Here is a 61,533-nt window from a genome sequence, read left to right on the forward strand (position 1 = left end):
TTTCATGGAACTAGATATCAATCAATATTTTATCGGCCTAACTCACGGGCTAATATATGTATACACACATGTATCAAAAACAGTGCAAACGGTTTTCTCAAAAATAGAAATAAAAATAAAACAAGTGACATATTATTAGTTATAGTGTTATTTTTCATGCGTGAAAAACACGATATCTCTACACACATGCAAAAAAATACATCGAAAGTACATAAACTCATCTTGCCAAAAACTCTTAACAATTGGACAAACTCTTAACAATTGGACAAACTCATCTTGCCAAATAGACCCACAAGATCCTCGGACATTCTTCCGCCTCATGTCCGACCTTCACTCATTGAAGCTTGAAGGTCCCTCGCTCGTCGAGCGTTGCTTTTGGTCCTTTCCCAAACAGAGTCCTTCTCGACACTCACAAAGTCAATGGCGAAGACCCAGTCTCACCTCGATGCTCGTATCCTCATCTTTGTTAAGATAGTCGCTCGAAAATACAACCCCTTGCTCTTTCAAATTGACCAAGACGACCAGTCGCCGTTCTTTCGCTCGATCGATTCGCCAACTTGCTTTTTTGTCGTTTGATAACTCACTCGCTCGTCGCTCGCAATCCTCGACACTCGTCTTCGCCGATCATAGGCGAAACCCTCTTGCTAAGTCTCTTTGGTTGCCTCCCAAAGACATATCTTCATCTCCCAAAGCCACTCGGGGCCCTCAAGAAGTCCCTTGCGGGTCCTCATATCCTTGTCCAAAGAAGGGTTCTCACTTAAAAAATGCACTCACCTGAAGGCAGGCGAGAAGTAGAGACACTCGTATGAAGAAGGATATCCTCGTTTGAGCCAACCTCCTGGCCTAGCAATCTCTATATATTCACCCGAGAATGGACCCTCTCCATCTCGCAATATGGGTCTTCGCGCCCTCGCCCTTTGAACCCTTGTGGAATGGCCCTTCGTCAAGGCTTTGTCCTCCTCGGGTCACCTGGCTCCCTCGGTCTCATTGGCCTCTATACCTCACTCTCATCACAAATCAAGGGTAATCATATTTAGTACTCAAACTATCTCTCTCTCTCTCTCTCTCTCTCTCTATATATATATATATATATATATATCTAATTCGAGAGATGAGATAAGATCTCCCGGCTCAAATTTTCACTCAGACTAATGTTAAGCATCGAATGGCGCGTTGGAGAAACTCATGCGCCCCAATAGCTCAATTCTAGGTCTTATTCAAGAGAGAGAGAAATTGGAAAACTACTTATCGACGAAAAAGAACAAGAAGCCGATATAACCCTTTTGTTATCGTTGACTTTTCCAAAAAGACTCTTTATTTATTGTGGTATACCGGGTTCTCACTTTCATAATCATGATCATCTCAAGTGTACATGCATCTTGTGTGTGCCCCTTTATCACTACGTTATGTGTCTGTCGCTCTCGAGTGTTTGATCTAAACATGGCATTAACATTATTATATGCTAAAACAAAGCTGTTATTTCATAAAATAAATAAATAAACACAAATGAAACATGAAGGTCACCGAAGAAAGTTAGAACCCGATTTTATTTATTTATTTATTTTTAATCTTCTGCTAAAGACCTAAGAATCGTTGTTAATAATGCGGTGAGTAATTTTCATTTATTTGCGTGTTGTTACTATTATATGGAAACTTTCTGAAATCAGTGTAGTTAGTAATATAAGCAAAGGACATGTATGTATAATGCACACATATATTCTAGTCAATTTTGACGTGGTTTAAAATTAATTAATCTTTTTTCTACAAACTTTCATTTGTTACGGTAGATTTCATGTATAATTTATGATTGTATTCTTTCTTCTCCAAGATTTTTTAGTTTTTTTTTATTATAAGTAATTATCTAAAGGGTATAAGCATCTTTAATATGCTGAATAACTTATTAATGTTAATTTCGGTCGTGACTGTTTTATTTCAGTGCTCAAAACTAATATAAAATACATTAATGATACTGCCGCAGCTTCGTCGTTCATTAGCATGTCATACTCACGTCGATTTTTTCCTTCTTCTTTCGTATCTGTTTCATTATTATAAAAATGCAATACGTCAAACTTGGGATATCTATTATATCATATATCATTCATGTTGTGTGTCCTTGTCATTTGATTATTATGGTACAAGGTATAGTTCTCACAAAGTCGTTATAGTAAGTGGCGTAATATAAAATTATACATCCAATGCTTCTAATAATCTGGTTGCGTTGTTTCTACATAACATAATCTTGAGTTATTAGACTAAGAAACCCCAACAAACCTCTTTCGATTTTATATTTAATTCCTTGTATTCCAAGCTAAAACATGGTATACATTTTATTATTATAAAATGCCTAATGATTTTGTGACATACAAATTTTCTATATACGTTGATTCCTTTTCATGTTTCGCCTTTTATATTTTTCTGAGATTCCAATCTCTCTAGAGTAGACATGCAAATCGAGCGATTATTAATATTAAATTTATTTATCATATATTCAACGACATGCGTGTTTTTGTGGTTTTCTAATCAGCTTGATGGAGTTGGTAATGTTTGTTTAGTCGCTAACACATGGAATAGAACCTCACTAGAATAATATTAGTCAAATTTCTTATTATTTGGTTTTAGATAAGAATAAATAAAGAGAAAATGCCGGTAAAAATACCTATTGTTTTCGAGTACATCCATTTTGCTACCTAAACTTTTTTTTCCGCGGAAAAACTACCTAATGTCTTGTTTTTGTGTTGCCGTTACTACAAGCACCGTTTTTATGGTCAAAAGTTAACGAAAATCCACGTGTATTTTGTAATTATTTATTTGTAGTTGTTCGTAGCTCTCGCACCAGACGTCGTCGAGGACGATCGGGAACTTTTTTCCCTCTCATCGCCGATTTCAGATCGGTCTGAAGCTTGGTCGGATCCTCGCCGCCGTGGCGGCTCGGCGAGTTCGCGGCGGCGATGGAGTCGAGGATCGCCCTTGCGATCCTCGCGACGTCGAAGCTCTCCATTTCCGACACGACGACCCACGCGAACGCCGTGAAGTGCTCTCTGACCACGGTATCATCGTAGATGAGCCTCGCTAAAGTCGTTTTTCCGATCCCGCCCATTCCGACGATCGGTAGCACCGCGATCTTGCTTCCTTTGTCGGAGAGAAGCAGAGGACTCGCCGGAATCCTCCATCTTCCGGCGGAGAGCTTCCGTGTTGATCTTGTCGAGCAAGTGATCGGCATCGTAGACGACTTCTCGGAGTTCATTGAGCCACTTTCTGACCTCTGCGACGCTGATCTGCTTTGCCTCCGCGTCGGACAAGAGCTTGTTGGCGGAGCCGAGGCGAGCTTTGAGCTGGAACAAAAGCTCGGCGACTATCTTCTTCCCGCCGAAAAACTCGGAGACCTCTTTCGAGGCGATTCGGTCGAAGACGACGTTGAAGAGACCGGAGAGAAGAGCTCCTCTGACTACTTCCACCATTTTTGGACAAAGCTCTGAACTGTTGTAAAAATCCTTTTATAATATTATATTATGAAATAAATAATTACAAAATACACGTGGATTTCCGTTAACTTTTGACCATAAAAACGGTGCTTGTAGTAACGGCAACACAAAAACAAGACATTAGGTAGTTTTTCCGCGGAAAAAAAAGGTTTAGGTAACAAAATGGATGTACTCGAAAACAATAGGTATTTTTACCGGCATTTCCTCATAAATAAATAAAGTAACTAATAGTAACGAATGATCTGGGAAGGCAAGGCACGAGAGGCTATTCATTGTTCAACTAAAAGTTTGGGGTTCCTCGGTAATAATATCAATAAACAACACTCATATAAATTTATCTACGGATGTATTTTTCGAGCGAAAAAAAAACCGGATGTATTTTCATCAAAAATATTTTTTCTCGTAGCTTTTATCATTATCTATGTTATATATAGTCAATATTATATAATCAATATAAATGAAATAATTCTTAAATATTTGTCTTATCGCGTCACATGAGTTTCTATTAAATTATTAAACATTAATTATTGGCATTGTAATTATTTTTTTTGTTGATTTAGTAAGTTGAACATTATTAATTATAAACTTTTATGTTAATGATTTACATTTATTTCTTTATGAATACCCGTTGATTTAGTTGTGTGATAAGTAATTGGAGCCAAAAGGAATGAACACAAGTTTTCTTCTCATATGGTAGAGAATTTCTCTTCCCTTATATTAGGGAATTCTCTACTAAAAGGGAAGAGAAATTCTCTTTCCTTAAAAGAGAATTCTTTTCTCCTAAAATATATTTTTTATTTAAATTTAATGGTATTTTATTTGTAATGTTCTTAATTAAAGGGACTAAAATGCAAAGACATTTTTATGAGTGTGTAATTATTTCATGACTAAGTGTGTTGTTTTATTTAATTGTATGTAAATATTTTTTTAAGGGAAATGTGGTGTTTTTATTAATAACTCTCGCTTATGGCGGAGGAATACCGTGGTTACACAAGATATTACAAAGCAAAAAAAAAAAAAATAGAAAGCAAAATTAAAAGGAAATTACCAATAAAATACTAAGGGTTGATAAGGTTTATGTTTGATAATCGATTACTATATGATAAAATTTATAACTATGGGAAATGAATTTTGAGAGAGATGTAGAAGAATGAGAGAATTTGAGAGTGTTTTGTGAAAAAAGATTGGAGATATATGAGTGTATTTATAGAGAAAAAATGAAGGGGGTTAAAAATGATTTTTTTAAAAAAAAATTTAAGGTTCCAACGGATATAAAACGGTAATATTTGGGCTGTAACGGTCAAAAAATCTGAGCCATTGGATCTCCAACGGTCAACAATCCAATGGCTCAGATTAAAAAAAAAAAGCATCCTACGGTTTACTAAAGAGAAGAGAGAGAAAAAAAATATTTTTTGGGGTTCTCTTCTCTTCGCTTTAATGCAAAGAGAAGGGAATTCTCTTTCCTCATTTAAAGAGAAGGGAAATTTCTATTCCCTAAAAGGAAAGAGAAGAGAAGGAAATTCTCTTATATTTCTCTTTTCCATGTCCACGTTTAGTGATAAGCGAACAACAGTCCTTTTACTATTTATTTATATGTTCATCCGCGAATCGAGAGATACTATTGGCGACAGCAATTCGAAATTTGATTTAAATAAATGATAAATTAATATTGGATATTACTTTTACGAAATAAATAAGAATAAAAAATAGCTATTTGTAAATCATTAGCCTCTTATATCATCTTTCCAAATTACTCTTTCTATCATCAAAGAATATAAATCGTAGACAATCATAATCCAGTTCGAAATCATCACGTTTCTCCATAACTTTGAAAGAGGATTCGAATTCCAACACCTTTAGTGGCTAAAATCTGTTATATTATTAACCATCGTATGCCTATGCTAGTTATACTATTGACTGTCAGTTTCATGTTTACTTTTAATTTTGCAATGATGAATATTATGAATCAGTAAATATTATTAACCAAAACTATGTTAGTGACAAGTCGCCTATGTTTTGGTCTATGTTAAATAATTGTTTTAGTTAATTTAATTTATTTCAGTTTGGTGACTATTTTCTTAATCAAATGAAATTTTGGCTAGCATTTTAAAATAAGTTAGGGGATTGGTTAGTTGCAACAAATTCTTCTTGTTTTATTGGTGAAATTATGATTTTCTTAGTGTTTGCCCACTAATGATACAAACACAAATTAGACAGTCATATCATATATAGGTTTTTAAAGTCTGAGAACTAGTGAATTCAACAGAACCTACTTTCATGCTTGCATAGACCTTTGCAAGCGAAATGAAAATACATTGTGTGTATGCACATGCCCGTGTGTTAGACTCTTAAAAATACATATATGTTCCTTTTCAAACGAGTTGATCGATGAGATTTCTTTTTAAAATGCAAATTTTTCAAAATATATAAAAATAAAAATATTCCCGCCATAAGGCGGGACATTCTCGCGCTAAATAGTAAGTGCAATTGTTGCAGCAACTAGTTGTGGGTATTATTGATAGGTGCGTTAATCACGCGTAAAACTCATATTTCCCGAACCAAAAACCGACGAGTTCTCAAGTATTTTAATGGTTTTTAGTAGGTTTTTGAGTAGTTTCAGGTTCAGAGGAGCAATAGAGCATCTACAGTCAATTTTGTGGAAAGATAACGGGATTCAGACACAAAACGGTCGAAATAGAGTAAAAAAGAGATGAGCAAGAAAATTGACGACTATGCGCGCCGCGCACATTCCCTCGCGTGCCGTGCAAAGACAGACTTCGAGACCGCGCGCCGCGTGCCTCTAGTTGCGCGCCGCGCATACGGGGGCACAAACCGTGAAAATGCACAGAGTCTTATGCGCAGAGCGCACGTAACCTGGAGTTTGGTCCGCGCGCCTCCGGATTGCTGGAATATGAAATTAACGTTTTCTGAAGATTTGTGACCATTGGATTGAATTGGAAGGCTCAGATAACTCCGAAAAACACACATTCAGGGCTAAAAACACCTCTTGTAACCTAATTAACTCATTCTAGTTTTGGGAGTTGTTTTTTCTACTTTTTTGTGCACTTTTTCTTTGAGAGCTTTTGCTTGGGAGCGAAGTTGAGTCGAAGATCAGACGAACAAGCAACCGTGAACTCCCGTTTTTAATAGTTTTTCCTTCTTTCCCTTATTCTCTATTACTCTAATTTTCGTTAATTGATAGTTTCATTCTTCCCGTCATGAATCTCATAGTGTTTCTCTTATTTATGGTTATGTTGATTCTTATCTTGATCATTATGTTGTTGAATATGGATTCCGTTAGAGGCTAGATTTTTAGCGGGGTTACGATGTAGCCGGATTGAATTGGGTTAGGGTGTTTCGTTAGGGTGAAATTATGCTTTGATTTACTTAATTATTCATGCTTGTGTGGATGTGTTCTTAATGCGGTCTTTAGATTGGCCATCTCTAGGATTGTTTTTAGGAGTTTTCTGTCACTCGAGAGAGGGCGAAAACTCACGCTCATAATTCATGCTTCGTTTTGTTCTTAGGTTGCTAGATGGCTTAAGCTTAATGTAATCGTTTGAATTCTCGTGTTTATTGCTCGTGATTGTTTTAATAGGATTAGAGGCCGAGAAGATATATAATCCGTCAATTACGTAGGTTGCTAGATCACTCGAGAGAGGCTAGTAATATCATAGGGAGAATGAGATTAGCGTGAGTAGAGTAGGTCAAGTTGTTTGAACCTGAAATCCCCGAGTCTTAATTTTCCGGTGAAGTCGTAACCCCCATTTTCTCTTCTTCAAAGTTTCGTGTTACATTTCCGTTGCTGTTTTTGTTAGTTTAATTGTAGTCAATTTCTGCACCACCCACTTTAATACCGTGAAATCAATTCGCTTTAGGTTGTTTAACGTCGCTATAGTAACTAGTCTCTGTGGGATCGATATCTGTTACTTACGTAACACTATTACTTGTTCGATACGTTCGCTTGCGTACCAGTTATAAAAATATCGCTACAATTATCGCGACTGTTTCTAAACAGCGACGAAGCACATAATATCGTGGCTGTTTCCGTAATAGCCACGATATTCATAGAAAGTTGTCACGGGTGTTTCCCACTTTTGTTGTAGTGATATATAATGCTTAATAAATTAAAATTTAATAAAACTTTGAGATGAAACTCATACAATATTTTGCAGAATATATCATAACGTGCTTAATAAAATGGTTAAAAATGGAATTTAATACCATTGAATGGCTCAATGTCAAATATGAATTAAACAGCCTCTAAGTAATTTTAATGTGTTTTCGCCCTATTGATATATCTTCTATTTTCCTTCACGAAGGAAAATTTAATAATAATAATAATAATAATAATAATAATAATAATAATAATAATAATAATAATAATAAAGAAGTCAATTTGGTTAGAGATTTTTGCTATTAGAGATGAATTTTATTTGCTGATTATTCCTTCATAATCATTTGTGTTTTTAATGCGTCGTAGAACTCCCGATCATGTTTGATTTTGGTATCTTGAACCCCCAATTTTTGTTCTTCAAATCTTCCTTTTATTTTGAACATGTCTTTTTTTTTAAAAAAATGATTAATAGAAAGAAAGGGGACATAAACAACAGCTGGCGGTATAACAACAAACCATAGACATAACAACATTATAACTCAGTACCTACGCTTAAGACACTTAATTTCGTTTAAATTATGTAGTCCCTTCTATTATGATTTCCTATGTGCTTGGGTTTTCGCAACAATGTTCACATGTTCTTCATGTAAATATTTATACTTAGTTGAAATATAAATAACAATATATTTAGTTGTCGTTTAGGGTTTTTTTTTTTCTCTCATCGATACGTACGTTCTCGTTTTATGGTTTGTTTTTTTCTTGAGCTTTTCTCATTGCCGTTCATCAAAAACTCTCCTTGGGCTTTTGGGTGGCGGACAAGGATGTTCACTTTGTCGACTTGTCACGAGTCTTAGAGAGAAGGACATAAGCAGAGTTAGCTCTTTGTAGGGTAGTCGGGTGTGAAGTGGAAGAGAATGACGACATATGTGGGCAACAAAAATAGTGGTCGAAGGGACTTGTTAGTTGGAGATGCGGTGCGACGAGTGTAGAAGGCAGCGCGACGACCAACGTTGGGGTGAGTAACCCATTTTTGTGACAGAGAAACGACGTTATTTGGACGTTTATTTCTTGTTTTGTTTTAATATCGAGTTTAGATATTATTGGTTCAATAATAATGGGTTTATTTGTAGATCATGTTGTTATCCATCGATCATGTTAGTCTCCCTTGTATTAGTCTTTTTTTTTCTCAGTCCCTTAGGAATGACCATCGACTATAGATATGCTTCTAAAAGGGTCCTTTTTTGACATGGCGGCGATCGTTTTTTTTTTTTTTTTTTTTTTTGTTCCCAATTCATTGAAACTCGACAATTATCAACATTTCATGTGCACTTTCACATGTCGTTAATGATGAGAATCGAGTCGGATTTTTTTATATATTATATTTAGGAGTTTTTCATCAAAACTAGTGGTTGTAAATTTAATTGCTTGTTTTATGAATGTTATTTCTTATAGAAAAAAAATGAGTGATTTAATATATACAAAAAAAATACTAATTTTATTCATTTTCCTTTTATATAAAATTATTTCGAATATACATCGCTTTAAATAAGGGTGATGAAAAATGGCCGTAAAATAGATAAGACTTGCATTTCGTTGAAGTCTCATGGTAATTTTATAATTTTTCAATTTGTCTTTTAATTTGTTCTATTTCCTTGAGATAGTTGGATTGTAATTTTTTAAATCTCTTTATAGACGTATATTATATTAATTCACTTAGGTATCTGGGACTCAGTTTTTGCTACGATCATCATATAAAATATTAAGAAGATGGCGATATACTACTTTATACGTATTTACTACAATTATTTTAAATATCAAAGATGCTTCAAAATTAGATCCTCGCATTGCTTAAATAACCAAAGATATATATATATATATTTATATAGGTTGGCCAGTCTCTATGACACAAAATTTGATTAAGAAACCATAACAAATGTGATTTGAAAGGTACGCATTACGTAATGCTCAAAGTGCAAACGAAAACCACACGATATATACCACTAATTAATATAATGTTATTTCATTTTAAGTAAACTTAATTTAATATGTCTTGACTCTTGACAGATGTAATGATTCTAGTGCAAACACCTCAAATCACGCCTCACTCTTAATAACATTCGTAATATGGACAACTCAAATTCAAATAACTTTTGAAAAGTGTGATTTATTATTATTATTATTATTATTATTATTATTATTATTAATTTGAGTTTACATAGTAAATTATAATTAATATTTTTTTTAATGAACTCACACTCGAGCTTTAAATATAATAGTATACAAATATGTGATAAGCAATGTTAACAAGTCAAATAAAATAATAAGAATAATAATTGTAAATGTCTTTTCGGATCAACACTTAAAATCATACATAATTCGATTTAGGGTCAGATTTTATGATTGCAAAGGTTGAGAGGTAATAAATTTATACTTATCGTTGATCTTTGTGTTCTTTGGGCTCTTCGTGTTCGTCGCCTAATAAATGATAAACGAGAACTAGAGAGGTAGGGGACGCGAAATGTTTTCTCTAGCGCGTGCTCCGACGTTCAACGTTAATTTGATTGTTATAATACGGTGGGTGATAGCTCGTCTAAATTTCTTAGAGAGAAGTTGAAGAAATTACAATGAGACATAAATTTTTAAGTCAAGAAGAACTTACGTTGTACTCGTGAAACATGTGGTATTTATAGATGACTTAGTAAATTAGATGACTTGTCTGAGAGCTTAGGAAATAGTGGCCGGGAAATGAAGCGGTCGAGGACCAAGGAGTGGCCAAGGACCTAGGGATGGCTGATCAATCATGGGGCCAAGGGCTTGGGAATGGCCTGACACTCAAGCAGCCTAGGATGTAGGAGTGACCGAGAACTCGCGCCGAAGGGGTTAAGAAATATGAAGAACGATCACGAATAATTTTTTTCTACCAAAATATGAAAATAAAAGCAAATAAAATGAAAAACACCGCTTTGAAGCCCAAAACGATATAATTTGGCTAAAATCATGCATTGCAAAGATGCTGTTTTTGTTGGCCCGTTTCCACTAAAAAATCACTACTGATTTGCGAAATTTCGACGTCGCGTCTTGTTCCATTACATGAGAGAGAGAGAGAGAGAGAGAGAGCAATTTTGGAGAGAGAGACGTTTCAAATTTAAATTTCAACCAGTTACTAATATCCTATTAATTAGAAAATTAATTTATTTATTTTAAAATGGCAATTGATTTTTTTAATTTTGAAAATAAATAGAATTACTCAATAGTTAATAGGGGTAAATTAATTATAAAATAGTTGATTTTATTTGACATATCAGCCTGGAGAATATTTTTTTCAGCAAAATTGAAACGTTGGTTATAGTAAAATTCCAACGTTCAAGTGACTCAGTTGGTTATAAATTTCTTCATTTGATTCAAATTCTCAAAATAGTCATTTAAGAATAAAAAAGTTAGCAAAAAAAAACAACTTAAACGTTTGGGTTTAGCAAAATAGCAAACATTTCGTAAATCTTAGGTAAATAGCCACTGTATTTTATTTACAAGTGTATAAATAAGTTCAATTTTTTTTGGGTATTTTTGTAAATATACACTTATAAATAAGTGTAAATAAAATACAATTGTTATTTAACTAAGATTTATAGAACGTTGGGTATTTTGAAAAAAAAAAAAATGTTTAAGTTGGCTATGTACACCTTTTAAAATTAAGGAGTGATGGGCTGTGAGAGTAACAAGCCGGGGTGTGTGTTTTTTTTTTTATTATTATTATTTTTTTTTTTTATTAGACAAACGAAAATTCTCTTCCGTCATTCCCTCGAACAAAAAATCACGTCGTTTAAAATTTAAATGCAAACGCTCAAATCCCGCCATCTCTCTCTCTCTCTCTCTCTGCTCTCTGCTCTCTGCTCTCTCTCAAACTCGCTGTGATTGATAGATAGCAGAGGTAAGAGAAATGGGTTCACAGACAGGTAAGAGATAAACTAATATATTAAAACCCTACTTTTATCCAGCCGTGTTTCACATTTCTTGCGTCGCAATTTATGTATCCCAGATTCGAATTTCGTCGATCTCTGGTCCGAAATCGTAGCGTCCGAACAACAACAACAACAAAGCATAGAGGGCCAAGCCATTTACAGAAGAAGAAAAACAGCACGAAGTTCTTTGAAAGCCTCCGAACATGTAGATCCCAAGTAAGTTTCTTTTAGCCAAGTTTCTTACGCTTTTTTCACAATAGAAAGTTAAAAAAAAAAAAAAAAAAAACAATATATGTATATGTATTAATTTTCAGAAGGCAATCAGGCTCCGGAGGTAGAGGGAATCAGAATCGGAAGAGTTTGGCAGTCCCGGATCCTATAAAGCGAATCAGTTGGAATCGTTCCCTTTCAACTAGGTCGATTTCCAATTTTCTCTTTGTTTTTCTTTTATGCTCTCTAAATTAATTTTTTTAGGGTTCTGCTAATTTTCAAGCAGTGAGAACTTTTTTTTATGGGGGGGATAAATGTTGATGAAAGTTATTCATAAGTTTGTTTTGAGTGTTGAATTATGTTCAACTAGTATTTTTCCCATCCTAGCTGGATTTTATCATTTCAGAGATTTTTTTATTTTTACCTTGTTAAGTTTGCCTAGTTGACAAAGACTCTTTTGAAATGTGAGTTTGTGGATGGGTCATTGGTCAAGTTTTAGACTTCGTGTGAATTGTGAATCTTTAATTAGCTCTTTTCTTTGAAACTTATAGCTTTTATTTGAAGTTCTGTTTGGTAAATTATGCAGAGGAAGAACGAGTATTGCTGTAGCGTATTGCGTTGTTGACATACCTCAAGCTAAACAATCCAAAAAAAGAGGCAAACCTCCTCTACCCAAAGTGAGATTTTACTGGTTCTATGTTGTGTGTAGCATATTGCATTTAACTATATCAAGTATCATGAAGTTCCGCTTTTAAAATTAATTGACAAGAGTTGAGTAACTCATAACCTTGTTAGTTCCCATTCTTTTTTTTCCATATAGGATTCCTAAAATGCCCATCATGATGATGACTTTTTTTTTAACTAATGACTCGTCATCTTGAGCAGAATCTCAAATAATTGGCTTGGAAACCCGTATAGGTTTGTTGACGGTTCATCTTAAAATCAATTAGCAATGTGAGGATTAACTCATAACCTTACAGACCTTGTTAGTTCTCCTTCTTTTTTCCAATTAGTTATAAGTTGACTTTAGGTATATCTTTATCTGGTTAAAGTTTGATCGTATTATTTCAAACATTTTTTTTTCGGGGCATAGATAGTTAGAATGCTTTGTTTTTGTAGGGAAAACTTGGGCGACCTCCAAACTTTGAGAAGGAACGGGTTTACTTCGAAGAAGTAGATGCTTTTGAGTTAATGGAGGAGTCTCCCTCGCCCAAGACCAACAAAACATGGGTCGGGGACAACCAAAGGGATTGCAATGCCGTGCCACCATTGACTTTTAGATTACATAACTGGTTTTACAAGAGGCTGAATAGTTCATGCGGACCTGCATCGACGTTGTCCAAGATTCTAGGAACTCCAATCCCCTTGACGCCTATACGCTGTGACAACTTTGAACCTTCTCTGCAAAGTACTCTTGAGCGGACTTTGGGAAAAATCGGCTCTCTTTCGAATTATGCTGATCGAGACCCCAAAACAAGTTTGGGCGGTAGAAGCATTTTTGCAGGGGATGACGCGGTCAGTGTGGATTCTAGAGATCTGGAATATGCAATCAAGAAAATCTCTCTAGCATCGACATCATCGTTTGAAAATGATCAGTTCAATTTTGCTACACTGTTAGCAGTTTGTGGACAGTCAGCTCCTTCAACTTTTCAGGACGTATTCTCGAAATATTGGTATGCTCATTTCACCATATTCTCTTGTTTAGTTTCATGCATTGGCCTAAAAAATTAAATTTACTTTATGTATTTAGTTAAAGGCCTTTTCTTTTGCAAGTTCAAACCATTTAACCCCTTTTGAACTGCTGAAAGTCAAAATTATATATTTTCTTCTCATCATCTGGACAACATTTTGATGTAATGTACTTTTATTATATGCTCAAAGCGTGTTTGATTATTTATGAATGAATCAGTACTCGAAATTATACTTGTCATGGAATTTTATGTTGTCACATTTTGCACGTTTTTTCTCTCTGCCGAAGTTTGCTTCTTTTTTTTTTTTTTTTACTGCCGATCCTGCTTGATTGAAAAGGAATTTCATATTCAGCGACCCAGAGAAGATTGTGAAAATTGGAGAAGGGACATTTGGAGAAGCGTTCATGGTTGGAAGTTACGTATGTAAAATAGTTCCCATAGACGGAGATTTCCGTGTTAATGGGGAAGTGCAAAAGGTACTCTAGTTTCCATCCTATAAAAGAATTATATGATTTTTCTGATTGGAGATGGTTGCAAAATGTAGGACAGCAAGGCTGCGTTAGAAATTTGATTATGTTACTACAGTAAACATGTGATAAACGGATTTGTGATTGCTCTGCCACAGAGATCGATGGAGTTGCTCGAGGAAGCCGTGCTTTCTCGAACTCTTAACTGTTTAAGACGCAGCAAAGAAGAAAGTCTCAATGCTTGCACTGGTTTTATTGACACGATTGAGTAAGTAATCTGAGTAGATTTTCTCAAAGTGAAAATACCTAGTTGAATAGGATTTTCTAGAAAGATTTTTCACTCTTCACTTAGTTTTTTAGTGAGAAAAACCCAGTCAAGAGAATCGTCGATCAATGATAGTGGTCATTGGGTTTGACCAGATGTTTACAACTTCTACTTTATTTGAATCCCATGCAGCTTGAGAGTTTGCCAAGGATCCTATGATGCTAATTTGATACGAGCTTGGCAAGACTGGGACGAAAAACACAATTCGGAAAATGACCATCCAAGAGAGTTCCCAGACACTCAGGTTTCGTTTCCGCTTCTTGCTTGCTGGTTCAGATATTCTTCTTTTTTTTAAATGGTTCACATTTTGGGAGCTGGACTTCCTTTCAGGACTTGATGAGCTCTTAAATAAAAAGTATAGCAGGTGAATATGTTATTTGCGTTTTTTTTTTACTTTTTGTTAAGATCGATATTTTTGCATTCAGAGCTACGTTGTATTTGTCCTGGCTCACGGAGGTAAAGATCTTGAAGGCTTTGTTCTACTGAATTTCGACGAGGCACGCACTTTACTAGTCCAGGTGCTCGCAATCTTATCAAATTGTTTATTTTTTTCCCTTTATTGGCGATTATGAAGATTTCATATTATAATTGTATTTACTATTGTTGTACCTTGCAGGTTGCAGTTTCCCTTGCAGTGGCTGAAGCAGCATATGAATTTGAACACCGTGATCTTCACTGGTATTTACTCACAATGCCATAGTCGATTTCTAGAATATTAATTCTACAGATTTATTTCTGACATTTAGCGAGAAATGTACTTAATTTAAGGGGGAATGTTCTTTTAAGAAGGAATGATTCTGTAACATTGCCTTTCACTCTTGAGGGAAAGAAAATGTTTGTGAAGACATTTGGATTGTCGGTGCAAATAATCGACTTTACACTTTCAAGAATAAATACTGGTATTTTTCATTGTTCCATTCTCTTCTGTTTATCTGTTACGTGCACATTCTTTACGGTCATCATAGTAACCATCAATATGCAGGTGAAGATATACTCTTTTTAGACCTATCCTCAGATCCGTATCTCTTCAAAGGTCCTAGGGGAGATAAACAGGTAAGATATTTGAATTATGGTTGTTTCTTTCAACTAGCATTGGTTTACCATTTTTGCATTATGGCTTAGTTTAGTGATTGTTTTCTTTTCAGTCAGAAACGTACCGGAAGATGAAGGACGTTACGGAAGATTGCTGGGAAGGAAGGTACGGTTTTTTGTGACTTCACTGAGAGATTATGCTTGTTCTTCACATACTTACCTGACTAATATTAAGAATAATCTGGAGACGCTTTCTCTTTTATAAATAGAGGTGATTCATGTGTTACTATCATTATTGTTATTTCTTTTTTTTAATGTAACATTGTTTTTCACAATTTGTTTTTTTTTTTTAATATTGTTTAAACTTTAAAATATTGCAGCTTCCCTCGAACAAATGTTTTGTGGTTGCTTTACTTGGTGGATATATTGCTCCTGAAGAAATCATTTGTAAGTTATATTTCTTCACACAATAACTTCAGTGGTTTTTGTTCTTTAAATTCTGACTTGGCATGCTTTGCCATCATTGAGGGGTTCAGCCTGGCATTAGAATAGAATGAATGTCTTTTATATGATCTTGTGTGTTTCAGTCCATGTAATTTACTAGCTATACCGCGATAAACGCACAAAAATGAATTTTACCCAAGTAATTTGCAAGTGTGTGATCTGGCTCTAACTATGATGCTGTTATAGGACCGTAATTCAAAGAACGAGAGGGACTTGCGGTCATTGAAGAAACGGCTAGACGGCTATCAATCTGCCAGAGAAGCAATTGTTGACCCGTTCTTCAGCGACTTAATCGTATTTGATTTGGTATGAGTCTTTACAATACTAACCTATGTTTTGAGCACTAGAGATTTGATGGTCTCTGCTTCGTGTTGCGTGTATATGTTATGCAACGCCTTTCTGGTTCTAAAGAACTCGGATTTGAATCTTAAGGAAGTTATGCCATTTGTATTTAGCTCACGGCGATTCTGATATCTATTAAAACAACACTTTAATAACATTAATGAGCAAGCATTGTGCATTGTACATGAAAAACTCAGTGCTAAGTGTCATCCTGTTAAAGATTTCACATGATCTCATTAGATAGCTTTAGTACATCTTTGATGAGAACTTTATATCTTCTCTTTTATTTGTTGGAAAGGACAACTTTTATGCTGTCTGATTTTTTTTTCTTTTCCTTATTTGACACAATAGTGTGATGTGTTTCTTTCAAAAGATGTGGATCATTTTGATGTCATTCGCCCAACATTTTTGAGATTCTGAATTTTTTATATTTATTTTGGTATAATTTTTAGTCAAACAAGAGGCTGATTTTACATGTTTATCATTAATATCAGTGATGAATCACTATAACACACCAATATTCAGTATAAAGACAGGAAACAAAGTACATATTGAAGCAAACTTCTCATTATTTCCAAGGTGGTCATATCTCGACTTTATAATCTTTTTCCCTGGCCATGAAATGATAATATATATTCTAAGACACTTTTATAAATATCCAGTTAAATCCCACTGAACATTATCGCCGCTGTGGCTGTATGACGAGACCATCTTCTCTACATATATCTTGCTTTGCTTTCGGCTCAGACCTTAGTCACACAAAGCGCTTTTTTATTCGATTATTCCACATGGGCTGTCTCTCCACTAATATTATTCTCGTATTTTTATATATTGCAATGCACAAATATGCGCCTTATTAAGCTTTGTAAATAACGAAAAAAAAAAATTGGACACGTGAGTCGTCTAAACTATAAAAATTGTAAATTAGCCAACTTTTGGTAAATATTTTGTAAATAGCCAATTTGCATACGTGTCAACTTATTAACTACATTTTTTTTACATGTTTGATTGAGTTAAATAAGTCTTTTACTAATCTGTTAATAAATTAACTTGGCTATTTACAAAAAATTAACCAAAAGTGGGCTATATCCCAATTCACTATAACCGTGTGGCTATATAACTTAATAACTCAAAAAATAATGGCCTAAAATAATCTATGGATAAAAAGAGATATCATTCCATGGAAAAAGGGTTTGATTTTCTTTTTCCTTCTTTGATATCTTTTTCCTTCACCTTGTAGCTGCTCAAAATGGTTGTGCTTTTCTTTGATATCTTTTTCTTTTACCATCTGTTGAGCTTGAGCATGCTATAATTTGCTGTATAAATGAAGTCTTAATGTGGTCTTATCTGAACAACAGTAATCATTATCTTCATCGGGAATTAGGCAATATCGCTTGAAGGTTGATAGAGAATCATATGTTGCATCGAAACCTAGAATACTGTTGATGCCCGTAAATTTCAATAAATAATGATTAATTTCGTTAAATAACGAATATAATGTGCGGAATTAACCGAAATAAACAATCGACAACTTTCTTCTATAAACACACGAGACTCAACAAAAACAGAAAATAGGAAGATGATGACCGAGATTTTCATAAGTTTTCTCACTCGCCGGATAATTCACCATGTCACTTGCCATCATTGATTCTCACACAAATTAACAAAGGGACATTTACTTAACTAGGACTAAATTAAGGGACATTTCTATTTTCCTACTTTTTTCAAAAATTTACCAAACTAGGACTAGTAAAAAAAAAAAATAATAATTCTTTTTTTCGACGGGCTGAGCGGGAAAATAGAAAGAAAGAGAAAAAATAAGAGATTTTATTGGGGAAGATTGTAGGTTGATAATTAGTATGATGGTATAATAGGTAGAATTTTGTGTATCTCTCATTTGACTTTTGTTTGACCGGTCCTAGTTTGGTAAATTTTTAAAAAAAGTAGGAAAATGGAAATTGGTCTTAATTTAGTCATAGTTTTGGCAATTTTCCATTAACAAACCCTAAAAAGAAAACATATAAGAAGAGCACACAAACCAGACCCAAAGAGAATGTGGTTTGTGTATTTGGAATGTTGTCTTTGTGTTTCTCACTCAGATTAGAAATCCATACGATGGTCGTGACTCGTGATGGAGAGTGTATCACTTATGTCACGTGCCGATTTCCATGGAGTATATTTATGAGAAATGTTCCAAATGATGATATGTTGTCTTATCATGAAAACATGACTTATCATGGCAAACTTGGTCCGTAAATACTTACCAGACAAGTAAACATATAAAAATGGAATAATGAAGCAAAAGAAAATAAATATAAAAATGGAATAAAATTCTAACCAATATATATTGGACTTCTTTTTTTTCCCTTTTACCTTTGGCTGATCCAGCCTAATCTTACTTTTTCTCTTGGCTTATCAATCAAAATGCAAGATTTTTTTCCTTCTTCCTTTTTGTCTATATCATATTTGTGTTTTGGATAGGGCTCAATGATAGTGCACTTATTAGTCAGCAGAATGACTAAACGAGGAAGCTAATGAGCTAGTTAAAATTGAATTTTGTGACAAGAGCTCTCAATGAGATCCGCTCAATTTAGGGTGGTTTAGAGTTTTTTTTTATTTTTTATTTTTATTTTTTATTATCAAACTACCCAACAAATTTGGGCCGTTTGGTTTAGTTTTCTAAACTCATTTTCTGTTTTTAAATTCTGTTTTCTGATTCTAATTTTTAAATTTAAAAAACAGATTTAAAATTACGTTTCAGAATATTTTAAATGTTGTTTGGTTATATTTTCTATTCAATTGTTTTTAGATTTTAATTTAAAATTTAAGAATTATAATATAACTATATATGGAAAATGAAATAGAAAACAACTTTTTTTTTTTTTCCAACTAAATTTTAAAGCAAAAAAAACATAATTCCAAATCTGTTTTCTAAATTAATAACCAAACATGTTTTCTAGTTGTGTTTTCTAAAATTTATAATTAGAAAACAGAAAACAAGATTGGAAAACTAAACCAAATAGGGGCGTGTGCATTTTAACAATATAGTTAATATTTTATTAAGTAAACTACTAATTTTTTTTAAAGAGGTTTGTTTCTGTTTTATTTTAATAAACTATTGTAGTAGTTAATTACCTTTATAAACATTGACTTTTGCAAATTAAAATTAGTCAATGTTTCAAAAATAGAACAAAGTAGTTAGTACATATACTGCAAATGCGAATAATAATGGTAAATGTTATATTTACATTGTCAAAATAGTATTTACAGAAGGAGGATGGAAAAAGTGGGCGATAAAATATACCTAGCGAAATAGAAAACCAACATAAAATAAAGTGATATTTTTTTTAATGAAATGAATTCGACATCAGATCACTACAAATAAAGTTTCTAAAAAAATGCTATTTCAGAAACTTTTTGCATGATGATAAAAAATGTATTATAAAATAATTCACGGCTAGTTATTAGTTTATATTTGACAAAGTTCGAATAGTTATCCTAAAATACTGTCAAGTATGACTAAAGACTACCTCTTTAAAATTGTTTTGTGAAAATATAAACATAAATTTAAATGAGCCAAAAATAATTTTAACGGCTAAAAAATGCCGGCGCCAAAAAGCAATAATCTACGCGTTAAAGTGGAGTTGGCGATTGAAGAAAACATCACAATTTAAACTTTAATTTTAAACCTTCCGTCAAAGTTGAAATGTTTTATGTAGATCCCTCTAAGTTAACGTGCAACTCCAATCCTAACACTAAGTTTTGTGTTGAAATCACATTATTTTTGTGTGTTTTTAGCAATAAATTTTTTTCAACTCCAATCACAATACTAAATTTTACACTAAAAATACTATTCTTCAAATAGTATAATAAAGTTGGTTTAGCATTGGAATTGATAACCAACTAAAGCTAAAATAATATAAAACTATTCTTTTTCATTTTGTCGTGTGATACAGTAACACACTAAATTTGATGTGATACTGTATACACACTAAAATATAATGTTGTATTTGCGGTGTGTTTGGAGAATATTTTACATTATATTTGATGATATACCGTGTGGTAAGAGTTGGACCTGAGATAAAAAAAAAAAAAAAAAAAAAAAAAAAAAAAAAAAAAAAAACAGATGGTATCACATAGCTGATCGATTTGTTTCTCTTTTTTTTAGACCACATAACATTAAAATGTATCGTAAAGAAGACCATGAAATTGTTTATTTTGTGAATCTGATTGTATAAAGTGACTTAAGAGTTTAAAATAATAGACAGTGAATCCTTAAAGCCCGCCAGACTACTCCACTAATTCAAAAGTTAGAACCTTTAATTCCTCTTTTTATCTGGTGGCTCGAGTCTGGTGATATGAATATATATGAACAGCAATGTTAGGCATATGGAATATATTTCAATATTAGGCATATGGAATATATTTCAATAATGTTAGGCATATGGAATATATTTCAATGTTAGAAAAATATACAAGGGAAAAAATATTGAACACAAGAAGATAGATTCTAGAATAACAGTAATAGATCATCGCGTTGTCAATAAAATTTGAGTTTCTAACCACTAATAAAGTGTCAAACTTTGAATATCTAGCCACTTGGAAACTTTAAAATATATATATATGGGTAATTAAGCTAAATGGCCTCCCGAAAATAAGCAATTTATTTTTTGCCCACATTTAGTTAATTAATGATAAATAGCCATTGGGATTTATTTACAGTAAAAATGGGACGGGATTGCCCTTTGTTATTCCCGCTCATTTTGTGATCACGGTCATTAAAGATCATCAGCTCAAATATTTGGTCATTAATGATAGCGAAAATCGAGGAAGGTCATTATAACCGTATCTCTGCATTCACACGCAACCGCAAGCTGCTTTTTCAGAAAAAAAATGAAAAAAAGAAAAAGAAAAAAAAAAGGATTTGGCCGCCATCAATGGCCGAGACCGAGCACCCCCCTACTCTCTCTCTCATCGTCATCGTCTCCTTCATCTCCTTCTCCTATCTTCTTTTTCATTCCTTGCGCGCCATCAATGGCCGAGACCGAGCACCACCAGCGCGTGTTCCAGCCGAGAAGACGAGGACAACCACGAGCCGTCGAGGATGCCGGACCGAGAGGAGACACCGGGAAACGACGCAGAGAGCACCGAAGAGATGATTTCACAGCCATCAAGGTGAGAAATCTTCTTCTCCAAAATGGGTTTTAAATTTAGGGTTCAAGATTGAGTTTTTTCTTATTCCGAGCGTAAATCTTCAAATAGAGGTTAGATTTGGGTTGTGAATTGCTGGATTTGGTGGTTATGATTTGATTTTGGCCGAAAAATGAGAATTGGGGTTTATGTATTTGAAATTGGGGCTTTTTGGATTCTGAGAATCGTTTGATGATTTAGAGATGTCTTCCGGGTTGTTTTATGCTCAGGTTGTGATTGAGATTGTTTGTTCTTCATTTTTGGCCGCCGCCACCACTTCTAATCACGACCACCACCACGTCACCACCCCCGTCAAGCGTCACTTCGTCCTCCTCTCTGCGATCTGCGTCCAAGGTCCCGATCGGAAACATGGACACCGCGAAGAACAGTTTTTTTTTTTTTGGTTGTTGCTCACATTAACAGTATGTTCGTGTAAATAGAAAACATATTTACAGTATATTCTTGTAAATACGAAGCATATTTACAGTATATTCATTGTAAATACAAAGCATATTTACAGTATATTCACTGTAAATACAAAGCATATTTACAGTATATTCGAGTAAATAAACTGAAAAAAATTCTGGAAATATTTTGAGCACGAAAATTCTGGAAATTATGAATATATGGAAACAAAATAATATAAATAAATGAAGAATATATTTACAGAGTTTATCCATATAAATTGCCACGAAAATAGATACTAATTACCTAAAGTCAACGCTAAAAACTTCAAAAAACATAACAATAAATGGGATATTAACTTTTAAAATTTGCAGGAAATTTCAAATTTCAAATTTGAAAATTTCACTATTCGGTTTCATTATTTGATTCGAAATTTGAAAAAAAAAATATGTGAATTAAATAAGGGCAAAAGTGTAAACCTAATTTAATTAATAAGCTGCCACGTAAGCAATATGACTATTTACAGCATATTAACGAAAAGTTGGCTAAAAAAAAATTGCTAGCATTAAAGATGGTTACGCAGCCAATTATTTGTATATATTTTAACCTTAATTGTAAACTTTTCCTTTGTTTAACCCTAATTGTAAGAGCACCTTTTTTTCTTCTTCTTACATTACATGCATGTTCATGTTTTTTTGGCTGAGACATGCATGTGCATGTTATTGCCACTTGTTATAGACTTATAGCTGCTTTATATCTTTCAGATCAGACTAATATTTCTTTGGGAAAGGCCCAAAAAGCATCCTCGGTTTATTCGTCTTCTCTTTCTTTCTTTCCATTCTAATTCTCTTCATTTATTTATTTTTTTCCTCTGATGGAACATATTTTGTAAAAAAAACACAAATTATACAAGGCTCTCTCAAACTACCCCGTGCCTCGTCACAAAGCAAACGTCTTTTCCTTTTTAATTTTGCCAATTTCGTAGTCTCTACTTTCTCAACTTTTAATTTATTTTAATTCTTTTACTTTTACCCTCTCTCTCTCTCTCTCTGTAACGGCTTTTATACCCCCAAACCCACAGAGAAGATTCTCCAAAGCTCCTGGGCATCACATGAAAAACCCACTTCAATACCCACCATTTTCTTTTAGGTCTGCTCCGAAACCCCCCAGAAACAAACCTCCTCTGATCTGGACTCATGAACATGGACAAAAGAGCCTCTCATGGCCTCTTCTTTCTCTTCCTCTCTCTCCTCTTCTGGTGCTCTTCCGGTAAGTTAAAAACTACTAACAAACCCATGGTTTCTATTTTATTATTACTACTATACTAAGTAAAGATGTTACCTTTCGTTTGTTTCATCTCCAATCTCCCTCTCAGGAACCTCAGTGGGTTTTCGCTACCACGCGAGAGGAAGAAGAAGCAACAGAGCAATGGCGTTTCTTGAGAAACACCTCAATCTCTCACCCTCCGATTACGACGTTCGGGTCTTCGTTAATTCGGATCGCGAGGCTCTATCTTCCTTCTCCGACTCCGAAGTCGGTTCGTCTCTCGATCTCCACCAGAACCAGAACCAGCTCGAGAGAGCTCTGACGAAACCGAAACCCTCGTCTCTGTCTCGGCTCATCAAAACCGTCGTCGCGACAGTCGGAGACGGCGATCGTACGAGACGACTGGACAGCCTCGCCAAACTGTTACCCACTCTGAAGTCCGTACATTCGGTGCTGACCAGGCTTGACCTCCACGACCGTGTCAAGCTCGCCGTGGCTTTACCTTTCTCGCTCCTTGACCACAAGATGGCCGCGAAACACGAGAGAGAGCTCTGCAGCGTCTTAAGCTTCGTGAAGAGACTAAACTCGTCTGTGATCATCGAAGCAGCCATTAACGACGACGACGAAGAAACGACCCAGATGACGAGCGTCGACGAACTCGTCAAGTCCGCGCTTCAAAAGGCCAACTCCGCAGCCTCAATTTTCCCATGCGAAGACATCGATATTCCCACGACGGTCTTGACACTCAAAACCCATCACATCACAAACCCAAAACACATCTCAGACCTCACTCACAGACTCTCCAAAGCTTTACAAGAAACCAATCCCCAACCCAAAATATCCTCTCTATACTTGCACCCAATAGTTTCCCCAAATCCCCGCAGAGAGCTATTGACCGAATCCCGCGACACGCTATTCACTCCGATCCCCATCCCGACCCCGACCCCGACGATAGTCACAGTGAATCCGACCCCAGTCACAGTCCCGAACCCCGAGGTCCCGATAGTCACAGCCCCGCCGGTGACGAACCCGGTTGCTTCTCCGGCAAGTAATGGCGGCGGGGCCGGTGGGACGTGGTGCGTGGCGAAGCCGGGGGCGTCGGAGGCGGCGCTGCAAGCGGCTCTGGACTACGCGTGCGGTGCCGGGGCCGACTGCTCTCAGCTCCAGCAAGGAGCGAGCTGTTCGAGCCCCGAGACTCTGCAGAGTCACGCCTCGTACGCATTCAACAGCTATTACCAGAAGAGCCCGCTCCCGACTAGCTGCAACTTCGGGGGCGTCGCCGCCTTGACCAACGCCAATCCCAGTCAGTTCTCTCATCTTTTTTTCTTTTTCTTTTTCTCTTGTTGGGATCTCTATAACGGTTAGCCTATAAATAGATAGACTTATATATGGTTGATGTAGGCGAAAGATAGAAGGAGTTGCACAAATAGGTCGGGTCGTTTGAAAGATGCTGATTCTATGAATAAATCGGAGTTTTCCAAACCTTCGACAAGTACCTCTTTATTTTTCATTTTCAGACGGTTTTGCTCGTATTTTAAATGAAACTGTAATCAGCAAGGGAACATGTAGACAGTAAAAAAAGAGTCTGGTTTAACCATAAGGAAAATACCATTAAGAAACGGTATTTACGAGAGAATAGAAGGAAAGGAAGAATTTATTTTCGTGGGTCTCTCGAATACGCGGTTCACATGTTTCAAACACCCTCTTCTATAAATGGAGTAGGGGGTTATGGCGGGAAAAGTGGCATAAATCTTTGAATTTTTTTTTTTTTTTTTATACTAGCGGCTGGTTTTTATGTTTGCTTTATTTTGGCCTGTGTCCATTGACTTTGATCAGGACTTGATAGTTTGGATCACAGAAAGCTCTTTCTAAAAAACATCTTATCTGATGCGTATAATTTTTCGTGACAGGCACTGGATCGTGTGTCTATACGTCATCCGCTTCGTCATCGGCGCCAACGATGGCCTCTCCGCTGACAATGACGCCGTTGACTCCGACGCCGCCAGCTTTAACTCCGCCTCCGATGATCACAAATCCGGCGACGGTCCCAGCTCCAACGATCACGAATCCTGCGACGGTCCCAGCTCCGATGATCACAAATCCGGCGACAGTCCCAACTCCTTCATGGTCCACCGTACCAGGGTAGACTCTCTTTTCGATTTCCTAGAAGTTATAAATCGTATCAGTTTAATCATTCTATTAATTTTTAACTAAAACTAATGAGGACAACATTTCAAACCCAACAATATGGTTTTGGTTAGAGATTTTCACACAAGGACTAAACTTGTATGATATCTAACGTACACTGAATTTGTTTTTTTTGTCTTTTGAAGAATTAATCCATTAACCCTGTTCACTCTTTTATCTTTTATGTTTTTGCAGCTCCGTGGGAATTGCTCCACCTTCGCTGTCGAATACCAGCGCTGATACGGGCCCGGAGTTTGGGCTGGAAGGCCCGCCCGGGTTTTCAAACTCATCCCCTTCCAACGCCGGCGGCGGTTTGAAACCATCCCTGAGCCTGCTCTTCTTGCTCACATCCTTGGCAGTCACAAGGAAGATTGTTCTGGTGTAAGGCTCACAGTGACTGATGACAGTAGATTTTCAGACTGAAATATTGACCCAGATGGTACATCTATATGAATATACATATATATTTCTCCAAGAATAGCCAAGTTGGTGACCTGATCAGTCTCACAAATGCCACAAGATTGGGATGAAGCGCTTAAGAACCAATATATATATATATATATATATATATATATATATATATATATATATATATGGTCAAGTGGTGTGAGGTCTAGAAGTCCAATATAATAGAATTCAGATCATGTGTATATATATTTGTCTTGGAAGAACATATGTTAAGTTTTGTAGGTCTATGGAATTGATCAGTTGTAGTCAAATTTCGTTTTAGTAGCTTTAGTAAAACTAAAATTTGTTACGTATATGCCCCGGTCACTCTCTCTCTCTCTCTCTCTCTCTCTCTCTCTCTCTCTCTCATTGGTTAGCAGTGTAATGATGATTTGAAAGGTTAGAGGAATTTAGACATCTTTTTATGCTAGCCCATTTTTTCTTTTTTTGGTGCAAAAATGTTTGATTAAGAAATCCTTATATACAAGGGAAGATAGATGTCCATGGGAAAAATGCATCTTTAATCATATATGACAAAATCAGACAAAGTTCCCATTAAAAAAAAGGAGATTCATCAATCCTTTTGTCATATATAAATAAGTATCAAGAACTAAATTTAAAGTTTAGTAGAAAAAAAAAGAACTAAATTTGAAGCACATATACTTATTTTGAACTAATGTAAAAAAAATATGTTTTAGAATTGAGAAAAAAATATAATTTTATTCTATGTGGTATTTAATTTGATTGCTTAAAAAATGGGTTTTATGAAATCTAATATAAAATAGAGACCTATGATCAGAAGATAAATAATTGTAATTTGTTTTCTATTAATTACAGTCGCTTAGCATTATCCTATCCTATGCTACCTAAAGAGGGTGCAGTATTGAAAATTGACTTCTCTTCCATATTTATAGTATAGGTTGCAACGTTTTGTTGTGATCAAACTTAGGGCAAACAAAGTTACCCGAACCAAATTTTACAAGTCTCTGAAGTAGATGTTTTATACATTCACGGGTTTTTAACTTCTTTGGGGGCCATTTTGAAGGCCTCTTCTTTGGAAACCCTTCTCTGAGTAGTCTTCGTGGTGCTTCAACATCTAGAAATGGTCCATAGGCGATCAAGCCACTTCTTCAAGGTGACAGCTTGCGAAGTGACGTGAGATCATCATGGTTGAGTTGTCGAGTCTCCTCAAAGGTGAAACGGTGGACAATGCGGTTTGTATCCTCGCGAGGATCTTTTGTTGGTTGGACCATTTTCCGACTCGGACTAGGGTGTCATCAACTAAGCTTCAACTCGCTAATTCTCAATCAGATGTTGGTAGTCCGCTCAATCGGTGGGTCCTTCGACCTGAGGAGATCTTTTGGTCTTATCTATGATGAATTGAAATGTTTCATCATTCATGCTCAAAACGGTTAAAAATGTTTACCTTCTTTTGATAGGGAGATGATGTCTTTACATTGAGGACTTCTATTGAGTGGAGGCACCAATTGTCGATTGTTAAAATGAAAAAGAAAGGAATGGTCACCGTGAAGTTTTAGTTAGACCTTGACTCTAGTGGTCGGGGTAAAATATAGCTCGTAAAAGTGTTTTGTCTAAGGTGGATAAGTAGTACTCACTCAATAGCCCTAGAGAAACAAACTCCCATGTAATCCCTCTTTCCTCTCAGCTTTAATCAAGAGACGTGGGGGTACTTGACCGCTGAAACAAGTATGATGAAATTGGATCTCCATGTCGCAGCCCTCAATTCAGTCGAATTCTGGCAGTGGGCTACCATTCAGGAGTATAGACATCGTCGTCGTCGAAAGGCACGAGTTAATCAACCGACGGAAATGTTCGCCAAACCCCGCAGCTTTGAGTTTCTTATTGATGAAAGACAACTCAACCCGATCATATGCTTTACTTACGAAATGAATCTATATCTGTAGGATTTGAATTCACGCTCTTAAAACTTCACGTGTGTGTTTGGTTTGGGGTAATATTAATCACATTCCCAAAAATCTTAAAGATTACCTTGTTTGATTTGATGTGATTGATGTTAAAAAATATTTTCGAGAGTGTGATTAATTAGTTAATGAAATTACCTTAAAATGTGGTTACCATAAAAAAATGTGTTATTCAGTGAGATGAAATCCTTATTATAAATTTATAAATGATATTATATATTGTTATTTAAGTTTTAAGTATATATATATATATATATATATATATATATATATATATATTAATTGTTCTTTGTTATGAAAACTAAAGGAATAACTTAAATCGAAAACTCTTTAAACACTTATAAGGTAGAAATTTTAGAAGAGAGAATAGAGAAGTATGGAGAGTAAATTGTAGAGAGAAAATAAAAGAGTAAATTGTAAGAATTGGGATGGATATTCCCTTCATCATCCTCATGTATTTATAGTAAAATTTGTGTACATTAGACAATAAGTTAGGTGTAGGGTAATTAATTATTTACCCCATATTTTTTTACTTTTTTTAGTATACCAATTATTTACAACACTCCCCCTTTGGGATGCTCATTGATACATTTATGTGTTCCTGCTGCCTCGTTAAAAACCTTACTAGGAAAAACCCCAGTAGGATAAAAACCTCAGTAAGGAAAAAAAAGAGTACAGGTATGCAAAGCTCCCCCTGATGCAAACATAGGTGCGTTCTTTCTATAAATCTTGCAATTTACGCATTCCAATGTCATGAACATGTTTTCTGAAAGTTGAAGTGGGGAGCGCCTTTGTAAGGAGATCATATGAGTTATCACAAGAACGAATATACTGGATGCTGATAACATTGTTCTTCTCTAGCTCTTGAGTGAATGAAAAGAACTTCGGAGGGATGTGTTTTGTTCTATCACTCTTGATGAATCTTTCCTTCATTTGAGCAACACATGCGACATTATCTTCATAAAGTGTGATAGGGTCCGCGATTGTTGGAAGACCACTGGTGGCTCTAATATATTGCGTCATTGATCTCAGCCATACACATTCACGACTTGCTTCATGTAGTGCTATAATCCCCGCATGATTTGATGATGTGGCAACGAGCGTTTGCTTTTGAGAACACCTCGAAATCGTAATCCTTCCATACGTAACCACATATCCAGACTGAGATCTCCCTTTGTGTGGATCTGATAAGTAACCTGCATCTGCACAACTAATCAAAACTGGTTTTGTCTTGTTAGAATAAAATAATCCTAAATCAATCGTTCTTTGAAGATAACGAAGCACATGTTTGACCTCATTCTAGTGTCTCTTTGTAGGAGCTGAGCTGAATCTTGTTAATAGATTAACTACAAAAGCTATATCTGATCGAGTGCAATTAGCAAGGTACATAAGGGCTCCAATCGCACTGAAATATGGTACTTCAGGACCAAGAATCTGTTCAGATTCCTCACATGGACAAAATAGGTCTTTTACCACATCTAGGGATCTGACAACCATTGGAGTACTTAAATGATTTGACTTATCCATATGGAAGCGTTTTATCACTTTTTTGTGTAATTTGACTGATGCACAAATATTCCATTTTTCACGTGCTCAATCTTTAAGCCAAGACAATATTTTGTCTTCCCAAGATCTTTCATTTCAAATTCTTTCTTTAAGTAAAAGATTACTTCTTTGATCACTTCATCAGTCCCAATGATGTTTAAATCATCAACATAAACAGCGATGATCACACACCCGGATGTTGTTTTCTTATTGAATACACAGGGACAAAGAGAGGTATTGACATAACCCTTTTGTATTAAATATTCAATTAAGCAATTAAACCACATTCATCCGGATTGCTTTAACCTATATAAAGATCTTTGTAATTTGATGGAATATTTTTCTCTAGGCTTTGAACTAGATGCTACAGGCATCTTGAATCCTTCAGGGATCTTCATATATATGAGTATCTAGCGATCCGTATAAATAAGATGTGACAACATCCATGAGATGCATATTTAGTTTCTCATGCACTACTAGGCTGACTAAGTATCTGAATGTAATTCCATCCATTACAGGGGAATATGTTTCTTCAAAATCAATTATGGGCCTTCGAGAAAAACCTTGGGCAACAAGTCGAGCTTTGTATCTCACAATCTCGTTTTTCTCATTTCTCTTTCGTACAAATACCCATTTGTATCCGACAGGTCTCATATCTACTGGTGTGAGTACTATAGGTCCAAAGACCTTGTGCTTCTTAAACGAGTCAAGTTCGGTTTGAATTGCATTTTTTCATTCACCCCAATCGTGTCTATTTTTACATTTAGTAACAGATCTTGGTTCGCGATCTCCATCATTTTCATCCATGACATCACATGCCAGACTATATGAGAATGCATCATTGATTTCATCATTTCGGTTCCATTGTATACCTGTATTGGCATAATTAATCGAAATTTTTCGATTTTCCTCGTTTTGTATTTCTAGAAAACATTCCTCTATTTTGGGGTCATTTTTTTCTCTCTGCTCCTTTTCTTTTCCGAGGATTTTTATCTTTGGAACCGAATGGTCTTCAACGCTTCAGGCGTGTTGTGACTTCATGAGTGACTTTAGTTTTAAATTGTCCTTTTGGGACATCAATTTGCGCAGCAGCATTTGCAGCTGGAATGTATGATTTAGTCACTCTCCTTAGTGTATGTAAACGCATCAGGAAGCTGATTTGTAATATCTTGCAAATGTACAATCCTTTCCACTTCTCATTCACAGTCTTTTGTGTAAGGGTCAAGATGCAATAATGTTGGTACAGACCACGTAATTTCCTTTTCCAGCTGGTTTCTTTCTCCCCCTAATATTGAGAAATTTTCTTCATCAAAATGACAATAAGCAAAACATGTTGTAAAAACATCACCAGTTTGAGGTTCTAGATACCAAACAATAGATGAACTTTAATATCCTACGTAAATTCCAAGCCTTCTTTGAGGTCTCATCTTTGTTCTTTGAGGTGGTGCTATAGACACATAAATAGCACATCCAAAAATTCTCAGATGAGATATATATGGAACTTGGCCAAATGCAAGTTGCAGAGGGGAGTATTTATTATATGCACTTGGTCGGATGCGAATTAATGCAGCAACATGCAAGATTGCATAACCCCATACTGAAGCATGGAGCTTTGTTCTCATTATCAATGGTCTAGCAATAAGCTGGATGCGCTTGATTAGCGATTTAGCTAGACCATTTTGTGTATGTACATGAGCAACAGGATGTTCCACATCAATCTCAACTGACATACAATAATCATCGAATGTTTGGGATGTAAATTCATCGGTATTATTGAGCCTGCTTTTCTTAATTGTATGATCAGGAAATTGAGCTCTTAATTTGATTACTTGAACAAGTAATTTCGCAAATGCCATATTGCGAGTTGATAACAGACAAACATGCTACCATTTGCTAGAGGCATCTATCAATACCATTGAGGGATCTTCTGGCCCTTCAATGGATGCCCATGTGTGTTTTCAATAATTCTTTGCATCATAATAGAACCAGGATGACCCAAACGATTATGTCATGTCGTTAAAATTGAAGATTCGATGACTACCGAATTTGATTATATCGCATTTATATACGTGTAGTGCAATCCAGTAGGGAGCATAGGTAGTATTTCTAAAATTTGTCTCTTTCCAAATTCGGATGTCGTAAGACACATATATTTCATGGTACCTTCAGTTATAGATTGAGTATTAAATCCATGAGAATATATATCATTAAAACTCAACAAGTTTCATTTGGATCTCGGTGAAAATAAGGCATTATTTATAGTGAATTCTGTTCCATTCGGCAGTGTGAAATTTTACTTACCAATACCTTCAATTAGATCTACAGGACCTGATATAGTATTCACAAAAATTTTCGTTGGCTTTATCATTGAGAAAAACTTTTTATCATTCAAAATAGTATGCGTTGTTCCACTATCCGGTATGCAAATTTCTCCAGTACCAACCATTTGGTTCGCCTCACAATTAGCTTTTTTCATATGATAACTTCAAATTAAAACAAAATAAAGTTAATGGGGAAGACATACTTATAGTATACTAATTTGTTACATAATCTTGAGAAAAAAAGAAAAATATATATATAACACATACTATACATATTTAAATAGTCAGGTAAAACATTGGACCAATTTGTTTCATTCCCAGAAAAACATACATGCATCATTAATCTATATCACCGAAGTTTTCAACGAAAGCAGCAGAACCAACAATAGTGTGCGCAAGATCACCATCGAAGTCGGAAGCATCAAGATGAATGGAGCCGTCTAAAGGTTCTTGGTCAATAAAGTTGACCTCTCTTTCTTTCCCCTTCAAGGATGCTTTATATAGATTGCACAAATGCTGATAAACACAACAAAGTCTAGATCAGTGCCCTTTTGTGCCACATCTATGACAAACATCTTCTTTACCCTTGGAAGAACTTGGGTATTTTCCCTTTTTGTGGGGATAATCGTGATTCTTTTCATCTTGCTGCTTCTTATGATAATCTTTCGTGGTATTGTAAGGATGGTTATGATTATAGCCACGACCACGTCGGTATCCACATCCACGACCACGACCATGACCATGATCTCGACCTCGACCTCATCCTCGTCCAGGAATTAGTTCTGTTGTTCAGGTTCTTCGGAGTTAACGGCGTTTATTTCAAGTAATGCTTTTGAACTTGTCGGACAAGATTGGTGATTCTTTATCAGCAATTCATTATTCTTCTCTGCGATTAGAAGACAAGTGATTAGTTCAGAATATTTTGTAAATCCTCGAACACGATATTGTTGTTGCAAGGTTACGTTCGATGCATGGAAAGTAGTGAACGTCTTTTCCAGCATGTCATGATCGGTCACTTGGTCTCCACAAAATCTCAGATGAGATACTATTCGGAACATCGCAGAGTTATATTCGCATACTTTTTTGAAATCTTGGAACCGTAAAGCGTTCCATTGATCACGGTATACTGGAAGCATGATCTCTTTTTGGTGAAAATACCTGTCCCTCAACTCCTTCCAGAGTAAACTTGGATCTCTGGTGGTGAGGTATTCACTTTTAAGTCCCTCGTCAAGATGTCGACGAAGAAAAATTAAAGATTTAGCCTTGTCTATATTTGACGAGGCATTTTCCTCAGAAAGTGTTTCCAGTAAACCCAAAGATTCCAGATGCATCTCTACATCCACCTTCCAGGGCATGTAGTTTTGGTCTGTGATGTCTAGAGCACTGATATCAAGCTTGACGAGATTTTCCATGATGATAACTATTATGAAATATAAAATTTCTTAGATTAATGATTAAGGATATATAAGTCTACAACAATTGTAATGAATAAAAAGTAATACATGAATCCAAATATTACTCCAACGAAATAAAATTCATCCGGTAGAATTTCTATGGTAAAAATATAAACATTAAACATAACAATAAGTATGGCAATAAAGACTAGTATTTAGCGAGACATTTTGAGTTTGAACCGAAAAAAAATATTAGGAGATGAGAAAAATATATATGAGGTAGAAGAAAATTTGAGAGTTTTGTGCGGTTAAAAATGAGTTGAATAGTATGTATTTATAAGGTAAAATATAGTCGTTTATAACGGTTATATTTATTAATTTTGTGGCAAAAATAATTGTATTTAAGTATAACAATGTGTAATAAACAATATGTAGATGTACGAGTATTGAAATGACATAGCTAATCAAAGTAAAATATTAAGTAGAGCAGTTAAAATAAATTTGCAATTAATAGCATTTTTTTATAAGGTGGCAGAGCCTCCTGCATATAGAAAATTGATATTAATTACAAGTAAGATGTAGTTCACATCACTTTACTACAAGGAGGCAGAGCCTTCCATGTATATAGTATTATGATGTTATACATTAACGAAGTTAAAATATTGTAAATCACATCATATTATTATAAGGTGGCAGAGCCTCATCTGTATAATAATCTGGTGTTATACAATAAATAATAGTTATACGAGTTTTAGTGTTTAGAGTATTATACCTCTGAGTTGATCTTGACGAGAGTGATCGTGCTGATAACGTATTATGAAAACCAAAGGAATAACTTAAATCGAAAACTCTTTAAACACTTATAAGGTATGAATTTTAGAAGAGAGAATAGATAAGTATGGAGAGTAAATTGTACAGAGAAAATGAAAGAGTAAATTATAGAAATTGAGATGGATTTTCCCTTCGTCATCTTCGTTGTATTTATAGTAAAATTTGTGTACATTAATCAATATATTAGGTGTAAGATAATTAATTATTTACACCATATTTTTTAGTTTTTTAAGCATATCAATTTTTTACAACATTCTTTAAATTTAATACGCTAATTTCTTTTTCTCTTTCTATGTTTTGTGCTTATGTTGTTTTTTACCCACTTAATCATAAAAAATAAAAAAAATAAAAAAATAAAATTCCTATTTCTCTCCCCCCACAAATAAATAATTCTATTTGTTTCTAATAGTTCACCCCTCCGTTCATCTAGAAAGAACGAAAGAAAGCAAAGCAATGAGCCAAAGGCAGAGCCCAACCCCTCCTCCGCTCCCTCCGTCGGCGGCGCCGTCGTCGAAGTGCGGGCAGTGCCTGACGGAAGGGAAGTGGATCCTCCACCAAGTCCGGTGCAGAGGAATGCACCGCCGCCTCTGCACCACCTGCGTCCTCCAGCTCCACCCCGCCGCCTTCTGCCCCGTGTGCTTCCAGCTCCACGACGGAGGAGCCGCCGCCGCCTCCAAGCGCCTCAGCTGCAGCAAGTGCTCCTCCCTCACCCACTCCCACTGCCTCTCCCCCGCCGCCGGCCCCTTCCTCTGCGCCGCCTGCGCCGACCCCTCCCACTTCCACGCCCACGGCCGCCGCCAAGCCCTCCTCGTCCTCTGCGCCGCCCGGATCTCCGCCGCCTCCATGGCCAAGGCCCTCCTCCTCGCCCGCGCCGAGGCCGACCGCCGCGTCCGCGACGCCGCCATCGCCCGCAAGCGCGCCCGCGAAGCCATCGACAACCTCGCCCTCGTCGCCGATCGGACCCCCACCGCCGGTTAGTTCTTAGCGGCTGGATCTCCCTTCGTCTGCTTTTGCTTTCGCAAGATTCGCCTTAGCTTCTTCGTTCGTCCTTAATTCGGACTAGCTTTGTTCTGTGATCAAATTTGCTGGAGATGTAAGTAATTTTGCTTGGAAGAAGAAGATGCTGGTATTTGTGTATTGAATGCTTATCTTATTTGTGTCACTTTTAGCTTCTGAGAATCACTTAGTTTTCCAAGAGATAGTATTTCATTTAACACAATTAAACCTATGAAAGTCGATCGAAGAGTATATAATTAACCACAAAGACTTCCACACTTGGTAATAACAAGTTGTACATTACAAATCTATGAAATCTCGATTTCACAGATCGTCGAAGCCCTCGACGAGTATGTCGCTGATTTCATCTCCGGCGGAAAAGTCACCGGGGGTTGAACCCAAACCCTCGGAGCCGATCAACAATCGGTGGGTCTCCGAATCTGGGACCCAACCCTTCTCCAACATCACGTCCAGTAACCGACGAGCCTCGTCTCGGTCCCCCTCTTTCCACAGGCCCTGAACGAGGACGTTGTACACGGCCGAGTCCATTACTCCGAGCGGGACGAGTTTCTCGATCGAACGCGAGATCCCGCGCAGCCCGCGGTGGTCCGCCACGCGGGAAACCATACCCAGAAGCCTCTCCGAGTCGGGCTCGACTCCCTCGTCGACCATCGCGTTGAAGAGCGAAACGCAATCCCCGGCCCGATTCTCCATCGAGCTCGTGACCTCGATCGCGACGCGGTACGCTTCCGCGTCGAGGTCGATTCCCGAAATTAGCATCCGCGAGAGCACCGCGATCGCATCTCTGGGCCTTCTTTCTCTCGACAGCCCTCGCATTATTGTCGTGTAAATCGAGCCGTCGAATGAAGTGTCCGATGAATAGTAAGCCAATCGACACAGTTCCGTCGCCTCGCCGGGCTTCCCTGTGTCACAAACGGCCTCGATGAGCAAATCGAACGAAGAAGACCCGAGAGAGGAACCGTTGCGAGACATGTAACGGAACAGCTCCGCGGCTTCGTGGACCGACCGAGCGCTGCTGCAGAGAGCTTCGACTAGTTTGGAGTACGCTATCGGATCCAAAACCCACGAGTTGGTTTTGATCAGACGAAGCAGCTTCAGAGCGCTCTCGAGCTTCCTCGAATTGGAGTTCCCGAGAACGAGGGCCGAGTAGGTATCGGAGTCGGGAACGATTGAAGACACGACCATTCTACCGAGAAGCTCAGAACCTTTCTTGATCCCTTGTCGATCACACGCCCATCTGATAATGACGTTCCAAGAATCGCAGTCATCGACATTGAGTTCGGACATTCTCCGCAAAATCTCCATCGCCAACGAGAATTCTCCGGCTCGGTAACAGCCCTCGAGCAGCGCATTGTACGGCCGAGTTTCAAGAACGCTCTTCTCCTCCAAGAACTTCGCAGCCTCACCGACTTTTCCCGATCGACAAAACACGTCGACCAAACCAACGACCGCGTCAACGGGCATTTCTAGGCCCGCCTTTAACGCCTCTTCGAGAACGGAGACCGCTTCGTCCTGCAAAAGGTTTTCGCAAAAACACCCCATCAAAGCCGTTGAAGTCGAGTAATCGAGCTCAAAGCCGCAATCTCTCATCATTCCGAACAATCTGATTCCCTCGCTATGCCTGTTCTCTCTACAGACCAACGGTACGACGACCCTGAAGAAGTTCGGATCGAGCTTCTTAAGCCCTAATTCAAACATCTCACGCAGAACGCCGACGGCTTCATCGACCTGATTCTTTGCAAAGAGACCCTTTACGATTATCTCAAAGGACTTGCTGTTGGGGCTACAACCTTTCTTCTCCATCCTCTTGAACTGATCCAATGCGGTTTCGAGGCGCTCAGAGTCGACCAAAGCCTCTAACAAACAATTCAGAGTCTCGATGCTCGGCGAAATGCCCGCCTTGACCATCTCTTTGTAAACAAGCAACACGTCCCGAAACTCTCTCTTTTCCTTCACCAAAGCACTCATCAGAGCGTTGACCGTCCCTACGGGGGGACTATACCCACCCGAATTCATGATAACAAGCACGGACAGAGCTTCGCTGAGCCGACATTGCTCGACAAACTCGCCGATCAGCGCCAACAGAGCCTCTTTGGTACCTGGGAGTTTCTCTCTCACCATGTTCTGGCAAAGCCCTTCCATTTCCTCAACGATCCCAGCAAAACCCAGCTTCCGAATTATCCGGCAATAAGTCTCCGGGGTGTGACGAAACCGGGTTTGACGAGAAGCCCCTTTGAATAGCTTCACGGCACTGCTCAAGTCGTGTGTGTCGTCCAAAACCCGGATAAAGTTATCCGCGACAAGCTTATTCCTAGTGACCTGGTGAGTTTTTCCCTCGGAATTGGTTTCAGTGACAGTTTCTAATGAAGCAGCGCAAGAGTTTGATGAAGAGTATGAGGTTGATATGACCCAGATGGGGATTCGCTTGCATATCGATGAAGGCGATAGCTTTATGGCCATTGATGGTGTCTCGTCTCTTGGGCCGTTTGGGTTTGAAGTTTTATTTCCGATGAAACATTGGAACAGTAATTGGGAATCTAAAATATTTTATTGGAAGACGAGTTGAAAGGAAATCACGCATCACTGAGCTTTCTAAAGGAGAGATTGGAAAGGCTTTGGGAGAGTGCCGTGATTTGTTGGTCCGCCGTCTCGCAGTTTCTGTGGTTAATGAATCCACGTTGCAGGTTTTAAACGACAACGGAAGTAAACGACATGGTAGTACAAACGACAATAGACTGAAAACGTAAAGACGACATCCAAATGGATGATAATCACGAAATGTCCTTTTTTCTATAGATATGGTTTTATGCTCATTTTATATTTTTCTCATAGAATACGCATACACTAAAAATATATATTAATTTTGACAACAAATTTAAACTAGGGTATATATATTAACGCAAAATAATGGGACAATCATATCCAAATCCATGATAATTGACGTAACTGTTCATATTTTATTAGAAAGAGCTATTGGCGGTAAAAACACTCAATATTTTCGAGTTAATGCGGTTTAATATTAATTCTTTAAAAGTTGCAGGAAAAATACTCAACGTTAGAATATTCTTCCACCGTTATTACATGTCGTTAAAATGGACGAAAAGACAGATATAATTTATCTAGACGAGCAAAATTAAAAAAAAATAAACATCATATTTTTATAATATTTAAAAAAAATTAAAAAATTGTTTTTTCTCTATCCTTGACTTGAATTCTCTATCCCTCAAATGCATTTTCGTTTATTTTAATATTTATGTTAATATTGAAAAAGTTTTAATACTACTCTTTGTTTTTAAATAAATTACAGATATATTAAACTAACATTAAATAAAGAGCTACAACCAATTCATTAAATTTTTTAATGTAAAATTATTATGTATTTACAGCATTAAAATAATTAAGATTAATAATAAATAAAATGTTATTAACATAAAGTTTGCCAAAAAAAATCGTATATAAAAATAAAAATGTTCGTGCTCGTGCTCGTGCTCGTGCTCGTGGTGAAGAAAGAGATGAGAGAGAGAATATAGAATTTTAATTTTTTTTCCCTTAACATAATAAAATTAAGCTTATTTTTAATTTTGCTAATTTAAATGACTTACATGTGTTTTACCATCTATTTTAACGAACAAGTAGTTACGGTGAAAGGATATTGTAACATTTATTATTTTTCCCACAACTTTTAAAGAATGGACATTAAACTGCAAAAATAAAAAAACATTTGAGTATTTTTGCACCTTCTTTATTGTGATAATATTGTATGCACCTTCTATCTTCACAATAATACTCCACATTTATATGTAATTAAACATTTGTTATGAAAACCAAAGAAGCAATCCGAAGTTAACGGCGACCACGACCACGACCATGACCTCGTCCTCGAGCCGGAATATAGTTTAGTTGTTCAGGGTTTTTCGGAGTTAACTGCGTTTACTTTAGGTAATGTCTTTGAACCTGTCAGACGAGATTGGTGATTCTTTATCAGCAACTCATTATTCTTATCTGCAATTAGTAGACATGTGATTAGTTCAAAATATCTCGTAAATCCTATTGTTGATGCAATGTTAAGTTCGATGCGGGAAAAATGGTGGACGTCATTTTCTAGCATATCATGATCTATCACTTGGTCTCCACAAAATCTCATATGAGATACTATTCGGAACATTGCAAAGTTATATTCGCTGACCTTTTTGATATTCTGGAACCGTAGAGTGGCCCATTGCTCACGGTATACGGGAAGCATTATATCTTTCTGGTGGAAATACCTATCCCTCAGCTCCTTCCAGTGTAAACTTGGATCTCTATCGGTGAGGTAATCACTTTTAAGTCCATCGTCATGTTGACGAAGGAAAACTAACGATTTTTCCTTGTCTATACTTGATGATGCATTTTCTTCATAAGGTGTTTCCAGTAGACCCATTGATTCCAGATGCATCTCTACATCCATTTTCCAGGTCATGTAGTTTTGACTTGTGATGTCTAAAGGACTGAAATCGAGCTTTGACAATGTTGTCATTGTGAGGAATTCTTGCCCACGAGAAGATACTTATATAAATTCTCGTTGAAATTATTAATAAAATAAAGTTTGACATTTATTATCTATTTGAATTGAAAGCGTTATTTCTTATTTAATGAGATTTATTAAACATTCATTATTCCATAGCCTCCGTATCTAACTGAGTCACGTGCTGGGCACCTGAGTTCGGGCGGTGTGCTAAAACATGGTCGATGACTGATATACGCCTAGAAAACTATATCTAAAGTCATATATGTGGAACACATAGGTGAAGGCTGATCACTATGTGGGAGCATTCTACACTTGTGGTAAGTGTACGACTTGGACAGGTCTTGGTGTAGATGTGTCGTTTAAGGACCGTTACGACACACTAACCGAGACCACTATGATGGTCACAGTGAGACTTGATCTAAATCCTGAAGTGATCATGGACAATGAGTTATGATACTGAGCTCTTTGACTCATTCGCTAAAAGGCTATTCATGCTAATCACAGCTTATGTCTTGGGAGTTTTCTCATAGCATAATTCGAGTGGGAAATGATTTACAGATACAGAATCCAGCCTTCCTGAAAGAAGGTTAATGTTCTCTCACCTAAGGGTTGATTCCAGAACCGATAGATTGTGCGCACTTTCGAAGTAAGTAACGTTCGAAAGAATCTTTCGCTAGGGAAGCAACAATGCTTAGGGCTGATATGTATCAAGGGAAGTATAACGGAATAAATTGACTTATCTCGATACGGGTTGAACCTGGAGGATCTTGATCACGAACTGACTATATCAGTGGACACTCGTCACGATGAGTAAATATAATTCTAGTATAAAGGAGAGTTCAGTCTTGGCTTACAAAGTGGAGTATTTGACCAAGATTAAACGAATCGATGGAAAAAGAGAAAGGACTATTTCGTCTTTTTCATCGGATTTGTTAAGCTTCTATTACTAGGTTCATAGTCCCCGATTCGGCTCTGATAAAGGCGGATAAGAACTTTCGTATAATAATGTTAGTTTATCATTATTCATCTCACTTGCTGTAATTATGATTGACAACATTAATTCTGGAAAACGGGTATTCGCAGAATTAAATAAATATTTATGGTAGAATTGTTTATTTATTGTTTGATCGAGTAAATAAACAATTATTAATTATTTGTCTATTGTTGGATCAAGTAAATAAATGATTAATTAGGTTTTAAGCAATTGAGCCTTGCACACATGAAAAATTCGAAATAGCGTTTATGGCAATATGATTTGCGCAAATCTCCTTGGCCGTGTGCCATCAAGTTCGAAAATTTCAAAATTGGTATTTACCAATATTTTCTCTTTAGCTGTTTAAATAAATGAGAGAGAATAATATAAGATATTGTCATATATTCTCTCATTATTTAAAGGAAAGTATTTAGGAGAATATATGAGAATATATTTAAAGGGAAATAACATATTCTCCTTTATTATCTCACTAAATAAAATATTCTCTATTTAAATAGAGAATAATATCTCATAGATATTAATCTGATGGATGAGAGAAAAAGTAGGATTCACTTGTGGAGATCCAATGGCCTAGATTTAATCCACTAGTGTGAACACAATAAAAGGAAATAAAATATTCTGGAATATTCCATGAATATCTCATTTCGCTACTATAAATAGGGGTTCATGAGAAGGCAAAAATAAGCAATTATTTGAGAAAAATTTCATGCATTCTAGCCACCTTTTGGCCGTGCACTTCTGCCTCTCTTCCCCTCGGAAATTCATTTCCATTCTTAGTAAAATAAGAGCGAGATCTCGAAACACCTAGTTTCGTGATCTAGTGAGATAAAGACTGAGCCCACTAACTTTCTTATTCGTCTCGGAGATTACGTTTCGGAAGACTAAGGTGTACGCGATTGGTTTAGGAGCATTCTGTAGCTGAACCGAAAATCAATGTAAGTACTCGTTTACTCTTATAATGGTTGCTTGACATATATGCTCTCGTATAAAATTAATTAACGTAAATCTAGATCTTGTCATATAATCAATGAATTAATTAGCTCATGATTAGCGTAATTAATTACTTTTCTGCATTTATATGGTTATATGGGGGAATCATCCCCAACAGTCATGATGATAACTATTATGAAATATAAAAATATCTTAGATTAATGACATGCAAGTCTACCAAAATTGTAAAGAATAAAAAGTAATACATAAATCCAAACATTACTATAACGAAGTAAAAAAACATAAACACTACTATATGAGGCAGAAGAAAATTTGAGATTTTTGTGTGGCTAAAATAAGTTGAAAAGATATGTACTTATAAGATAAAATGTAGCCGTTTTATGGTCGTTATATTACCGTTGGGTATTTTTTTTAATTTTGTGGTAGAATTAATCAAAGTAAGTATAACAATGTAAAATAAACAAGATGCAAATGTACGGATATTAAAATTACATAGTTAATCAAAGTAAAATATTAATAAAGCAGTTAAAATAAATTTGCAATTAATAGCATTCTTCTATAGATGGCAGAGCCTCATGTATAGAAAATCGACATTAGTTACGAATAGGATTTGATGTAGTTCACATCACTTTACTATACGGTGACAAAACCTCATGTGTATAGTAATATGGTGTTATACAATAACAAATAATGATTGTAAATTTTTTAGTGTGTAGAGTATTATACCTCCGAGTTGATCTTACGGATGAGGGCGATCGTGCTGATAACGTGTTATGAAAACAAAACCAACAATTGAAACTAAGGATACTTTAAACATTAATAATTCAAGGAGAGAGAGAGAGAGAGAGAGAGAGAGAGAGAGAGAGAGAAGAGTGAAAATGTAGAAACCGGTGATAAATATTTCTTCATCTATCCACATGTATTTGAAGTAGATTTTGGAGTACATTAATCAATAAAGTAGATAAAGGTAATTAGTTATTTACCCATTAATCAATACCAATTATGCATAAAATTATTCACAACAACATTGAATTTGTGTATTAGTTTGATAACAAACTCAAAGCGGTGCATAAAAACCCACCACTTATAAAAATAAGGCAAGCCTGTCCAAAAATCATAGTTTATGGTTGTAGGCTTTTATGCTCTAATCTCCCTTTACGCCCCAACTAATATCTAAGTTCAATAATATTTGTCTTGTTCCATAACTAAATTAGTTTTATGTCCAATGCTTAATGTCTGTTATCCATATTTGTTCTTTTTGTGTAGTGAATGATTGTTGGCTCTCTTGGAGAATTATAAAAAGAAACAAAGACTTCGTGGCCATTTTTCATCGTAGATTATTCGTTCTTTTTTTTTTATTGAGCTAGTCGAGGTGACATTTTCTCTACCAAATGGTGTCTATATCTCTACACAACGACTCCATATCAACACATCAACTTCCAACAATATTCTATAAGTTTTAGCCCTTGAAATTCGGAAGAGTCTTAGAAGGTATCATTGTCGTCTCAATTACCAATGTTCACACAAAGTATATTGATCTCCTCCATATGATTAGTATGATTAATCAGACCATGAAACAAGTTTTCCAATTGCGTAACGTAAAGTTTTGAAAAACTTTCTCAATTGGGAAGAAAATTATTTTCTCATGTTGGTTATGAGGTTTTTATCAAGGATGCGGCGCTAGCTTTCCTCACTTATTTTATGAGTATATTTTTTTCATTCTTGTCTTTTTATGCAATGATATGTAGATATTAGTTGTGAGGTTTTGGCGCGGCAATGGTATAGGCAATAGAAACAATCACATGTGTTCTTTGGACATTGCATGTAAGCCAAAGGCGTGCCCCGGTCATGAATTTAAGGATTTGGGCCAACAACCAATGGTTCATAGTTTCGTTGATCATCAATGGTCTCTTGTACATATTATAAGGGTTTTGCATCAATGAACCGTGAGATCTTGTTATGCCACTTCTTCAAAACTCAGTGGAAACAATCAGATCCATAAAATATTTTGATGCAGTTGAAAAACTTAAAGTGACACAACAGTCTCTTACATTGGATAATAAGAAATTCATTTTTTACGATTTGCTTCATAATTGAAAGCACGTATAATGAATTAGTCAACAAAGAAATAAATTAAACTTTCGTTAGTTAGTCGATGCATTGAGTCATTGACACGATAGATTTGTAATTTCTAGGAGGTAAGAGCGGAATTCACAATAGAGTTGAGAATCAAGATAAATTGAGATTGACGTGAAAACTTCCGGATCTAAAGAAACTCAAGCTCAATATATCTATTTAATTGATTTTCTAATGATAAAAATAGCATGTTATCAACATTAAAATGTTAATCAAGTGATAACTAACCTTTCAAATAATCTATTGGACCTAAGATCAATTCATAATGAAAATATTATTCTAGTCTTAATGGGTGAAAAACCAAGTAGACATGTACGAGTGTTTACCCGATAAGAACAAGTATTATATTTTTTTGATCTTTTTTTTTAATCGAAGAACAAGTATTACCTTTTTTTTTTTTTTTTGATCGAAAAGAACAAGTATTACCTAATCTGGGTATAAAATTGTTATCCAATTGGTGACAAAGGAAAATCGTAGGATGAGCACACATCCACGGTCCACAAGAAACCACATGGGATAAATTCATTGGACGTGTACAAAATTTGGGTTTTGGCGCGCTTGAAAGTCAAAAACTAAAGAAACCTGGAGAGTCGAAACGACAGGTTCGGATTTCGTCACATTCACATTACACGAGGCTCGGTTGTGGTCACCGAGCCTAAATAAAATATCAATTAATATGATATTACTTTCTGTATGTGTTTTTGTTCAATTCGCTTTGACGATGACATGTCGGCTCTTTCATACAACGCCATAAAAAGACAAACTTTTTATTCACAATATCAAAATAATAAATATATATCCCGAAATTCGCGGATTTCTATCCAAAACTATCAGCCCTTCGATTGAATCGAAAAATAAATCTGGGCCCTCCGTGTGGTGCACCTAGTTCTGTCAGTGCTCTAATAACAACACGAGAGTTTTCAGTGCTTCTGTCACAGTCGGAATTGAAAGAGAGAGAGAGAGTTTTGAAATGGGTTTTGTTTCTCTCTGAAGCTTTGAATTCCTACTGAGCTTCGATCAAAATCCCTCTCTCTACGAACAATCGCTGTCTATGTTTGTTTGTGATCCTGGTGTTGCATTTGCGCTTTTTGGCTGAAAATCAAATATATGGTGTTATTGAAGGTACGATTCAAAACGAGTCTTGTTATTAATATTGTTATCTAACTTCAGGGTTTTGGTTAAGCTGTTTATTTTTTCATTTTTAGATTCGTTTCAACGATCTGCATGTGATGATTTGAAAATGGGCTGATTATTTTAATTATATTATGAATATTTTTATAATAATAATAATTATTATTTCTTGGGGGATTATTATTACATATTTGAATGAATGTTTCAGTAGAATTTGATTTAGTCTTTGATGAACTCATAATTGGTATCAATTTTTTTGACATACTAGATCCAAAGTGGTAGATTTACTTTACACTAGATTAAATATTGGTACCAAAAAATGAAGTTAATAGCTTTGTAAGAAATATTGTATTGAATGAGATATGAGAGAGTGACGGACCAGAGACCCCATCTCTCTCTCTCTCTCTGGCATTATTGTTTCTCTCTCTTCATGTAGATTGAGTTTATGTAGAGAGGTGAGTCATTGAGTACCCAAAAAAAAAAAAATTAGAGAACATGAACTTAAGTCTCTTGGACTAATTTTTACATGTATGGTCGATATTGAGTTTTTTTGTTTCCCTTTACGTTTTTCAATTACAGAGTTTAAAGTCTAATTTATCAAACAAACTGTCAACGCTCTACAGTGATTTAGAAGTTACCGTTTTCCGTTTAATAATTTTCTTTTTCTTTTTTTTTTCTTATATAGGACCATCTATAATTAATGCCCATCTACCGTTTGTTTTCAACGCACATGATAGATATGAATACCATAGCTTGTTTGCTTCAAAAGGGCAATTGAAATTGCAGATCACTATCTCTTTGCCGTCTAGAGGAAGCTTTGAATTCATTTCATCCTGATATCATCATCATCATTAATATTGTTGTTATTATTTTCATTGTCCGAAAAACCAAAACACAGATTCATTTGTGATGTCGAATCTGGAGAGCTCGTCTCCGTCGATCACGGATCCTCTGCTGAAGGATTTGAATGAGAAGAAGCAGAATTTCCGGCGGAACGTAGTGTCGTTGGCCTCGGAGTTAAAGGATGTTCGGAGCCGGTTGGCTTACCAAGAACAGTCATTTGCCAAGGAAACCCTTACGAGACAGGCATGTGAAGTTTGGTGTGTTTAGTTGTTGGTTCTTTTTGGTGTTTTGTGTTTGTGAGGATATACTAAAAAAAATCTTTGAGGCTTTTCATGATGTGGTGGTCAACTATTTGTCTTTTTAGCTTTTTTTTTTTCCTTTCAATTTTTTGTTGTATTTTTTTTTTCAGGAGGCAGAGACAAAGGCTAAAACCATGGAAGAACAAATCGGTAGATTGCAGAAGAAATTGGAAGAGAAGAACGAGCAACTTCAAACCTCAACTTCTTCAACTGAAAAGGTTTGTTATGAAGTTATAATTTATTCCAGTTTGCCTTTTGAGTTTTGTGCTTTTTTTGAGTAATTTCTTTATTTAATTAGGTTATAGATTGTATACTTTTCGGGTGTGTCTGTTGTTTGTAGATCCTCTTTTGAACTTGAGGTATGATTCACTAATTATGGCTGTTTTTTTTTTTTTTTTTGCATGCCATGACCATTTCCAATCTTAATTCTTTATTTTGTTTTTAAGATCTTGGTGTTTTTGAAGTTGCCAAATAAGCCTCATATTTCATGCACATCCATTCAGGATTCTTTATTTCTATTCCCTTCTTTTTTGGCCTTTTTGTTTTCTATACTTTTTGGTGGAACCCATCTGTACTTGGTGACATGAATAATTGTCTTTCTCTCTTTACAGATTGATCAAGCTAAGCAATTCTTTTTTTTTTTTCCACATCAAAACTTGTACTCAACTATTGCCTGATTTTTTTTTTTATTTTCCAATTCCGATTTCCATCTTCTTAACCCCATCAGTTTCCTTGAAAACAAACTACAAAAGCCAAAATGGATTGTTTGAAATACACTTTTTTTTCAGTTTAGTTTTAGTTTCTTATTTGATTTGAAAGTGTTTAAAATGCTTGCCCATCTCTTGTGTGTATGTACTTGTTCTTTTATGTATTTGAAAAGTCATTTATGTCCACTTCTATATTTAACTGCTAACCTGAAATTGAAAGCTTAATATGATTAAAGCTTCTACATTGGAAAATACTACCAGACTGCCCAAATGTGACAAATATTTTTTATTTCGGACAATGACCCTCCACTAATTTATAAAGAGATAAAGGAATGTTCCCCGGGTAAGGTTAGTATTTTTGCTACAGATTAGTAATTGTTTACCAGGTTGTATATCAATTCTTATTTACTAAATCCAGAAAAATTGGATCCATTCACCAAAAATTCAAAACTCATTAAAAAAATGAGACTGCGTAGTTTAGCTGTCCCATAATTAAAGAGGACTTGTTTTTCGGGGTTAATCCTTCCGCGTAAAAACTAGGCCTTGCATTTTATAAGAACATACAACTAATGATCAAAGTTTGTATAACATAATCAACATAATCTCAGCACATGAAGGAGTTGGACGATCTGAGATCGCAGCTCGCAGAGACTCAAGCCACGGCGAACGCGAGTGCGGTGTCGGCTCGATCGGCGCAAGACCAGTGCGTGGTGCTTCTCAAGGAGCTCGGTGAGAAGAACTTGTCTCTGAAGGAGCACGAGGAACGCGTGACCAGGCTCGGGGACCAACTAAACAAGCTCCAGAGCGACCTCCGGGCCCGCGAGTCTTCCCAGAACGAGCTGAGAGACGAGGTCTCGAGGATCGAGCACGACATCATGGAGGCTATTTCGAGGAGTGTGGTTGTTCCGGGCAAGGACTGCGAGCTGAGGAAGATATTGGACGAGGTTTCTCCGAAGAACGTCGAGAAGATGAACCGGCTTTTGGTCGTGAAAGACGAGGAAATCGCCAGGCTGAGGGACGAGATCAGAGTCATGTCCGATCACTGGAAGATGAAAACCAAAGAATTGGAATCGCAGGTACGCGATTGTTTTATCCTTTCACCGACTTCTCGGTCTGATGATTGTTTGTGTAATTTAATTTTGCGTACGATTGATTGGCTTTTTTTTCTTTCGATGAGCAGTTGGAGAAGCAACGGCGAGCGGATCAAGAGTTAAAAAAGAGGGTGTTGAAGTTAGAGTTCTGTCTCCAAGAAGCCCGGTCTCAGACGCGCAAACTCCAGAGGGTAATCTTGATTTATTTATTTATTTCGAAACTGAAGTGGTTTTTAATTGGAAAGTAATAATCTTTATTGTTGTGAGCAGATGGGGGAGAGAAGGGACAAAGCTCTGAAGGAACTGAGAGACCAATTGGCAGCGAAACAGCAGGTCGAGACTGTGAGTAATAATGGCGGAGAGAAACAGAACTTCTGGGAAACGCCTGGGTTTAAGGTCGTGGTTTCGATGTCGATGTTGGTACTAGTCATGTTCTCGAAGCGATGATGATGAATATGAATCCGTCGACACAACAACAGTTGATGTTTATGTATATATAAATATATAAAAACTATGTTAAAGCTATGTCTAGTTCTATTCTTAGGAGAGTAGCTATAGAAAAAAAGGCCATTTTGTTTGTTCTAGTGTAGTGTAGAATGATGAACTTTGCATTTTCAGCTTTTCTTAGTTTGAGGAAAAAAAGCACAGATTTTATTAGTAGGCACTGAAACTTTGGCATCTTGCGTAAGTAGTGAGGGTTATCTCAACCCTTTGATTTTGATTATGGCAGGACATATATATATATATATATATATATTGATAAACAATATGATAGCAATTTCATTTGGCTCAATATATAATATAGTATGATTCAATGATCCGAAATCCTTGCCAAAAGTTTGGTGTTTGGTACAACGGACTGGTTTGAGGGAAGCCCTATTATTTGATACTTCAACTTGGCTTGTACGATGCATTATGCCAAATTATTGATTTGAGTACTAAATGAACCTGCACCGATGTTGACTTTTTAATTCATGTCCCCCCAATAACCGTTTGACACGTCATTGATGTGATCAAGGCAGCACCTGTCTTTAACGCCGTTGCTTTCTCCGTTAAAAAAGGGGTATACCTTTTATTTATTAAACAGTTTCATCGCAGAATCGCAGGCATAGATATGGTGTACGGTTTGATAAAAAAAATAATATAGATATCGTGTACGGTGTTTAAGTTAGATATTTCAAATGGCATATAAAAAATAATTATATTCGTTGAGCACCGACACTTGCATTTTCAGCTATTGGCCGACTTCTAATCCTCTGAATATTCAAGCAAATTAAAGAGTCATAATTAACTGTGAATACTAAAATGTCATTCATAGTCCATCGATATTAATTATTGGATAATACTTAATACAATACAAGTTTATTTCATTCAACGTGTTCACAAGTATAATCACCAGATTAACATATGGCCAAGATTAGACGATGGACCACAAAATAGAGGCACATCTCTATCCATACAGCACTTTTTCCAGCATCATGACACTTCGCATAGAACTCAATATACAAAGCATTGTTTCTGTTCCATTTTTATTTATTCATTACAATGTAAGTTTTATGCTATCTCTCGATCATCCGAATTCCAAACCTAAAAACCATGTATTGCCCAAAAAGGCATGTAATTTAAGCACTCGTATGCATGGGCAAGCAATTGCTAAGTGCCCATTAAATCTCTCTCTCTGTATGGCCCATTTATAGAAGGTTTTCCAACAAACTCCATATCCATAATAAACTATATTTTCCCAAAAATACATCTCTATATAATCACTCATAAAAAGACTATCAAGAAGTGTGTGGTACTACGATCCGAGAAGCAACCGCTCAACTAGTTCTACATCCGTACTCTTTAACTTAAAAAAAAAAAAAATTAACTTATTTAACACTAACAAACTTCAAATGGTGACAACCTCTTCATGATATCAGAATATGAATTGGAGTCAAATTACAACTAAGAAAAAAAAAAGAGAAAAACTAAATGTTTACATACATGCGGAGGCGAGAGGTTGGATCCTTTGAGTTATAGAGTGGCGTCCCACAAATCTCAGTTAAAAGCACAGTTTACGCTTCTTCCACCACATTGTTACAGTCCTCCTGTATTAAGAAGAAGAAGAACAAAAAACACACCACAAATCACAAGATTAAGACGTTTTAAAGATTATAAAAAAAACAAAAAATTAGTCAAATAAGCCATCGAAAGTCTAAGAATTGCCAGATAGCTAAAGCCAACCTTTTCGTAAATTTTTTGTAAATAGTCACCTCACCTTATTTATGGCACTCAAAAAGACAAAAAATACCCAAAAACATTTCGGCCTTTTTTTTTTTTTTTTTTTTTTTAGTGTCGTAAATAAGGTGGTTATTTACAGAAAATTTACAAAATGTTGACTATTATACAAAATGCTATAAGTCATATAGCTAAAAGATGTAGGGATTTGTTGACTTACATCCTGTAGGGGTTCTTTGCAGGTGGACTTGTTGTGGCCGAGGCCTTTGCATCGGCTGCATTGGAGCTGCCTTTTGGACAAGTCGTGGACGGCTTGCTTCTTGGTGGTGGGGCGACCCGGCGGGCGGCGCGTGGGCGGCGGCGTGACCGTGACCAGAGCCTGAGAAGACGAGGAACAGAGCTGCATCGCGGGGGTCTCGATGTTGGGGATCGGGTGGATGGACTCGGAGTAGGTGAGGCGATACGTCTCGGTGGTGTAGTACCTGAGGCAGTAATCGTACGGGCTCTGTTCCAGGCAGCTTATGACGGCCATGGCGTGGCAGCAGGGCAGCCCGGTCAGCTGCCAGAGGCGGCAGCTACAGGTCCAGTGGTCGATGTTGACGTTCTCGACGGTGTCGCCTCCGCGGACCTCGAAGGTGGAGCCGTCCGAGAGGAGGACCTGAAGGCCGCGGTACTTGTGGGCCTGGGTGTCGAGCTTCTCTTCCATGGACGGAGATATCCTGGTGAGCCACTGGTTGGCCTCGGTCCGCCGCGTGTATATGAGCTCCATGATCTTTCCCCTGATCATGTCCACCATCTGGGTTATGGGGAGCTCGGTGGCGTCCGAGGCCCAGCTGTAGAAGATCTCCCCGAAGTTGGAGGCCATGTGGTTGTAGCGAGCGCCGGCGAAGAACGCGTTGGCCCAGTGCTGAGGCTCGCTCTGCCTCAACCACCCGTACGCCTCCGGGGAGATGCTCTTCACGTTCGCCATGCTCTTCTCGAAGCTCTCGCGCAGCGGAGCGTACGCGGCGGCGTGGAAATCCTCCATCAAGAGCCGCTTCACCTCGTGGGAGAATTGCCCTTTCAGGTCTTTCAGGAGCTGCTCGCTCAGGTAGCGCAGGCAATACCCGTGGTACGACCCTTTGAACACCTCGGGGATCGATTCCTTCAGCCCCTTTCGCCGGTCCGCCACGAACGTGATCGCGCAGCTCGTCTGCAGCGCCGCCTTGAGCTGGAGGAGGAACCAGTGCCAGTTGTCGTCCGTCTCGGAGTCGACCACGGAGAAGGCCAACGGGAAAACCCCGTCGTCGCCGTCCGCCGACGTGGCGGCCAAGAGCGTGCCCTGGTACTTGGAGTTCAAGGGCAGGCCGTCGAGGAAGACGAGGGGTCTGCAGCCCTGCTGGAACCCGAAGATCGAGGCGTGGAACGAGACGAAGAGGCGGTGGAAGCTCGAGTCGTCCTTGGTGGCGAACGTGGCGAGGCTCCCCGGGTTGGTCTCCATGATTCTATTGCAGAAGAGGGGAAGCTGATTGTACGCCTCCTTGAACGAGCCTTGAAGCTGCTCTTTCGCGATCTCCTTCCCGCGCCAGGCCTGGAAGTAGTTGAGCTGAATCCCGTACTCTTGCTTGATGTCGCTCACGATGTCCTTGGGCTTGTAGTTCGGAGACACCTTGAGCTTCTCTTTGATGATGCTCGCCACCCAGCTCCTCGTGGCCTGGTGGCCGTTGGTGGCGGACGAGCCCTCGCACGTGTGGCCCGGGTTCATCTTCTTGATGCAGATCAGCTGGGTCGTCGAGAGACGCGACGCGTGGATTCTCCACGGGCAGCCCTCCGATTTGCACTTGACCGTCACGCGGTGGCTGTCGTTCTTCTTGTACCGGAACGCGAACTGGTGGGCGATCGCGTACTTTCGCAGCGTCTCGCGGAACTCGTGGACCCCGCTGAACCGCTGCCCCACGCCCGTTATGGTGTTCTGCCATTGCTGGGCTCCTTTCGCGTCCGCCGCCGATGAGTCCGCCAGAGGAGGGAAGAACGCCGGGGCTTCGATTTCCGTGCCGCCGCCGCCGCCGGACTCGTGGTGGTTCGGGTCTTCCGGAATGTCTATAGCCATGCTCGTATGGGTCGTATCGCCAACGACGTCGTTTATGCATAGCGGACCGTCGATCGGAATCACAGCCTCCGATAAGGTCGTCCTGCTCGACCTGCAAAAAAAAAAACCCCAAAATCTCCTCCAATCAAACAACCTAAAAACCAACCAAAAAACGTTTAAAAAAAAAAAAAAAAAAAAAAATCTACCTACTGCAGGGCATGTTTGAAACGTCCGGAGGAACGGCGTCTTCGGTGATGATGTAAACGTCGGCGGTCATATTATCTCCGTGGAACTTGATCATGCGGTTTAGGTCTTTGTCGTTGGAAATTGTGATGAGAGTCTTCTTGTTTCTGGGGAGAAAGTACTTGATCGACATGGAATTGATGTTGCAGTTGAACATTTCAGAGACTTCCTTCTTGAAATCGGCGAACTTCATTCCGTCGTCGATGTCTATGGCGTGAGCATCGCCGCCTCTGTACGACAATGCACCGTCTTTGGCCGTCGTAAATTCGCCCCCAGACTGACATATAGCGATGATTTTCGTCGCAGCCATGACCTAATATCGTTCGAAAACGCAGTTATTAAAAATAAATAAAAAGAAATCGAAAAAAGCACTGATTTTTTACTTTTTTTTTCAGCTGAATCCTAATTCCTCAAGCTACACATAAATTTGTCTAGAAACTCAAGAATAGAGGGAAAAACAAAATTCGCAAACCCTAGAATAGATAAATGTAGGGTGAAGCGAAATTAGTTACCTTCGACGACTAATTGGGAAACGGGATTGAAGAGACGACTTGTTTATGTAGCTAAGGATTGGAAAAGCTTGTATTTAGGGAAGGAAAAAAAAAAAAAAAAACAATTGAATTTTATTTCTGACGACGAACTCGTTATATAAATGACCCTGCTATTTATATAATAAATAATTAAAAAGGTCCGTACGAAGTGATTAGAGATACTAGATAGAAATTAGAAAGAGCTATTGGTGTTTTGTTGACACAGTGGTACTTGGTAAACCAGTTTTATTGATGAAAAAAGACAGTTTTGGACATATTTAAGCTTACCATTTTATAATTTTTTGGAAACTTTTTAGGTTACTTGATGGTAGCTACCGTTTTTATTTTCTAAGCAATTTTATTTTTTTTAGGTTGCACTCTTTTCACGGTAACTATCCCCTTTTTTTTCTTAAAAAAAAATAGATGTTTTTCCGGTTAGATTTGCAGTTAATGTCATTTTTGAAAAGGAGATAAAAAAAAAGTTGACTTGGGAATTAGGGAGTCATGTTCTTGTAAATTATGAACTTGCAAAGGAGATATGAAATGTATCATCAGTAAAACCAGGGTTTCATACATATTTTAACATAAATTTGTATAAGATATCATCCATTCAATTTATAATTTGTTCAACATTGATGTTCTATCCTTTTTTTTTTTTTTTTTTTTTTTGTCTCTCTTGGTATAATAAATATAAACACAAAATGATTTGTAAAAAAAAGTAAGAGCATGTCGACAAATCAGATTCCTGCTTCGAGAGAAAGATACGTTCAAGAATTTAGAGTTGCTCAAATAGAGTGCACAACTACAACTGGCACAATGAGGCATTATGTTCACAAAATCCCTCATTAGTATCATTAGAGCCGCCTCAACCGAATCGGTACAAGGTTAATGCTAATTTTTCGCTTCCACGTGATTTAATTTGCATCAACGACTCTATTGTCCACGATCTAGCAAGTTCTATCATGGCGAATTTGAAATAAAATCTATGAGCTAGATTCTTAGTCACAGGAGCAGAGTCTATCATATCGACTTATTGAGTTATTTAGATATGAATTTGTCTATTAGTCGCATACAAATACACTAGTCTAAGTTTTGAGACTCCTTAATTAACAGATCCAAGTCTTTTTTTAGTATGATGCGTCTAATTTATCGTCTATTTATCTACTAATAGTTTAGTTGTCACATATTTACGTTTTCGACCCTGTTAAACACACAAGCCTTCGAAACTGAAGTGCCTTGTGATGCAAGAAACAGATCAATACAAACACAATGTACAAGAACGTAAAAGATAAAGTAGGAGCACACCGGATTTATCCTGGTTCGGTCTTAAATGACCTACGTCCAGCCTTGGGGTAGTTCCACTATCAACGATGATGAACAATACAAACCGGAATACAAATTGAAATCTTCAAAACTGATCTCAACACAGTTCTCTCTCACTCGATGTTTTCTCTCAGTCTTTTTCTCACAGATGTGTACTCAGATAGTTTGTGAATATGTTCTGTGTACAAAGATCTCAACAATCCCGTATTTAAAGACCCCTGCTACGCTGACGTGTCCTTTAAGCAATCTCTCGCTGATGATCTAACCGTCTTCAGAATCCGAGAAACTTGAGTCACGCAAGCACCAAGCCAGCTCGCCCAACTTAGCTCGGAGCTCGCTCAACTTAGCTCGGAGCTCGCTCAGCTCAGCTCGCAGTTTCGCTCAACTCCTTAGCTCGCCCAGCTCGCTGATGAAGCTTTAGCTCGTCAGATGAGGATCTCTTGATGATTTCAAACACCTCCACTTGTATGCTACTTAATACAACATACATCAATATAATTTCTAAGAAATTGACATTGGACTACTTTTGATCTAGAAGAAATTCATCCATGGATAAAATTTGTAATTTCAACTTATATCATTTATAATACATGTTCTATTGCCTAAAAAAACTGTTATAGGAGTAGTAGCATAGGTTGATTGTTTTAACTTATAACTTCGATATGTAAAAGAAAAAAAAGAGTATTTATATGTTTTCAAAATTATGTTTGGTATGATAGACTACCAGAGATAGGTTTATTCATAAATCTATTTTAGTTTCACTTTTTACATTTGCTTAAATTAGTGATATTTTATTCTATAAATTAATTTTGAGCAAAATAATTTTTAAATGATTGTTTTTCTAACATTTTAATCTGTTCATAAAAATTTCTAATGAAAAATTATCATTTAAGAAGCTCAAAACATATCTACACTACACGGATGAGCATTATTGTCTATATTGGTACGGTAAAAAAAATACTCTTTTTCCTATTAACAAAGCATCCCATTTTTCTTATGAAGTCGTCATAAAGTGTCATAACCCCACCCTAAAGTTGTCGCAAGGTCGTCATGCACATGCACCAAGTTATAAATATAAAGAAATAAATACAGTAGTGAACACATAGCGCGGTTCTGTCCAACCTATTGCATATAAAGGGAATGAAATTCGTTTGGATATGCCAAAAAGAGTCTTCCTAGGAGATTCAATCCTAAGAAGCAGAGACAACAACATAAAATAAATGGGCAAGCTAAATTCTTATTAGAGATTTCGATCGGAAAATGATAATAACGTATGAGTTATGTGAGTTGGGCACCCAACTTTCAGAGCAATAGACCCTCACTAAAACTATAAGTACAAACAAAGCTATGAAGAACTTTTGGGTACAGTAAAGAAAAAGAAAAAAGAAAAAAGAAAAAAGAAAAAAGAAAAAGTATTTCCACTTAATTGTTAAGGATGTTGGTAAATAAGTTCTTTTATACAATAATGCATATCTTTTCAGCCATGGCCTGACTCCCTTGAAACAATTTGAGCAAAAGCTAATGCAAATAAATAATTCTGATGAATTGCCATCATTAATGAACAATTTTAAATTATTTCACGAGATACAAAATAGCAGAATATTCCACGCGAATATAACCATAACATGTGACAAGTAAACATAGCAACGCATGTGGAAGATTAAACTCCGGAAATAGTTGACTAAGTCACAGTCAGGCTTTTATTGTATATCCAGTGATGCTAACTAAACAAGTCTCTTATTATTTCAATTGGTAAAAAAAAAATGAAAATAGGAGCAGAGTTACATGGGCACGGATCATTTACAACAAAGCTAAGGTCAATCGACAGGGTTATGATATCTCACTAGAATTTTACTAAGATCAGAATAACTCACGATGAAATTCTCTCCAGCTCAAGTACATGCACTTTTTGCACTTCACTCTGCAACTTTTTTTTTTGGTCCTGGTGGTACCGAAACCAATCCAAGCGGCCAAAATCGTGAAATTGGGATGCAGGGAAAACATTGCTGTTATTCATCACAGAAGAAGAAGAAAAAAAAAAACTCATCCTCGTTGAACTGCAAAATAAAAACAATAATCAAATGTCAAATACACCATCAAATTTAGAAGCGCATAGTAATTAAATTTTCTCAAGTCCAATGCACAGAAGCTCAATAGTGATTGTTGTGCGTGGGTTTTATGAACAGCAGCGGGTAATAATCTGATTCCTAACACTGATTATCTTGCTCCTACATGCATGCCATCAAACGAGGCATATTTGTATGCCCAGACCAATAGCAATAGCTTTCAAGGAAAGAATACAGAGAACCCCTTGATTCTCATATTCAACTACTACCAAAAGCTCAATAACGAGATTTAACGAAATGAAGTCCTTTTTCAAGAGAAATTATCTTATTTGTCACCAATTTCATAACATTTTCCCACTTCCCACCAAAAGATTAATTTGGCCCAAAATGCCATCGATATGTCAACAATGTTGACATTTATATCAACAATGTTGACATCTAATAGTGAAGAGCAAAAATAGATGCCAACATTGTTGATATAGATGGTGGCATTTTGGCCAAATTAGTCTTTTGGTGGAAAGTGAGATAATGTTATGAAATTAGTGACAAATTGGACAATTTCTCATTTTTCAACCATTATTCATCTACGAGAATCGTAAGAAGGTCCTACATTGTGTGAAAGCGTATGTCTACAGTTCCGGCATCAAGTAAAGATGGAAATAAAGACTAGAAATGAATGACCTCATTGTTTATCAAAGAGGAGGCTGCAAGTGAATCCGCGAGAAACAAGGACATTAACGGCGTCCCTGAACTTGGTATAATCCTCGAGCCTGTTGTAAACCTGGTGCGAAATGCGGGCGTAGGCAGTGAGGTCTCCGTCGAGCTTGGCGGGGCGGTAATAAAGCGGAACCTCAACCCCGAACTCGTCCCTGAGATGGGTCCTGAGCGCAGCGACGTCCCTCTCGGCGGAGACGGCCAGGGAGGGGGGCAGCCCCACCATGACCATGCTGGCGCACATCTCGGGGGGGCAGCCCAGCGCCGTCCCCCAGGCCTCGGCCAGCATCTCCCCCATCTTCACCGCCCCCTCGTGGTTCCTGCGCTTGATCCCCTCGATCCCTCCCTCGAACCGCCCCATGAACTCCACCACCGCCGGCACCACCAGCTGCGGGCTGTAGTCCCGCGTCCCGATCCACGCGCTCTCCACCGCCAGCCCGTTCCCATACTCGTGCGACACCACCGGGTGGTGCGGCTGCACCTCTGAACCTGCCCGCCCCCACAATGCTTAAACCGTTTGACATTGCTAAATACCCAAAGTTTGTTAAATCTTGTAAACCTAGCTACTTGTATATATTATTTATCTGAGATTTAACAGACGTTGGCTATTTGTCGAACGTCTGAATTAGCTATTTTCCAAATTTTATGATGGTTAAGGACTTGAGCGATTAAGGGGTCACCTTTGTTGGGGGGGCTGGAGCGGCGGCGGCAGTAGAGGAGGGCGATGCTGGGGGGGCAGAAGAACCACTTGTGGAGGTTGCTGGTGTAGAAGTCGGCGCCGATGGCTGCCACGTCGACGTCGGTGCAGCCGATCCCGTGGGCGGCGTCGATGAAGATCTGGTCGACGCCCTCGTCGCGGCAGATTCTGACGAGCCTCTTCACGGGCACCACCACGCACGGCATCGAGGTCACGTGGTCGATCACGGCCAGCCGGACTCTGCCCTTCGCGGACTCCAGGGCGGTGCGGAACGCCGAGACGATTTGCTCCTCCGACGACACCGGGAAAGGGAGCGGCGCCTCGATCACGCGCCCCCCCGCGCGCGTGATGTACGCCTCCGCCGACTTCTTCACGGAGCCGTACGAGTAGTGGAGCATCAGCACGGCGTCGCCGGGGCTGAACCGCCCGTCGGAGAACCCCTTCGACACGTGGTTGAGGACGATCGCCGCGGCGGTCGTCGCGTTGTCCACGATGGAGACCTCGTCCACGTGCTCCGCGTTGATTAGGGATTGGATTATCATTCGGGATCGGAGGATTCCGGGCTTCAGGTCGTTGAAGTAGAATCGGTCGGGTTGGGCGAGGAATTGCGACTGGATTGACCTTTGAGCGGCGATCACCGACGCCGGGCAGCACCCGAACGAGCCGTTGTTGATACGCGCCACCTTGGGGTCGTGGTGGGAGAATTCCGACCGGATTTCGGCCTCCGTGATGGGCTCGGCAGGAGAGAGTCTAGGCTTCTTTGGCGCGTGGCGTTTGGCGTCGCCGTTGAGCGCGTGGTAGTCGTGGCCGTTGTCGTTGTCCGGCGAGGAGGCCATTTTCGAGAGGAACGAGGTTTGGAGTGATAAGGGTTAGGGTTTCAGGGGTGGATTGAAGGAGACGAGGATGGTGATGACGAAGAAAAACATGAAATGAGAGAGAGAGAGAGAGAGAGAAAAGATAAATTGTACTTTGTAATTTGTATCGTGCACGAGTGAGTGAGTGACTGGTGGGCTTTTTCGTCGGAGTGGTGATGAGATTTTTTTATTTTTTTTTTATTTTTTAAAAGTTAATAAATTGTGAACGTTGGTTTTGTTTATTTTGAGAGAAACTACTGTTTTGTAAGTTATTTTTACCGCATTATTATTATTTTTAGAGTTAGCATTTAATTTACTCACCAAAAACTCGAAATTTCATGCCTCACACAAGCAACAAGGGCGAGGAATTCACTCTTTATGAATTATGAACCAAACAAGCTTTTCATGCAATTTCAGTTCCCAAACAAACAAGCAATCAAACCGGCCTGGCGATTTATTCACCTTGAAAACAACGAGTAATGATATTAATAATAATACAAGAAGAGAGGTTATTTAAGCTTGTCATAAGCAGCAATGTTCTGGGGTTCGCACTCAGCACTAAGCAACCGAACTAAAAGAGCTGTTGTGGAGGTCCACGTTACGGCCGTACAAGTTCCCCATCGAAGCTTCCTTGGGAGCGTAATTCTAGGACCTGCTTTACACAAAATAAAAAATAAAAAATAAAAAATAAAAAAACACTCTTATAGTCTTTCTTCTTCTTTGTTCATCAACATGAGCATAGTCTCTGCGATTTGGGCTGAATTTAAGTGAAACAAAAAATTACCGTAATACAGGGCGCAAAGAACCCAGCCGGCCAATCCGCCGCCGACGAAGAAAATTCCAGCGGTGTGTCTCGTCAATCTAGAGCAGGGTTTACAGTCTGCTCTCATCAGATCTCCCTCTGACCAACCCAGGTATTTCCTCAGCGACATGCTGAACATAACTTTTTCCATTAATAACCAGAGTTCAAACTTATTGTATTCTGATTGAAAATAAAGTGCATACTTACATAAAAAAAAAAGCAGCAAAGTAACTTATTGTATTCTGGTTGAAAATAAAGTGCCTTAGTTGTCTTTTTATGGCAACAAATCACATTATTATACCTTATAACAGACTTGGCTAAATTCTTTTATAAATCTATATTGTAATAGCTTAAAATAATCACACACAAATCTAAATGTATTTAGGTGTTGGCATTTCAACAAAAAACATTGCAATTAGCTCTACTAAGATATGACTTTCTGTTAATTTATGAAATGATTTCAGGTTTGCTGGTATGTGTATTGCAGAGCTAACAAAAATGTCTAAACTTGTTTCAATCCAAAAAATGTGCATTACTCATAGATACAAAAAAAAAAGGCAGAAAATTAAATTTAAATCTACTTCAATCTCAAATAAAAACAAGAGTACAACTATAAAACTCCACACTGAAACAAAATCTGAACCTAATCAAATCTTGCCAATTACAACACAAATAGGATGAGCCAAGCTCAGGCTCTATTCAAAGACCATATGTAGTCTGTGGATGTGTGCCAAAGTCTGACTAATATTCTGCAATGAAAACACTCAAACCTGTTTTTAAAGGTGGCAAGAAGCAAAGGACGGCCAATCATGCTCCGAAAACATTTAAGAGAGAGAATGAAAGGAAGGCAAGAGAAGAAAGAGTCAGCAAACACATTTGTGGGAGTCAGAGGGACTTACCGGGAGCTCTCGTGCGAGTCGGAGAGTTACGAGAGAGAGAATTATCGAGTAATTTCTGTGAGGAAAATAAAGAAGAGAAAGAAAGATTTTAATAAATACTAACCTATATGTGATTCCATGGATACATTTTTTGTGCTTTTGTTGCGGATGTATAAATTCTGGTAATGTTAGATTGAAAGCTTCTAGTGGAGTTACGGACCAACTGTTCTTAGTTGTAGGACATGAGAAATTGGCGGACTTTGATATGCAACTTGTGAAATTACTGGTGGTTTGATTGATTGATAATACATTGGTGTATTTGGTGCTGATATGGCTTTTATAAATTCGCAACTTCTGTATTTTGCTGTGATTCTGCAGATATGGTTTTAGAAATCTTGATTCTCTGTTTAGATTTGCTCGTCCTTATAGGGTCTATAGTTTTCATTACTTCTGTAGTTTCTACTTGTGAAAGAAATGGAAATTTTAAATAGCTAATGTTTTATTGCTCTAAACAAGCCTGTGTATATATGGAAGAGTGTAGAAAACCGGAAAACAACAGTGTCCAGTTTAATGCATTGAAAACAAACTTCTCTAGGTCCGGTTTCAAGTATTGAAAACAAAGGTACAAACCACACCGAACAAGTTCCGTTTTTTCAATCTCTTTTTAATTTTTAAGTGTGTAAAGCTTTCAAATTAAGTTGTAATTTTCGAGTTGGTACCTGGTTGAGCGAAGTGAAAGGCTCGGACGGGATTCTTTTCTCTCTTCGCTGTCCAAAACGTTCGCCGGAACCCTAAAAGCCACTGCCGAGAAGAAAGAAGAGGTTAGGGTTCAAACGCTAGAAAATTCCTTTAACGATTTTCGGAGAAAAAACAAAGAGATAAGCCCGAACCTTACCTCAAATGTTTTCCCGTCGTTCTCTTCTTCTTTTTCAGATGTTTCGGCCTTTCTCTCGCGATGTTCTATGGGTTCAAGTTTTGGTTTTGCTCGCGTGGTCTGGTTCGCGAGTTTAGTCCGTGCTTTTCTTTTCTTTTCTTTTTTATTTTATTTTTATTTATTATTTTTTTTATGGGTAATTTATTAGCTTTCTAATAGGGATGTAATCAGGTTGGGTTAGTCGTTTTTTTTCATGTGATATAAATCCGAAACGCTACAACTAATTTTTTAGTTTTAAAATTCAAACCAATCTGATTGAAATGTAAAACCAAACCAAACCAACCAGAAAATAATCGGGTTGGTTTGGATTGGTTTTTTCGGATTATAATTATCGACAAATGACTTTATAACTCGAATGAAAATCATATACGTATATTATATCTAAAAAGTTTTGTCCAATAAAATCAAAATTTTACTTATCTTTAGAAAATTTACATATTAAAATAAAATTTAAGCATATTTTTAACTACTCAATTTTCATGTAATCACAAATAATAAAGTATAATACTAAGTATTTTTTTATTTAATTATAATATTATTAGAAAAATGATATTTTTTTAACAATAGTACATATAAAATATTTACAATCTTAAAAAAAATTAAAGAATTAACACTATCGGGTTGGTTTGGATCAATTCAATCTCACAACTATAAAAAACCAAACCAACCCGAAACAATTGCGGTTTGGGTTGGTTACAACCCAAACTTTATCGGGTTTTAATGGGGCGGTTTAAAAAAGAGTGCGGTTTGATTTGGATGATCGGGTTGTTCGATTTGACGGTTTTGATGAACACCCCTACTTTCTACTTTTAAAAATTGAAAGTGTTTAGAATCTACACTTAAAATTTCAATTTTAAGTGAATATCTCTT

The 61,533-nt window shown here is 37.2% G+C and overlaps 9 protein-coding genes across 15 annotated transcripts; 4 read left to right on the plus strand and 5 right to left on the minus strand.

Moving 5' to 3' along the window:
- The first annotated feature begins 11,405 nt into the window (after positions 1–11,405).
- HASPIN (Protein kinase superfamily protein) lies at positions 11,406–16,448 on the plus strand. 4 transcript variants are annotated; one of them, XM_089602094.1, is made up of 15 exons: positions 11,406–11,552; positions 11,636–11,774; positions 11,876–11,974; positions 12,355–12,445; positions 12,888–13,441; positions 13,797–13,935; positions 14,085–14,194; positions 14,384–14,495; positions 14,677–14,769; positions 14,868–14,929; positions 15,020–15,150; positions 15,234–15,304; positions 15,397–15,449; positions 15,664–15,730; positions 15,974–16,448. In XM_089602094.1, the coding sequence occupies exons 1-15, from the start codon at positions 11,537–11,539 to the stop codon at positions 16,097–16,099; spliced, it is 1,863 nt and encodes a 620-aa protein (XP_089458220.1). In that variant the 5' UTR covers positions 11,406–11,536; the 3' UTR covers positions 16,100–16,448. The 4 variants fall into 4 exon arrangements, with proteins under 4 accessions (XP_089458220.1, XP_089458222.1, XP_089458219.1 ...); XM_089602096.1 differs by having other exon boundaries at positions 11,408–11,552; positions 13,812–13,935; XM_089602093.1 differs by having other exon boundaries at positions 11,410–11,552; positions 11,873–11,974.
- A 6,313-nt stretch (positions 16,449–22,761) lies between these two features.
- Positions 22,762–25,934, plus strand: LOC149381433 (uncharacterized). Its single transcript, XM_089601145.1, has 4 exons — positions 22,762–22,993; positions 23,100–24,293; positions 24,901–25,132; positions 25,373–25,934. The coding sequence occupies exons 1-4, from the start codon at positions 22,921–22,923 to the stop codon at positions 25,560–25,562; spliced, it is 1,689 nt and encodes a 562-aa protein (XP_089457271.1). The 5' UTR covers positions 22,762–22,920; the 3' UTR covers positions 25,563–25,934.
- A 6,275-nt stretch (positions 25,935–32,209) lies between these two features.
- LOC149381434 (uncharacterized) lies at positions 32,210–32,845 on the minus strand. Its single transcript, XM_089601350.1, has one exon. It carries the CDS (start codon positions 32,843–32,845, stop codon positions 32,210–32,212), a length of 636 nt encoding a protein of 211 aa, XP_089457476.1.
- A 1,202-nt stretch (positions 32,846–34,047) lies between these two features.
- LOC149381435 (uncharacterized) lies at positions 34,048–34,806 on the plus strand. The gene has a single exon (XM_089601859.1). The coding sequence runs from the start codon at positions 34,112–34,114 to the stop codon at positions 34,634–34,636; it is 525 nt and encodes a 174-aa protein (XP_089457985.1). The 5' UTR covers positions 34,048–34,111; the 3' UTR covers positions 34,637–34,806.
- A 40-nt stretch (positions 34,807–34,846) lies between these two features.
- On the minus strand, positions 34,847–37,447 carry LOC149381436 (uncharacterized). Its single transcript, XM_089601858.1, has one exon. It carries the CDS (start codon positions 37,133–37,135, stop codon positions 34,979–34,981), a length of 2,157 nt encoding a protein of 718 aa, XP_089457984.1. The 5' UTR covers positions 37,136–37,447; the 3' UTR covers positions 34,847–34,978.
- Positions 37,448–44,175: 6,728 nt separating this feature from the next.
- Positions 44,176–48,052, plus strand: LOC149381437 (myosin heavy chain, cardiac protein). The gene is made up of 6 exons (XM_089601065.1): positions 44,176–44,385; positions 45,293–45,480; positions 45,647–45,754; positions 46,852–47,319; positions 47,424–47,525; positions 47,605–48,052. The coding sequence occupies exons 2-6, from the start codon at positions 45,304–45,306 to the stop codon at positions 47,779–47,781; spliced, it is 1,032 nt and encodes a 343-aa protein (XP_089457191.1). The 5' UTR covers positions 44,176–44,385; positions 45,293–45,303; the 3' UTR covers positions 47,782–48,052.
- A 996-nt stretch (positions 48,053–49,048) lies between these two features.
- Positions 49,049–52,500, minus strand: MUG7 (MuDR family transposase). Of its 2 annotated transcripts, XM_089600827.1 has the most exons (4): positions 52,378–52,500; positions 51,829–52,178; positions 49,775–51,734; positions 49,049–49,424 (listed from the first exon to the last, which is right to left on the minus strand). In XM_089600827.1, exons 2-4 carry the CDS (start codon positions 52,173–52,175, stop codon positions 49,392–49,394), a joined length of 2,340 nt encoding a protein of 779 aa, XP_089456953.1. In that variant the 5' UTR covers positions 52,176–52,178; positions 52,378–52,500; the 3' UTR covers positions 49,049–49,391. The 2 variants fall into 2 exon arrangements, with proteins under 2 accessions (XP_089456953.1, XP_089456954.1); XM_089600828.1 differs by lacking the exon at positions 52,378–52,500 and having other exon boundaries at positions 51,833–51,980.
- A 2,892-nt stretch (positions 52,501–55,392) lies between these two features.
- Positions 55,393–58,218, minus strand: LOC149381439 (Pyridoxal phosphate (PLP)-dependent transferases superfamily protein). Its single transcript, XM_089630711.1, has 3 exons — positions 57,179–58,218; positions 56,466–56,987; positions 55,393–55,775 (listed from the first exon to the last, which is right to left on the minus strand). The coding sequence occupies exons 1-2, from the start codon at positions 58,029–58,031 to the stop codon at positions 56,467–56,469; spliced, it is 1,374 nt and encodes a 457-aa protein (XP_089486837.1). The 5' UTR covers positions 58,032–58,218; the 3' UTR covers positions 55,393–55,775; position 56,466.
- Positions 58,219–58,483: 265 nt separating this feature from the next.
- Positions 58,484–60,747, minus strand: LOC149381440 (40S ribosomal protein). 3 transcript variants are annotated; one of them, XM_089630712.1, is made up of 5 exons: positions 60,625–60,747; positions 60,449–60,530; positions 59,751–59,805; positions 58,834–58,981; positions 58,484–58,701 (listed from the first exon to the last, which is right to left on the minus strand). In XM_089630712.1, the coding sequence occupies exons 4-5, from the start codon at positions 58,979–58,981 to the stop codon at positions 58,559–58,561; spliced, it is 291 nt and encodes a 96-aa protein (XP_089486838.1). In that variant the 5' UTR covers positions 59,751–59,805; positions 60,449–60,530; positions 60,625–60,747; the 3' UTR covers positions 58,484–58,558. The 3 variants fall into 3 exon arrangements, with proteins under 3 accessions (XP_089486838.1, XP_089486839.1, XP_089486840.1); XM_089630713.1 differs by lacking the exon at positions 59,751–59,805; XM_089630714.1 differs by lacking the exon at positions 59,751–59,805 and having other exon boundaries at positions 60,620–60,741.
- Positions 60,748–61,533: the final 786 nt, after the last annotated feature.

Source organism: Urtica dioica, chromosome 11 (assembly GCF_054948205.1).
Source record: "Urtica dioica subsp. dioica isolate 48M chromosome 11, U.dioica_male_clone48M_v1_H2, whole genome shotgun sequence".
Lineage (NCBI taxonomy): Eukaryota > Viridiplantae > Streptophyta > Magnoliopsida > Rosales > Urticaceae > Urtica > Urtica dioica.

Coding starts and splice junctions, on each gene's coding strand:
- HASPIN (XM_089602093.1), top strand. Junction 13,442..13,796: donor GACGTATTCTCGAAATATTG/GTATGCTCATTT, acceptor TTGATTGAAAAG/GAATTTCATATTCAGCGACC. Junction 15,450..15,663: donor GAAGATTGCTGGGAAGGAAG/GTACGGTTTTTT, acceptor AAAATATTGCAG/CTTCCCTCGAACAAATGTTT.
- LOC149381433 (XM_089601145.1), top strand. CDS start 22,921: ATGAACATGGACAAAAGAGCCTCTCATGGCCTCTTCTTTCTCTTCCTC. Junction 24,294..24,900: donor CTTGACCAACGCCAATCCCA/GTCAGTTCTCTC, acceptor TTTTCGTGACAG/GCACTGGATCGTGTGTCTAT. Junction 25,133..25,372: donor TCATGGTCCACCGTACCAGG/GTAGACTCTCTT, acceptor ATGTTTTTGCAG/CTCCGTGGGAATTGCTCCAC.
- LOC149381434 (XM_089601350.1), bottom strand. CDS start 32,845: ATGGAAAATCTCGTCAAGCTTGATATCAGTGCTCTAGACATCACAGAC.
- LOC149381435 (XM_089601859.1), top strand. CDS start 34,112: ATGAGCCAAAGGCAGAGCCCAACCCCTCCTCCGCTCCCTCCGTCGGCG.
- LOC149381436 (XM_089601858.1), bottom strand. CDS start 37,135: ATGGCCATAAAGCTATCGCCTTCATCGATATGCAAGCGAATCCCCATC.
- LOC149381437 (XM_089601065.1), top strand. CDS start 45,304: ATGTCGAATCTGGAGAGCTCGTCTCCGTCGATCACGGATCCTCTGCTG. Junction 45,481..45,646: donor AGGAAACCCTTACGAGACAG/GCATGTGAAGTT, acceptor TTTTTTTTTCAG/GAGGCAGAGACAAAGGCTAA. Junction 47,526..47,604: donor AGACGCGCAAACTCCAGAGG/GTAATCTTGATT, acceptor TGTTGTGAGCAG/ATGGGGGAGAGAAGGGACAA.
- MUG7 (XM_089600827.1), bottom strand. CDS start 52,175: ATGGCTGCGACGAAAATCATCGCTATATGTCAGTCTGGGGGCGAATTT. Junction 51,735..51,828: donor TCAAACATGCCCTGCAGTAG/GTAGATTTTTTT, acceptor TTTTTTTTGCAG/GTCGAGCAGGACGACCTTAT. Junction 49,425..49,774: donor GCAAAGAACCCCTACAGGAT/GTAAGTCAACAA, acceptor TTCTTAATACAG/GAGGACTGTAACAATGTGGT.
- LOC149381439 (XM_089630711.1), bottom strand. CDS start 58,031: ATGGCCTCCTCGCCGGACAACGACAACGGCCACGACTACCACGCGCTC. Junction 56,988..57,178: donor CTCCAGCCCCCCCAACAAAG/GTGACCCCTTAA, acceptor GGGGGCGGGCAG/GTTCAGAGGTGCAGCCGCAC.
- LOC149381440 (XM_089630713.1), bottom strand. CDS start 58,981: ATGTCGCTGAGGAAATACCTGGGTTGGTCAGAGGGAGATCTGATGAGA. Junction 58,702..58,833: donor TCTTTGCGCCCTGTATTACG/GTAATTTTTTGT, acceptor TGTGTAAAGCAG/GTCCTAGAATTACGCTCCCA.